Source organism: Battus philenor, unplaced genomic scaffold, assembly GCF_028537555.1.
Source record: "Battus philenor isolate CCGP_79_NKW_IND1 unplaced genomic scaffold, ilBatPhil1.0.hap1 SCAF_2, whole genome shotgun sequence".
NCBI classification, from domain to species: Eukaryota; Metazoa; Arthropoda; class Insecta; order Lepidoptera; family Papilionidae; genus Battus; species Battus philenor.
The window spans coordinates 16,790,115-16,857,497 of NW_027181682.1; the positions used below are offsets into that span (position 1 = coordinate 16,790,115).

Consider the following 67,383-nt stretch of genomic DNA (forward strand, 5'->3'; position numbering starts at 1 on the left):
AACAGGGGTACGAGAGGCTCCCAATAGCGGGGGCCATAAAAAAAAATCCTCCATCAAACCAACCCAATCCATGTAACTTTAGTGTTTATATCATGTAACCCATGGATGCACAGACCGCGGCCCGCCGATCGAATACTGGTGGCCCGCCGCCAACAAAAATAATACTCTCGTACATTCATTACACATTAGAAAAATATTGAATTATATTCCAGAATAAAACCAAAAAAATTTAATTACCTATACTTTTGGCGGCCGGCCCGCCATCGGTTCATGAATTGCCCGAGTGGCCCTAGTCTTAATAAGTCTGTGCAACCATGATATAACCTCTCTAGAATTAAAACCTGGATATAATTATTCCTTTATTTCTATATATATCTGTGTCGTGTGTCCTATCCAGAGGTGGCTTAACCTATAGTGCAGGGTGTGCAATGCACACAAGTGCTGCCGTCTCAAGGGGCGCCGCGGCGTTCCCTAAGAACATCGTCTTGGACCATCATGCTTGCTTACTTTCGCAACAGAGATGTGCTACAGGCATAAAAACAATGAGTGTTATTCTGCCGTCATAAGAAAGGCCGTAACTAATGCCATACTGTGAGCTATACCTACTTATAAAATAGCTTGTTGGAATATGAAAAAACTTTTGTGTTACAACGGTAAATTTAATAGTTATTATAGCCGGGGGGGGGGTCAGGCCTAGGGGGCGTCAGGGTTTCATTGCACGCGGGCGCTACACGAGCTAGAGCCGCCCCTGGTTGAACGACAACCTATTATTAATTTTGTGTAGAAGAAGCAAGAAGAAACTCCACAACAACACATATTTTTAGTTTAACAATACAGATTTATACATATACAATATCAAAATAATCAAGCGACATCACTACTAAAGATTCTTGTCATATGACTTTCGATTTTACTGGTTTTATTTCTGTTTTTCACGATTACCTTCACCTTTTCTGAGATGTTATACAGGGATAAATGAAAAAACTGCATCCACGGGAAAGAGCAGAAATAACAGTGGGAGGAATTTAAATTCTAGCTAGCTGATTTCCATTCCTAGCACTGTGATTGACGAAGATATTGGCCCACAAGGCTAAAAATGCCGATATCTAACAGAAGCAAAAGAGAGGTATGAAAAGCTCTCTTGACTCACAAAGGATTAGCATAGAAGCATTGTATTATAGTCTATGTCATTGTGTTTACATTTTCATGTCATGACATTGCATTTGTACAACGCGACGTAACAAAACAATGCTCAATCCATCAATTGACCTTGGCGCGACCGCTGTCCTGAGGAGCGTTCAGTTGTTAAATCTATTCCATTATTCGCTTAAAAATTCGTTGTTTAGCGACTGCGACTAATTGCGGTATTATGGGAAAATAGACAAACGCGCTATTTGTATTGTTCTGATACTTTTGTTTGTCGGGGGTGTGATATATTATGTATAGATATAGATAAAGACAAGATATATATATATATATATATATATATATATATATCTAATATATAAAAGTCTCGTGTCACGGTGTTCGAACTTGAACTCCTCTGAAACGGCTTGACCGACTTTTACCAAATTTTATATGCGTATTCAGTAGATCTGAGAATCGGCTACTATCTATTTTTCATACCCCTAAGTGATAAGGGTGGTCCACCCCTAAATTATTTATTTTATTTTTTAGACAACTTTTTTGGTTTTTATTTTTTTATGATACATCATACAAAAATACATACAACCTTAAATTTTCACCCCTCTACGATCAACCCTTATTTTTTATTTGTTAATTAAAACCCTATTTTTTTGCAAAACAACGTTTGCGGGAACAGCTAGTATATATATATATACATATATACATATATACATATATTTGTCCATGTATATGAATGTTTCTACATCTATACCTACTGTAGTAATAGATAAAAAAGATATTGTTGTAGATATGATAGGACCAGGGGCAGCTCTAGCTCGTGTAGCGCCCGTGTGCAATGAAATCCTGGCGCCCCCTAGGCCTGACTCCCCCTCCCGCGGCTATATCTATTAACTTTGCCGTCGTAACAAGAAAGTTTTTTCATCTTCCAACAAGCCATTTTATAAGTAGATATAGCTTACAGTATGGTATTAGTTACGGCCTTTCTCCTTATGACAGCAGAATAACACTCATTGTTTTTGTCTGTAGCACATCTCTGTTGCGAAACTAAGCGGCGAACCGGGATAGTTCATATTTCGTCTTGCGTTTAAATACGTGAAATAAACCTTATTTGACTCTGTGTTTGGCACTAATCGGTGTAACATAACTCCTGAAGATGCCCCGTGGAGGGGTGAAACACGTGTTGAGTAATTTGGTGGTGGCGGTTGTGTAATTCGCATTGTTTGCCGCATACGCATTTATCAGCGGGCTGGCGGGCGGTGCATTTCATTGCACGACTACCACTGCATGTGCGGAAGTGGCTAAATATTGGTCCTTTTCTTACTTAAAATGTTAGAAATAGAAGTCGCCCATAGCGCTCGCGTTTGATAACTGCCGCCATCGCACTGGTTGGCCGCTTCTGTCACATCCTTGTTGTACTATGATTATCCAAGGCGATGCTCTTAGCTGTCTCAGGGGAAGCCGCGGTATTGCACACCCTGCACCATAGGTTAAGCCGACCCTGCGTTCAATAAGAGCTTTGTTAAAAGTTCCAATATGACATCGCTTAGGCATGTATGATTATCCAATACCTTTTATACCTTCCTTGTTAGAATACTTGTTTCCCAACAGTGGACAAATAATAATTCCAATTAAAATTATTATAAATATTATAATAATTAACTAGTTTTCTCTTTATAATGAACAGATAATTAATTCATCTTTACGTAAATCATTAGCAATTTTATCTTCGGAGTCATCCGGTATTTTGCCATGACATTATCGCTTCCTTGCGACGCAACTCGGCAAAGTGTTAAGAAACCTGAACGGACGTCTAATTGATAAAATACAGCCTGTAGGTGGTAATACAGCCTCCGGAATGCGGACCGTTATCCTGATGCGATAAAAATGTTTTCACATTAACAAATATGCAAAATTATTTGTAAACACTTGTTTTGAAATTCGAACTTTATATTTTGTGAATGGATACGTTATTTTAATTTAATATTATTTATTGTAGTGTGTTGCATGTAAAGAAAAAGTACAAGGGACATTCTTATCACACGAGGCAATTTGTTCCAGACCATCATAGCATGGATACAGAAGAAGTATAAATAACGGATGGTCAACGTGTACATATAGACAAAACATATATATTAGGGGGACCGTTAAGTAATGTCGCTTTCTTAAGTTAAATTCACACGACCACATTTAACAAGATTTTATTTCTAATCAACAACATCTTTACCTCCGTTATCGGCAACATTTTGCCGTCTAGTGTACAATTTTTCTCAATCCCAGAACGTTAAAATCAATCGGGTTTTTCTATAAAATATGTCGCCAGAAACGAAGTTACTTTCTGGCCCCCTAATATATATATATTTATAAATATACAAACATACATACATTAATATTTAACGGTAGCAGTTGTGTGATTCGCATTGTTTGCCGCATACGCATTTATCAGCGGGCTGGCGGGCGGTGCACTTTGTTGCACGACTACCACCGCATGTGCGGAAGTGGTTAAATATTGGTCCTTTTCTTACTTATACATACATTAACTTATACATAGATCAATTCACGTATAAAGAAACAATATTTCTTTATTGTGGTTTTTGGACAGAGCTGTCATATGTCATGGTATTGATTTATCATAAAATTTTCCTCTTGGAGTATTATAAATAATAAAATAATAAAAAGAGACTGCAATAAACTTTAAATGTCGTTTCGATGTTTTCAGGTGAGACAATTTGTATAATTTTGTTTGAATAAAATGTAAAATATGCCAATGTAATCTAAGTACTTACTAAAATGAAAATCTTTGTTTTCAACAGCAAGGCTTTATTGTCAGGTCAGAAAAGGTTCATATACGCGTGTAATCATAAATAGAACTTAAGAGTAACTAAATGTACCATTTGTTATGTTTTGAACAAAAAAGCAAGTACCAGAACATAAACTTAAAAAAACTTTCCCAAAGATATACCTAATAGTTTACGGAATTATCACAGCGATAAGATGTATGTTTTTTTTAATCTGTCGAGTACAAACAGATACACATTCATTATTATACATATAGTATAATTGCACTGGCTGAGGAATATTAATAAAAAAAATAAAATTATTACAGATTTATCACTTTGTTTATTATTTAAATACGTAATAAATAGATGATTGAACGCCTTTATGAGCAAAACCTTGTATGAAGGTCCAAAGATATTTATGGGGGGATATACCTTGAACCCATACTTGATAGGTTGATTGGAGATCGCAGAGTGGTATTATGGTACACAGAGGACACTCCTGCTCTTTGGAAACTTCTTTGTGTGCAGTGACAATCTTATATGATTAATGCACTGAATGTGTGAATTATAGAAGTTTGTATCCAAGAGGTCAAACCTGCGACTTATGGTCATAACTCCCAGTCCTAACCGCTGGTTTATCACTGCTTAATATTTACTTTCTTTTTGCAACATTTACTTCTTCATAACTATCCGTGTCTATTTATATATCTATTTTAAAAATTATTTTTTTTGGTTATAACAGGAATCTGTACAACTTTTTTTAATCTGTTGATTTTAATTTCCAATTTCAATTCGTGTATTTATCTGTGCTGTACTTATTGATTGAATTTCGCCTGTACGTGCATTTTTTTTTGTAACTGAAATAAATTGTGTTTTATTTTATAAAACCTTATACAATATATATTTTATTATTACTTTCTTGCACAGTTATAAAATTAATACAGACGAAAAACAGTTATAAAATTATCATAAAAAAATTTATCATAAGAGACATATGTCTACACGAATGTTTTCGCACCCTTTTCTATGGCAGTATGTGTGTATCACGAATGAAGAGACAAGGCGATAGCTATAGGCCCCGAGAGGCTTTTATAGCTTCATGGAAACAATGTACACAAAACTAAAAGGTTTCGTGAACTATTCTAAATTTAAAATAGGTCAGCGTATTTTATTTTGCATAATGTCGAACGAAGGTAGTTTTAATTGAGTTTATATATAGTGTAATGCATGTGTGTACGGCTTGGGAAAGCAGTGAGGACCACTCGGCAATTTATAAAAAATAATTGGGTGAATATACTAATGACTACCTATTTTCAAGAAAAAGGTTAAGAACCATTTACTAGACCTATAATTATCTATTTCTTAGTTCATTTCTTTTTCTTCTATTTCTTTCTGAGGCAAGTGCGATCGAACCAATACTAATCGAAGTCAGTTAGATGTTTTTATTTATAATATGTATTAAACCTTTTTTATTATAAGTATATATGTTATATACGTATGTATGTATGTCTATGTATGTTTATGTATATTTGTGTTCATTTGTTTGTGAATATGTATTTTTTTTGTACACGTGAACTACCCTTTATAAGTACTTTTATCTTTTCCTTGCCATGGTTGTCTGTAAGAGATTGCCTTGTGTGATAAGACCGCTCATTGTACTTTTCTGTATATTATTGTAAAACTTATTAAATGCATCTTATCGTGTACAATAAAGAATATTAAATAAATATAATAAATAAATGACATCTACCTTGAATATTTCTATCTTAAAACTTAAACAGTAAATACCACAACGTCAATAGATTACTATTTTAAATCGAAACAGTATAGACATTGAATCGTAAATGGAAAATGAATATAAAAAACCACCGTTAAGCGCTGGGAATGTAAAGGTATGACGACTATGGAGCGAATCGACTTGACTGCGACGGAAGCGCGGCCTTGCGAGGTCGATACCGGCCGCAATCACACCGAAATCACACAGCGAGTAAGCGTTCGCGAACATTTACACCTCAAGTGAACCTAAACCGAGGTCCTCTCGTGGGCAACCCTCAACCTAGGTACTCCATGGAGCATCAGCCGTAGAGATATAAGCTCGAGATAAATAGTAGCATGTAGTGGTTCAAGCCGTGACTCCTCTGGAAGCCTTCGCTGCCTCAAAAGAAACCTTAGGCAACCTTTTTACTGCCTCGAACCCGGAACTCTGCATATTTCATTTAGGGAGCAGTGAAAGTTCAGTCCAAAAAAAATTAGGACAGGTTGATTTTACCCAGGTAGACATATCGTGAAAAGATACCTGATGCAAACCGCTTTCAACCGGTTTTATTGGAAATATATGGGGGAAATCTATATCCAGTAGAAACGATGATAATTATAATTGAACGGATTTTTGTACTAGCTCCATTAAGTACTTTCTTCATATTATTTTCTCTATCATTTCATATCGTGAAAGAAGGATATGTACAACAAGAGAAGAATATCAGAATATCCTGAAAGAAATTAGAATCAATTTGTACCCACTAACTTAAAACTGTCGTACAAACCATCACAAACAATCGTGGTATCATTAATTTTAGCAAAAAATACTAATTTTGTTCATAAAAAAAACGCAATAAAAATATTTTTTCTGTAAGTTGACAATTCTATTTGATTACGGTGTGAATGGCGGTCGCAACGAACAGGTTTTTATTTCGCATACTATAGTCCAATATTCTCGACTCGCCGACCACTAATCCTCCTTACACAACGTCACAGCACGGACGCGGTCAATTTCCTATCTATTGCAAACAAATTTAACCAACCAAACCGCATAACTGGTTTACGAAGTTAACTGTTTCTGTCCAACGTATCTCTTATCTGACTCACGTTTTATTTACTAGTATGACTTTACTTATTACTCAATAATTCACATATGTAATTTTTTTACAATCAATGGTGCTAGTTGGCTTTATTTTTGATCAGAACACAACAGAAGAAAGCAACTTTATTTACAATAATGGATTCAGGCGTTACCTCGCGGAAGTCCATCCTAACTAAGAAAGGAACTAATACATAGCTACTTCCGCTATGCAGCAGTAGTCGTGCAATAAAGTGCACCGCCCGCCAGGCCGCTGATAAATGCGCGTGCGGCAAACAATGCGAAACACAACTACCACCGTTAATCTACTCTTCACGTGTACAAGCCTCATTCATAAAGATCCACTGATATCCATGGCGGGATATACCCAGTGGCGTAGCTATGGTATTTGGGGCCTGGGGCAGATTGGGGCTTGGTGCCCCCCCCCCCCCAAAGAGTCTAAATAATTTTAAAATTCAGAACAAAATGTAGTTAATATATATTTTTTTTGGTTCAAAATAATAATAAAAATATATAAAATAACATTAGATCTTAATAAAATTTATTGGGAAAATTTAAAAACGAACATTTCTCGCTTTTTGGCCTGCAAAGTCATTAATCACATTTTCAAAATCAATAGTGTCGACTAGTTCATGTTCTATTGACATTATTGCAAGATTATTTAATCTATTTATCATTAAATAATCTTACAATAATGTAATAATTTATTATTTTGTCATTTAGGGCCCTTTTAAAAAACACTATGTGTTTTGTGAATGAAAAGGCTTAAACACTGTGTATATTATAATTTGTAACCGTTTATTTTTTTTTAATGTTCATATTATTTAATAACTTTTTATGTTATTTACTTTAATTTATGGTTTTCATTTTTCTTTTAACATTTCATTATTCACCATTCGAAAAAAAATTCAAAAAAATTATTTTCAAGTTTGGTGCCCCCCCTACTTGTGGTGCCTGGTGCGGCCGCCCCGCTTGCCACCCCCTAGCTACGCCACTGGATATACCATCACCGCCACGCTTAGGACATGGATTGGTGATCACAGTGTTGTATTATTGTACGCAAAGGGCGCTGTTACTCCTCCTCTGGAAACTTATTTATAAGCTGCGTCAATCTCATATGTTCACAAAGTTTAAATTGAATATTAGACTGTATAGCAAGAATCGAACCCGTGATATGATCCCAAGTTTCAGTCCTCTACCGCTGGACTACCGCTAAATAATAGATGTAGAAACTTTAAAGGCATAAATGTATAGCTCCTTTGTCAGTAAAAAGCTACAAAACTTTTAGGCCTATTTCCAATCAACCTATACATAGTGATGGCTTTAAAAATATGTTACATATTTTATTAAAATTCGATAGGATAATAACTTCTGGAAGTACAAAGCCTGCAGGGACATATAGTAAACAATGATAATTTTAATTTATAGTTATTCGTAATTTTGGAAATGATTTTTCTAACACAGGGTGCATCATAAATGACAGCAAATGAGCTAAACATTCTACCCTTCACAGCTTCCAAACTTATACCTAATCATCCTGTATATTTTAAATACACATATACAATAATTACTCCATACACACAATCCATTTACGGATCAACTCAACCGTCACTAATTCGTCTCATACAAAACCAGCAATTATACTGGTCAGTTGAAATACACTGCCTTACCACTGTAACGAAACCAAATTAAGCCATCTACGACTGACCCGTAACGTCCGCTCCACTTATAGATACATTACCAATAAATCATCGTTAATCAAATTACCGGGCACCGTAATCAACACGCAATGGATACAAAACCGGCTATATTTACGTAACAAGTGACAGTCAATCAACACGGGCTTATATATAACAACGTAATCTGAATATGACATAAGATTTAATAAAAATAATAAGTACCCGGCATTTGATTTGGCACATCGTAAACTCAGATGTGCCAAATCAAATGATCCGCAGAAGAACTAGAATCAACGACGTTACTCTAAGAATTTCTAGGTGGACAAATATAGTTAAGATCACGGGAAGTCGCTGGATACGGGTAGCAAAGGTCCGGTCATAGTGACAACTTCTAGATGAGACCTATGCCTTGCAGTGAACGTCCATCGAAAGGAAGAATAAGAAGAAACGAGAATGAAGACGAAAGTCTACGAACAATTTGTTTTACAAATCATTTATGGCATTAAAACGTGGTATCTCACTCTGAGCCTCGATGGTGCTCATAGTCGGTCAACAAGCCATAAAAAGCTCGGGAGTCATGTAGAATTCTGAATAGAAGATCACGAACCCACAAATGCAGCGAAGGATATCCGCCAACAAGTTGAACAGACGGCCTTGGTCACCAGAATACGCTATAAGCAGGCCTTTTTTTGGATTCGGTGGGGGAAATCTTCCGGTGTTCAAGATGCCCCGCCTCTGGGGGGAGGACGGCGGTATGTGGGATTCCTACCCACTAAAACCCCCACGGTGTTCGCCCTCTGCGTTATACGGGGGACCGCGGTATCTTCCGGTCAGGGATCGCCACGCGGTGTTCCCTTGCGCCGTGTTATTTTTTCGATAGCCTGTCCCGGGGTATGCATCTATACGCTACCCCTGAAACCCTCGTGGTGCTATCACGATGGTTCGAGATCACGTCGAACCATCATCCGCCTCAGAGTATAAGCAGGCTTCTTTCAACCTGTCTTATAAATCTGTCCGACAAGTATATGCTTATCATTGCGAGTGTCACAAATTTGTGAAAAAATTTTACATGCCATCATACATACCATAGATTATATTTTCTTGCTAAAACAACCTAACCATCAGTTCTTTTACCATCACAGCTGAAGTTTCTCAGTCATGAAGTTCATTTTGTAATTTGTTTTCTGCTTTCTTGGATTTTATATTGAGTTATTAACTGCTAAATATAGTAATTTTCGTTTTTCATTCATACATATGATCATTTTCAGTGAACCAATTGCATACGTCATGAAGAAAATGCCGGAAAAACCGGAATTGATAGAAACTTGAATCAGATTGTGTTACTCTGTAAAGGCATATTTCATATATTCCGTTTCATTTCATACATTCCCCTATCTTTGGCACGCAGAGATAATTTTTCAAATAAATTTATTCACGTTCTAATTTTATTTCCTTGATCTTCTTTCGTCCTTCTGAATTTCTTTCACCCTTTCCCCCTTTTTTTACGTGTGTTACCCTGTAAAGGCAAATTACAACGTAAATCTACGAGGATTTCCAACTCATGCTGGTCTAAGTAAAAAGCCTACATGAGACTTTTATATTTTGCTTGTTTCTCTTCAGCCTATAGACGCCCATTACAAGATATATGCCTCCCACAAAAATCGCCACGATGTTCGATTTCGCTCTGCCTCCATCCAGGGACTTGCCGCGACCTATGTCGTTGTTCCACCTGGTGGAGAAGAATTCGTTTATTTACCCATTACATAATTAGAATTGACATCTGAGAATGAAGGTTGCCATGACAGTCAAGCCACATTTAATTTTTTTAATAATTATATTGACTTGGCTACAATATTGTTCTTGGATACTCAATCCGTCTACGATACCGTACCTATTAATTTGCACATCACAATTCAAAGGAAAATCTAATGAATATTCTAGAAATTAAACGTAACACTAGACGAAACTGTAAATTTGCATTGTAATCATATCTTTTTACGTGACCCGTGAAGGCAATAGTTTTCCCACAAGACAATAAACACCGTAACGATTGCTTGTAACCCGGCCGGGAATCGAACTCGACACCGCTCCCACAGTCGCTCTTCCAGAAACGAAATCTGAAACCCAACCGCTACACTAACTGCCTCGGTTCTCGGAGACACATCTTTATACTCTGTCTTAATTGTCAAAATTATTGCCAAACGTTATCTGTGACCTAGAATTATTCGCGCCAAAATTTGACATTTTATTTTGTCAACAAAGATGACATAAATTACATTTTCTATTTATGTATCACATATTTGTGTTTATGTGCAACGAAACAGAGTCAGGCGATATACAGGGTGTTTAAATATTTAATATGTAAATTTAAAAGAGATGATGTATTAGTCATTTACTGTCAATTAATATACACCCTATACTACACCAAAAAACCCTTAATTTTTTCCTTATCAAAACGCTTTTTCTTACTTTACTATCATAACGGTATTTATTTAGAAAGAAATAATTATTTTTGCATAGGATATACCGTACATTAAATGAAGACAATTGAATTCATTCATCGTTCGATAAATATAGGAATATCTATGGAGGGATACCGTAATCGCCAAGCTTGGCAGGGTGATTAGCGCAGTGTGGTATTATGGTACGCAAAGGACGCTGCTGCCAATCCTCTGGCAACTTGTTTGTGTGTGCAGTGGCAATCCTATACAATTATTCCACAAAGTTTGAATTATATACAAGACTATATCGAATTTGCAAAATACATTCTCAAGTCTTAATCCTTTACCGCGCGCTAAATTACATGGCAGGGATTTTTATTTAGTTTTTTAAACTCTACATTTTTGCACACTTATAATGATAAATATTGCAATACCTTAGGTAAATGTCAGTGTTTACCGCAACAAGTAATTGAATTTATCCGTCACAGTTGTTTTTTTTTTCAAACACCTTGAATTGAACTTGTAAAACGTCGCCGAGATTGTTTTTGTTTTTTTTTTTACAAGCGCAAAAAATAACGCTACTCGGAGTTTTCGGTTCGAATATTTTACAACTACATAATTGCACTCCGGTCCGAAATTTTCCGCGATTTATAGAAGCCGACAAAAACGGTTACAGATTATAAAAAGAAGATAACAAAATTATTGCTCAGTTCCACTGGCACAGTTTGAAGTGCTTTTGACATTTCGTTGAAAAAAAAAACACACAAATGACAATCAAACGTGCCACTTTTGCGCGGGAAAATGAGGCAATTTTTTTTTTGTTCGTCTATTCCCACGCAATGGGATTTTGGACAATGACGTTGACACCAGAGAACGGGAAGAAAATCAGTGCAATTCAAATCATATCTTAAATTTCCATATCAAGACGACAGAAATAAAATATTTACTATTAGAATGTTTTTGCCTAACACCTCTTCTTTTCAGCTGATAGATGCCTGCTGTAAAATATAGGCCTTCCACGAAAATCGAAATAATGACTGAACTGTCATCGATCCTGTTAGCGGAGGTTCAACCACCGCCTTGTCAAAATTTTATATTTTTCATCCTTCATACCACTTAAAAGGATGAATGTATAGTTTATTTGTTAGTAAAAAAAACTCGTATAATGTGATCACTCTGAAATATGTTACATTAAACATACATATTAAAATTAAATAAACAATAATAAATTTTAATGCGTATGTAATGTGAAATTTTAAAACTCATCTTACTAGAAATTAACTTATTACATACAAATTAAAAGTTTTTACGCCTTTTTCCAATCATTCTGTATGTTATTACATATAGCTGTGGATCTTCTACAGATAACTAAAGCTATATTAAATTTTTAATATAAGAGTAAGGAATTTAAGAAGAAATAAGTAATGGCATTTTGTTATTGTAAATCGAAAATACATTGTTCAAAATATAAACTAATATATATCAGGAAAATTTACTTTCCATAATAATTAATTTATTTTAATTATCTATAATTTTAAAACTTCTTAACTGTCATTGTCACTGTCAATGTGTCAATGACTTGTGTGAAACATATTTTGTATATTTTCCTAACTTTCAATATTTAATCACAGGAATTAATGTTAGTAATAATTAATAGAAGTTAAATGCTTTGAACGTTGTTTTATAATGCTTTATTTTATATATATAAATAAGTAATATAGTTTGTGAGATGAAATGTCAACACATGTACCCTAATACTGTGTGTTGCAATATAACGATTGATCGAATGCCGGCCGCCTTCGTGAATTAATACAACCTTTTACAACCCACTATGCGCCTTCACACTACCCCCGCATCTAAACACGACCTTTCGTTCCATACGTCGCCTAGTTCAATGACATCCAACTGAACAGTCAACTATCATCTATTTCATAAATAAGATGACACTATTCAAATTTTTTTCCGACAATCTTACCTAAGCACTATCTTATTCTTCTACATACTATATGGTTTTAGGTGTAAAATATTTAAAAGGAGATGGACATCTCATTTGTAAGCAAATACCTTTGGTTACACCTATTTTCAATCAACTCATATATGTGATCACTCTGAAATATATCATATTGAAATTTTTTACTATTTTTAATGCGACAGTAAAATAACTCCTGGCAGAAAAGTCTGCATTGACAGATGATATACACTAATACCTCACTTTGTGTCGTGGTTACGTTCCAAAAAAACGACGCAAATTGAAACGCCGCAAAGTGAATTAAGATTTTCTATAGCAAACCATGTAAAGATCGAAGATAGGTTCCAGGGTCACGAAAATACAGCTTTTTAAAAATAAAATTGTACAATGTAAACATGTAAAAAATAAAAATAATGTTACTCTGCCAATAAATAAATTGGAAAAATATATACCTATTTTGTAACTGTATATAAAAAATCATTGTAAAATAATGTTCCTAACCTAAAACATGATAAAAGAAATTAGAGGCTCTCAAAAACAAGGACCATTTAAAATAAAATAAAAAAGAATCCAGTGGCCATCTGTTCTGCGCGTTATGTGGTCACTGCCACTTCAACCGTGAATGTTGAATTTTGGTCATTTATAAATATTATCTTTATTATACATATCATATGACTTTGACAAGTGTATCGTTTAAAAAAAATCGAACATATTTAGCACAGATAAGCTAAACATTGCATTTTATTAAACTGGTTTGAAGACGCTGGATGCAGGCCGGTTCCAGCAGTGAACGTACTGTTACATGATGAAGATGAAGATATTTAATCACCATTGCTATGGCTAGAACGAAAGAACTAAACCAAGAAGAATATAAAAAAAATATTGGCTGTTTTTACGAATATGGGTCTCGATTTAAAAATATGTTTTATTGGTTACATTACGAAATGTTACATAGCAAGGTATGTATCGGTATTACAAGTTTAGGATTTATTTAATCACCGAATTAGTACAGATGGTGGGCGTCGCCCACGCTGCAGTCAGACGGCAACCCAGCTGTGGTTTACCATGGTTATGTAACACACATAAACAGCTACCTACATACAAATTTGCTTTTAACTTTGGCTATAAAATTATTAAGCGTTTTTTAATGTTACTTTATAGAAATAAACATGTATATAACCAAATTATATAGCATTTTTAAAGTAGACACTTTGAAATATGTTACATTAATATAGTTTTTATATTAGAATGCGATTGGCCAGTAACTTCTGTATGTATAGTCTGTGGAAACAGATGGTAAACAATATTTAATTTTAATATGTACTTTTAAATTTGGAATAAGGTGTACCGTACGTGCATTGATAGGAAATAAATAATAATCAATCATTTTGTTTACTTTGGCGATAAAAAAGTTTTATGAACTGGCCAGTCCAAAACTAATATTAAAAAAAAATATTTTTTTATACGTAATACATTGTGTCATTCGTTTTATGAATTGGCGCCAAATTAAAAGTTACGTTTTAGAATCGCTATCTATGGTTTTATTTAGTAAAATATAAATTAATTATTTTTAACGAATTTCTTTGCAACCAAATGCAAAGTAATTACAATGTAATTTAATTATGTCTCCTACGCGTAAAGGTCCAAGTGGGCGAGTTGTCAAGGGTCTATAACGGACTCTAGCTTGGAGGGCTTTACAACTTAGGGTCAAGCTTACAACAGCGCCGCCTACGGAACCGAGTTTGCAAGATTTTATGACCACAAACAAATATGAACATAATTGGAATATTAATAAACAAATGATTGTTATTTCGCCTCGTGTTTAGCTATCAAAACATAAGGCATTGATGATAGAAAGTTAAATAAATATAAGTATATATTTACACATTTAAATGACAAGAATCCTTGGCAGTGATGTCGCTTGATTTTTTTGATTTCATTTAGGCTATGTCTGATGAAGTGTATATGTATAAATCTGTATTAAGCTTTAGTAAAAGATGTATTGTTGTGGGGTTTCTTCCTGCTTCTTCTCCACAACTATAGCACCATGGAAATCCATATGGGAGGCAAATATAGAGTATCTCAATTTGACATATATCCCCTTGCGAAAACCTTGGTATACTTCAGTAAAAAATCTACGGCAGAATTTTTTGATGAGTTGGCCCGGTACATTGTCTTAAACCTCAAGGCATTAAGCGGTCTGTTGCGCTTGGGCAGCGACTTGAAATAAAATAATACACCAATTAATGTACAAATGAGTAAAAGATTTAAATTGTATTGTTTGTATGTACAAATTTTAGCTGTATTTACTTATAAGAAAAATTGTAAATAATAAAACGCTGTAGTGAAACGCTGGGAGAAGAAAGATCAGGATCAAATAACGGCAATTACTCTTCAGACTTTCTGCACAGTAAACAGGAAAAAAAAATATTGAACAAAAAACCGTAGCGATATAAAATTAAAAAAACTGGACATATTTTAAATTCTATATATATAATTATATCTCTTGGTAAAGGAGTTTAAATTAATGAAGCAATATCAATCAAATAATTTTATTTATTTATTGCTCCATAAAACAGAGGTTACATTAATTATTAAAATAAACGCCAAATATACAGAAGAAGATATTTAATAATTACACATTATTATGTTTTAAGAAACATGGAAGTATAAAAAAAAAGATTTAGAATTATATTAAAAGTTCTGTTGGCAACATTGATCATAACATAATAGCATTTGTACAATGATGGCGCTAAATTTAGGCGCGAACTTGACATTGGTGTTTATTCCCGGAGCGGAAACTGCGCGCCGGAAACAAAAGGGTGACATTTTTTCGAGGAAGTGCCTCGATGACAAAGGCAACAATTAATTCCGCCTGTACCACGTTTCACACAAACGTATATATATTATTTTATGTACATTTTAGTCAATGTAATTATTTTAATTATAAGTATTTTGATAATCATACGTGCCCTATGTATAGAAGTAAGAAAAGGACCAATATTTAGCGACTTCCGCACATGCAGTGGTAGTCGTGCAAACAGACTCTGTGTTTGGCACTAATCGGTGTAACATAACTCCTGAAGATGCCCCGTGGAGGGATGAAACACGTGTTGAGTAATTTGGCGGCGGCGGTTGTGTGATTCGCATTGTTTGCCGCATACGCATTTATCAGCGGGTTGGCGGGCGGTGCATTTCATTGCACGACTACCACTGCATGTGCGGAAGTGGCTAAATACTGGTCCTTTTCTTACTTAGGCAGGATTTCCGCGAGGTAACGCCTGATTCCATTAAATACTATGTATAGAAAAAATATTAAAAATCTATCTTTCAAATTTCAAAACTTAAAACATGAGTTTAAATGTTCAGTATAAACATTAAAGACATCTGATATTATTATTAGAAAAAAAATGTAAATATTTACGAATCTAAATCCATAGAGTAACATAGTTGGACAAATTTAAAATCGAGTCATTTCGAAAATAAAAAGAATATTTAAAAATATTTTAAAATTCGATTCGATTGTCATTTTACAAAATGGCGCCAAATTTAAATCGAATGCAATCGATTTAAAACCGACGGACGACATAGTTAAAGTCACGGGAAGTCACTTGATGAGGGCATTGCAAGATCGGTCATCGTCGCGATCTTTGAGAAAGGCCTATGCAGTGTTCGTCTATCGACTGACATTAATTATTGGTTGAATAAATATAAAAATAATTGCTACATTTTTTTCGTATAAAACTTTGCTTTATTGTGCATCGAAAATTTTATTTTTGACTAATTTTTTACTTAAAATCCTGAAACAACAATATGAACATTGTCACTAATAAAAACCCAGTGTTTTTTTTTCTTTACATTGTCTCCTTTTTATGGAGCCTCCTGTATCGTAATTCCACGTTCTTTTTTATTTGCTCACTCATCTTATATCCATCCACTTTGCCGTCCGCACGTTTTGTAAAATTTTTTATCGCTTGGCCCCGACAGCACTAAATCGGATTACTTGGCTTGTCGTAATCATCAATCATCGTAAAAAAAACGAAGCCGAAATTAACCGATTGACTCTTTCCAAATGACGATGCATACCTTTTACAAACATTACTATTTGCGGCTCGCGAAATATTTTAAATTACGAATAATGGCTCGTACTATCAAAGTGCTTGGCCACCCTAAAGCAAGACTCATATTTTAAAACACATAATTAAATCCTAAACCTGTCAATGATATAGGTACAAATTAACACATTTATTAAAATTAATTATTGTTTATTATCTGTGCCTGCAGATTCTGTACTGCCAGAAGTTACTGCCCTGTCGCATTACAATAGAAAAAAAAAATGTCATATACACGGTAATTGGAAACATTTTAAAATCTGATAAATGAGTGTGTGTGTGCTTTTATTTAATATGTATTAATTCGAAATTTAAAAACGTGTATTATATTATCATTACGTTTATTATTATTTATGAAACTAATATTTTTTGGACATATATACTACTTCGCCTTTAAAGATTTTAAACCTAAAACCATCAAATGCCTAAATTTGATTTGCATTTCATTTCGTTGTGATAAAACTATCTCGTTTATAAATGCGCACTGCTGGTATATTATTACCACATGCCGAAGATCCGGTACGCGAGACGCATCTGCCAGCTATTCCCACACCCTCGCATTTGCTTTGTTTTTTTTTTATATGTAACACATTATAATGGCAACACCATTCGGAAGTTGATTGTTTTTTGTCTATGGCTATTTTGTTTATTTAGTTTTTAATGTACAAAGTACGTAACCAACTTTAAATCTATAAATTACGACTTTTTATATACGTTGGTTTATGTAATCTAAAATTTCTAGATAAGTTTATTTATAATTATAATTGATCTTTGTGATTATATATTTGTAAGTAATTGGCACCTGACTAGGTACACCACCCATTCTTAAGTCCTCCTGCTCCCTAACTGCGAACAGCGTGGGCGAACCGAGGTTGGATCCGGATCCATTCTTAGCTCGCCTGTGGTCCACCCTGCCGTCCCAAGCCGTATACACAACAAAAACACTACACAGCTCTACTCTGGTAGAGCGTTTCCCTGCTGGCAAACGACATCGTACAACTGAAATGCGTTTGTCCAACTTCTGTATTATTTGTAAGTTCACAGACCCTTCCGCTCCGTGAACTTAGTTCCGATGAAGCTGTAGAAGCCCACGAGATAACAGCATCAACTTCAACCGAAACCAAGTATTATCTCACTAGGTGGAGCAACGAGACATTCGTGAGAAGTTTCAATATTGTATTGCTTTCTATAATTAATGCGTACATATGTATTAGCTCTAAATTTTCTATTATAAATAACATAAAAACAATAAGTTACTTTTTAATTATTACAAATAATAAACACGTTATTTTTTAAAAATTACTAATTTGATTAATTACTCTTCAAAACAAGGTGACATAAAACACAGAATTCGCACAGTAATCTGCACCCATACACCCTATGAGAAAGACAAAGGCATTATTAAGATAGAGTCTTTTAATTAAATAATTTCAAATAAACGTTCAAAGTTAAAATTAACTTTATCCCTTTAATATTAAAGATTAAAATACTAAAATTATATTCGCACATTAGAAAACGATACGCGCATAGCGTGTAGGATAGCGGTGCTCTATAACAGGTGGTAAATCTCTTTCCCACAGAGCACAATAGTTTTTTTTTAATCATTCACAAGTGGCAGCTAGAGCTCTTACAGACATTTAAAAAAAAATAATGAGGTTAATGACGATCCAAAGTTACACAGAATATAAATCATATCGGTATTTTTTTTAATTTCACTTAGCTTATATATAATATTTATAAAAATATTTCCTATACTTCACTAAATTTATTTTATATACTATGTGCAATGACGGAATGAATATTAAAAGTATTTACAATTTACAATTCAAAATCCCATGCAAAACATTCTGTGAGAAAGACATGCCAACAGACCTACTAACTAGTGTACTTCTAAAAATACTTTAATGAACCTAAAGTTTGAAATTTATAAAAAAAACTCTTTTGAAGTTTTATTTGAACAGATTTGTCGAGACTAATGACAGATGGCTGTTGAATTATACTAGTTCGCTTTGATGGTTTAACGCCCAACTGACGAATCGCAAACCTAACGCTTCCGCTATTTAAGTTTTTTCCGCTATTTACCAAATCCGGGAAGGAGAAGGAAGAAATGATACATTCTTCCTTCTTCCACTTCGTCTTCTTTTCTTCGCTTCGTCTTCACCACCGACTCAAGTCCTATGTCTAATTTATAAAAAGTCACACAGGTGCAGATTGACAATTATTCCTTTATTTAATTTCGTTTGTCATTTTTATATATATTCTGTAACTTGTTTTAATCTTCTATCCTATTTCAAACCTGTCATTCTGCCACGGAAATGAGTTTCTATAATTTAATTTTAAATTAAGAAAACTCTACTTTCGCTCCCGAATACCGATTTTTTTTTTCACTAACATACAAACCGTTTAGTTTACAGGCTCCACGAAATTTTATGTGGACGCCTTGCGAAATATTTAACGGTAGGGACATCCCGTGAAAATACCTTTGGAATAATAAAATAATGCAATCGTAAATGTGGTAAAAATCGATATCGACATGTATACGTGCTCCTCACTACTTACCATGCGCTTTCCGCGCTCTCATGCACTATGACAAGGAAGCGGCACTAGAGCGCCCTCATTTAGAACAAGATAGTTAGAAAAACAAATTGCAAAATGATGAGATATCTGCAATTTATTTAACGTCATATTAACAAAATGTTAAATTTAAATTGACATCAATACAATAGGATATTAAAAAAGGAAGATATAAAGGTATATTTATGTATATATAGGCATATATGTGTATATAAAGCCTGTAATGAGCCTTTCTTCAATCAATACAAAAATCTATTATATGAGAAAATTGAGAAATAGTATATTGCAGTACATAAAATTAAAGAAAAGAGATAATATTTTTAAAAGCCAATAAATAAAATGAAACTAAAAATATTGCTCTGTGAACAAAGAAATCGTATATATATATATATATATATATATATATATATATATATATATCTAATATATAAAATTCTCGTGTCACGGTGTTCGAACTTGAACTCCTCCGAAACGGCTTGACCGATTTTTACCAAATTTTACATTCATATTCAGTATGTCTGAGAATCGGCTACTATCTATTTTTCATACCCCTAAGTGATAAGGGTGATCCACCCCTAAATTTTATTTTTAATTTTTTAGACAATTTTTTTGGTTTTTATTTTATTATGATACAGCATACAAAAATACATACAAACCTAAATTTCACCCTTCTACGATCAACCCTTATCTTACATTTGTTAATTAAAAACTTTATTTTTTTTTTGCAAAACAACGTTTGCGGGATCAGCTAGTATATATTTTATATATATATATACATATATATATATTTAATCTCTGTTTATATTTTTAAAATTACTTGAGCTATTACGGAAAAAAAGATTTTACTGGAATTAAATTTGAACGTTTTTGAGATTAATGTACATTTCTTCCAAATCCTTCACCGCAGTAGTTTTAATAGTTTCAAGTCACATTGGGTTAGTTTGTGATTGATTGTTTCAAATAGATCATGGTAATAACACGTAAAATATTCATAAAAGTACAAAAGTAGCCATTATTACCCGTTACTGGATACTTATCGAACATTTTTCTACTATTATACTTACGAGAATTTAATTTCCTTCATTTTACATTAGAAAAATCCCAAAAAAAGAATCACAAGATGTAATACTACCTGTAGATGCCGAATTTGACAGAAGCAGAATAAGCTGGTAATAGCATATCACGGGCTTATTCTGTGAGGGCGACAAAGTTACATAAAGTTAACAAAGATGTTCGAAGGTACTTAACGGAAGTAACAAAGGATTGCGAGGTCGCACAAATCATCCTATTCCTCCCGTCATCAGGTAAGTACTTGCATGTCCTTATTCTTGAATCCAGGGTTGCGCATCACGCAAGATATTATTGAAATTTTCCACAAGTATGATAATAAAAATATTATCAACAACTAACTTTATTAGATTTTTTTTAAAATGGCTATTTACATGAGAACAGAGATTTATAATTCTTTATTAAAAAAAAATTCACATTTTTTTTTATTTTTACACTCTTCTTCCATACTTCATAGTATCTTTCTCTCCGTTCTTTCATTCTACAGTTCGATCTTTCTCTTCCATTTCGTTCCATTCATTCACCCTCAAACATCGCGGTTATGTCTATGACTATTTTGTTTTACTTTCATCTACAATTATGTATCACAATTTTATCACAGTTTAGTATTATTACTATTTTATTACTAAAGTATTTTTTTTTAATTACAATATTTTTATTGTCTATCTACATTTTATTCCGATTTATTGCATTTATTGCCACTGCCCTGCAGAATTTGAGGATGGACTCTCTGCGTTCCTTGTCCTTTTCCTTTGTTCTCGTTCCTTTTCTTTGTGTGTCTTCCTTGTTCTTTTTCTTTGTGGCCTCCTCGATCCTTACACCTAACCGGCACTCGGTCTCGGGCATTCTGCTACCAAGTGGATCACGGTCTGGTCCACGCCCGGTTCGCTGAAGCACGGGGGATCCTCCTTGAGCTTAAACCTATGGAGGTACTCAGAGAACCCCCCTGTGCCCCGTGAAGACCTGGACTAAGACCGTGTCAACCTTCATGCAGAGCGCCCGATAGACCGCGACAGCGTCCGGGAAGAACTTCCGCGTTGTCGATGCCGTCGTTCCTTCCATGTACCTCCTATTCCATTCGTCAAGAGTTCCCAACCTAGGATGTCGCTTGACGAATGAGATGGGGCATTCCTCGTAGTCCAGTATTCTTTTGCACTTCGGGGCCGCGTCCTTGACCAATTGATCCATCCCTTCATTCCCCTCCCCCCGCGTGCGCCACTTGATACTAAATTACATTAATTAAATAAGAATAACCAAAATCTCCGACATAACTCGAAGAATTGCTCGAATTGCACGTGTGTCCGAATGGTGATCGGTGGACACGGAGTGGGTAGGTAGACAGGATCCAGGCAGCATAGGACAGGTCATTGTCTACATCTGGGGGATGCCTGTACCTTGTAGGGAGCGACTATCGTCTGACATGAACAATGAAATTTCCACATCGCTTAATTATATGTTAATTGTGATATGTCTGTACAAGTTCCACCAAAATCCACCTTGTATGCATGATGCATTCCTCGTATTCCGGTCACTTGATTAGGTTATTCAAGGTAACTTGTGTAACGTATCATTGCAAACCTGTTAAAAATAATAATAAAAACTAATTAATATTGATGACATATAGCTCAGAAACATGATCTATCACTCCAAGCCTCATTTACAAGCGCATAGTCGCACAATGAGCCATGAATAAGGTTCAGGATATATATACAACATCGAATAAGAAATGACACGATCGCGACCTTCATTTCCTCAGATGACGCTGGATGCATGCCGCTCCCAGCCGATGTTATTATAAATCTATTGAGGAGGACTTCCTATGTTGTGATGATAACGATGAAGTCAACTGTTCACCTTTTTTTCCCCTCTTACCTTATGCCCCTTCTCTTTTGCTAATAAGCAGTAACAGACAAATATTACATTTAAATATATCCAGTATAAAAAAAACTTCTTTCAAACGAGATATGTTCAAATATAGAAATATTTGTTCATTAGCTAGTTAGTTCAAAAACGCAATGCAAACAAAATGTTACACATAATTTTGTTGTACTTTGACCGGACTGTCACTGCTGTCCAAATGGCATTTGCAGATTCACAGATTTGAAATGGCAGGGTGTAGATTGCGCCTAGTTTGAGTACTCTCTTAAAGTTTATCTTTTAATGATTCACTTTCTTTTCTTTTTTATTTCTACGCTCTTCTGTCATACTTCACATGATCTATCTTTCTTCTACTTACGTTCTACAATTTCTATCTTTCTTTTACTTACTACCGTTCATTCCTCACCTCACTTCCTTCGTCTCGTTCTTTACTGTCACAGCTTTTGGTTATCACATTATTCTTATTTTATGTTACCTTTTATTTTACATTTTATAATTTGGTTATTTTACATTTTATCACAGATTACATATTTTTTTGTTTTTAGTTTATTATTATTTCTTATTGTTTAAGCTACTACCTGTATTAGTTTTGTTTACATTTATTACATGTTTTGCTATTTTTTTTGCAATAAGCAAGGAACACTGGCCTGTCGGGTTTATCTTGTATTAATGAAGCGATGGTATCCTCACTTTTTTACTTAACCTGCTTTCGAAATTGTACCAAAGTCCTCCGAACGCGGAACAGTGGGCTACAAGGTGGACCACGGTCTGGTCCACGCATGATTCACAGAAGTACAAGGGGTCCTCCTTGAGCTTGAACTGGTGAAGGTACTCCCACTCCCCATATTACTATTTTACCGGATTGCGAGGCCGCCAAGCTCTTAGATCGCTTCGATGAACGCTCCACGCAGTAACTAATCTTAAGGACCCCCACGAGGGGACGATGGTTAACCGTCGTTATTATTCTATATCTTTATTTAATTCATGATCATGGTCCATTTTTATAATTGACAACTCTGTTCTAATGTCAATAAATTCATATTAGTTTTATGAACTTAACTATTACCTTATATCTTATTCGGACTATACTACTACGTACTATACTTATGCTATTGGATAGTCACTTAACTTATGCGATGTTTTAATTTAATTGACACAAAAAAATACTTAAAATTATGTTTTGATTTGTTACAAGATGGACGCGCTATATAATGCACACATATCCTGTTAGAAATAAATAGCAATAAAACACGACTACATCATATGTATATAATGTAATTTCAGGCGCTAAACTAAAATGAACAATGTGTCAGAGTTTGAGTAATTTAGTAATAAAAATAACTCTGCATATATAATGAGAGTAATAAAGGTTGTTGATTAAATATAAGTTTATTAAAAGAAACACCAGACGAGATGAAAACAGTCTCTCCACGTGATATATTTTCGTTTATATTCTAAATATATGTCAAAATATTTTACAATTATTTATTTTAGCTGTGATATATAAGATGTCAGTCGTGTGGACACAGGCCAGCCCTGCCGCAATGCTCAATTGGATAAGTCGGTGCGGTTTCCGGTCGCCATACTAACGCGCCGCCGCCGGAAGTAGCTTGGTCGCTTGCATAACAAAAATGTCAAATTGTGTCGGAATGCGCAATTTGTAGATTTTCCAACAACTTCGTGTTTATTTATCGAGTCCATTGTATAAATTAATGACTTAAAAATAGATATGAAGAGCTATATTATCGGAAAAATGCTTTTTGCACCTTCAATTAGTGGTTCAATTAAAAAAATTGATACGATATGTTGTTTTTATTAAAAAGCATATTATTTTAAAATATCTTAATATTCATATTTTAACTGGTCAAAAATTATTATAAGATTATTTATGATTATAAGACAATTTCTTTAGAATCGATTCAAAGTTCTCCATATTGGCTAAATTTTTATTAAAAGTGCTTTGTAAAATTGTTTGATTCTCGCGAACTTAATTACGTCGTCCCGCCACTCGAGAATCCTTCGACCCCAACGGCAATCGGTTGCACGAGCGATGAGCCCACCGACACTTCGCACCAGGGCGGCTTAACCTATTGTACAAAGTGTGCAATGCACACGGGCGCTGCCGTCTCAGAGGGCACTACGGCGCTCCCTGAGACAGCTAAAAGCATTATCTCAGACCATCAAGGTACAACAAGGATATGACAGAAGCGGCCAGCCGGCGTGGTGGCGGCAGTAGCATAAGAAGAAAGGCCGTAACTAATACCTTACTGTAAGCTATACCTACTTGTTGGAATATGAAAAAACTTTCTTGTTACGACGGCAAAGTTAATAGTTATAGCCGCGGGGGAGGGCTAGGGGGCGCCAGGGTTTCATTGTCACGGGCGCTACACGAGCTAGATCCAATCCTGCTTCGGACGAGCATTTCTTCAAGCTACGACTCTCTGGGTGACTTTGCCTTCTTATGAGGCCCATCGTACGTGACCACGCGTCAGATCCGTATGTCACTACCTGCAACACACATTGTTCAAATACCTTTGTCTTCAGACATTGTAGTGTTTTAAACGAGAAGTGTTTGAAGTGTGAATTTCGAAGCTTCCCGAACGCTGCTCATCAGTTGGATTCAGCAAATAATATCTTTCTCGAAGTTGAAATTAAAAAGCTGAAAGGCTTGTCCCAGGTATATAATCATCTATAACTTCAAGCGTCGCACCTCCGACAACTACTTGAGTAGTCACGTTTGGATGGTCATGATCTTAAAAAATCTACCTACTTATTAGCCCTTAGCCCCTTACCTTTGCCTACTATCTACCTGCACATATATTGCCGTAGGTAACGCCATTCACTTCTGGATAAAGACGCACCGAACCCGAATAGAATCAAAAATGTCTTCCAAGATTTGGAAAGCCACGAAAACCATGATGTAGAATAGAAGAAATTATGATGAATTAGATAAGAATTGCTAATAAAACAAATTATGAAAAAAGAATTTTGGAAGAAAATGTTTCTGTCACAGAATAAGATAGGTGGTAGAAGAATCCTCACAGATAGAGCCAAAAAAACAATCACCACAAAACTGACTCGACTCGCAAGCGGCCTAACCAAAAAAAGTTTCAAAACCAACGAAAAAGAACCCTTCAAGAAGAGATCCGCAAGAAAAGACGAGTAACGGCGACTCATCAAACCGATGCGACAGGAGTTGCAAATATTTAGTAGTATTTTTATTACTAAATAACTAATTCTCTAACACACTTCATTTTAGTTTAGCGCCTGAAATTACACTATGTATATTTTTTGTAGTCATATTTTATTGCTATTTATTTCTTACAGGATATGTGTGCATTATACAGAGCGGCCATTTTGCGACAAGTATTTAGTTTTAAATAGTAAGAAAAATCCCTGTAATCCATGAAGCTTTAACAGCCCTGCACAGCTGCCAGTACTAAGTTAATTTAGAATAAAAACCAAGATATACAAAAAATCTAGCATACAGCGACTTGCTTGCTGATTATTATTATTATATTACTATTTCTCCTACACACATAGTTATTTTTTATTGCAGGTATTTCATGGTGAAATAAATAAAAAACCACAATATAACAAATTATATTTATTTACAGAACACTAAGTTATACTATGTTAAAATATAAATGATTATATTTGTACCCAAACTTTGGAATATAATACAAGAAAATCAATAAAAAAAGAGGTAACACTTACATCTATGTATTTTTTAATAATGGTAAGTATGATGTTGTGTTTTACAATTGTATATTGTACTTATTTTAAGTTTATATTACTGATTTCAATTAAGACTTCAAAATAGATATTGCGCGATTCTAATATTAAAATATGCTATATTTTTTTTTATCTTCTATTGTTATTGTATTTGCATTGTCAATAAATTGAAATAACATCTTATTCTCTAGTTTACTAGAACTTTACATGTTCTGTGAGGTATAAATGGTTCAGCGGTAGGACCTTACAACTGTATTTAAAACTGTTTAAAATGCTTTATTTGATAATATCACCAGCTTTCTCCGCTTCAGGTTTAAACATTTTGTACAAAACTGAACACAGCCTGTACAATGGCAATCCCACAACCGTGAAGTAATCACCTTCTACTCTCTCCACAAAAGTTCCACCGACACCTTGGATCCCATAACCACCAGCTTTGTCCCTGAATGTTATATATTATTGCATTAGATTTTTATTATCTCTAACAGGTAAAGCGTTTGACCTCTGTCTCGCCTGATGTTAGACCATAACTGTTCAATCTTGTCTTAAACACTCCAAAGTTATTGTATAAAGATATGTAATATAAACATAATAATACTATAAAAATATATACAGCGTGATTGGTTATAGATGTAAAAACTTTAAAGGAATGAATACATAGGAAAAAATGTCATCAAAAATCTTTAAAATTTGTATACCTATTTCTGATCACTCTATATAAAGTGACCACACTGAAAGTTATGTTTTTTTTTTATTGAAATGCGCTAGACTAATTACTTCCAGCAGTACAATGTCTATAGGGACAGATAGAAAATAGTAATTAATCTAAATATGAATTTTAAAATCAATTTTTCTTAATATATTGTCATTAATTTATTATTTTTGAAACCATTGATTTTATGATAGGATATAGAACTGTGGTAGCCTAACGGATATGGTAGCCCAGTAGTTGAGGAGTGAGACTTTCAATTCTAGATTGCGGGTTCAATTTCTAAGATACAATCTCCTATAATTCACATTTTCTTTATTAATTATATTATTAACATATGATTACCACTGCCCTCAAACAAGTTTTCTGCTTACTATAATATAACACTGCATTCATCAACCCCCTACCAAGTATAGCGATATTGGTACGTCCCCCCATAGATATCTTTGGAGGTCAATGTCTTGCAGCAGGCGTATATTGGCTGAAACAATTCATTATATATTAATTGACACCAATTGAGTTATACATTCACACACAACTTTTACACCTATAACCAATCACCCTGTATATCCAATGAAGTGTTATGTCGCACCATACTCAGTTTCTAATACATTACATCTCAAGAATATATAGAGATGTAACTTCTCAGCATTCACAGTGTGAGCGCCTGGTTTATTGTGATGTAGGGAAAGGAGTCGGATACAATGTTATGTCTGCTGTGATTTTTGGGACACTTGATTGTGGAAACCAGCTCGTTGAGGAATATGAAACAATGCCCGTAATGACCCACATAGCAGTTTTAAGAAGGACACCTGCAATACATTCTATCATTTCCTTTCCTAGCAACCTCCCAACCTACCAACCTACCATCCTACCAACCTACATTCCTGCCAATGCCACTTTAGACATCTGTTCTAGAAAGTAATGTTTGATGTTTTCACGCCAATTGAAATTTGAGAAATGCATAAATGATAGAACTTACATGGGTTCTCCCGTGGAAATATAGCCCCGAATCTGATCCTCTTCCATTTTACCAAAAACAACATTGGTAGATTCTGTAAACTTTACTACATTTGTATATGACTTGACCACGACGCCTGTGTACACTGTATGTGATCTCCCAGATAGCCTGTAACATTGAATTATTTACATTATACACATATTATATATTACACCAACTGAAATAAATAATTTCACATTTATTCATTTACAAATTCAAAGAAAAACATTTGAAAATATATTCTTTTTCTAATTCTTTTAGCCGATGAATGCCTGCTGCAAGGCACAGGTGTCCCCCAAAGATATATACCATAGGGGTATATACCATAATTGTTTCACTTAGCGGAGAGATTGGCATTCAAAACATAGACCAATGGTAGCACAGAAGTAGAGTACTTAAACTTGAGTTTAGGTCACAGGTTCAATTCCCAGGACACAATCATATATAATTCACACTGTGCAATTATTACATAGGATTGCCACTGCTCACAAAAAAGTTACAGAGGATGGGCACCATCTTAGCAGCTAAGATGGTGCCCATCCCTGCCTACCATAATACCACACTGAGATCGCCAACCTGCCTGCCAAGCATGGTGATTATGGTGTATACCAACCATAGATATCAATGTAGAAGGTAAATTTTTACTTATATCTTACAATTTCTTTATTGTTGTTTGCATTTTACCTAGATTTTAGAGAAAAAAAAAAAGATAACTTGGCCTATCTCCACTATTTTTAGGCAGAAAACTATGGAAAAAATTAACCAGATGTATTGGAACTCATAGATTGCAAATATTAAAAAATGTGTTAAAAATTAAAAATTATAAGGAAGACTGTCATTTTATTCTGAGGGGGCTGCATAATGAAAATCATGTATGTGATTGAAGTATGACTAAATTCTCAGAACAACTTTAATATAATAAATTACCATTTAAAATGTTACCCAGTTTTTTATGAACGAAAATTTCGAAAATTATCAGTGTTAAATTACTGCGATAATGTGATTATATGGTTGGAAAGGCTACAAGAATACATGTTGTGCAGTTGAAGACTATATCTCAATAACTTGGTTTACATTCATTTCCAATCACCTGTATAAAGTGATTACTCTGAAATGAGGTGATGTGATTTATTTAGTATTTCCATTGGAATGCAACAGACCAATAACTTCTAGCAGTACAAAATCTATAGCAGTGATTCCCAAAGTGGTCTATATCGACCCCTAGGGGTCTATGACAACCTGCAAGGGGTCTATGTGAGTGAAAAAAAATTTGGGGGTCCATGAAATGAAAATGGGGGTCCACGATGGTGGATCTCAACACAAACATTGATAGTACTTTTATTTATATCACACTTTTTTTATAATATCAAAACATTTACATTATTTATAAAGGTACCAATGAAGTTTAAAATTTGTTTATTTAATGTTACGTATATTTTACATAACGGATACAAAATTTTATTTTGAGTAGTTTTAATTTAAATTCAATTAATAAATGTATAAATTAATATGTGTTTTTACTATAAATTTCTAACACTAAACTTCACTACAGTTAGAAATTTACAGGAAATCAATATCAGGTATGTAGGGGTCTAACCAACACAGAAAAAGATGGCAAGGGGTCTACGACGCAAAAAAGTTTGGGGAACTCTGGTCTGTAGGATACATAGTAAACAATAATTAATTTTAATATATAGCAATTCAAATTTTTAAAATTCTTTTTAAACATTATGTTATTTATTATTTAACACATTCCATGCCATGTGGGGAGTATACAACCCCTCCTGCACTTTCCGTTCAGCATTTGCAGATCTCACTGAAAAACTAGGGATTCTTAAAAAAATTAATTGTAGGGTCAAATATAGATAACTTCACATCACATATGTGCATACATAATGTATACTAAAATGTGTAACTTTCTCCCGCTAATTATAGCTTTTCAGTATTGTAAAAGTGCAAAGAATATGTATTAAATGACTTTCTTTAATTTTTAAAGTGTGGATCTCATACACTCCACGCTGCCTTAATTGAAAATCCTCAAAAATAGCTGTGGGATGGAACATATTAATAACCATTGGTTTTTGGATAAACTACAATACATTAATCAATGACAACTGTGCTATACATTCAACCCTTTAAATCATTTTATGCCTATAACAAAAATTACAATGTTGATAGTAACGGAGTAATATTTCTTTTTTAAATTACAATTATTGTACGAATTCATAATAGATATCAGATGAACAAAACAAAACGAATTAGAATCTGATTTACCTTGATAGCATTTCAAAAGCCTCCTGTTCTGATGTCGGTTTGCCGAACAATTCTCCGTCCAAAGTCACCATCGTGTCGGCACCAATAACTACATCTACATTTTCACCCGCATCTCGTAACCTATTATCAACTTCGAGCACCTTTTGCAATGCCGTCTCTTCAACAAACTCTGAAAATGTATTGTAACTTTTGGGATCCAAGTTCTCCTCAAAAAGTGATGGGCACAACTTAACTTTAAGTCCCTAAAAATATTTACAAATTTAAAAACCTTATCGTCTAATTTATAATATTATTCATAAGTTATAATTATAAAAATCTTAGAGGAAACGAATCGAAAAGGTTATAATGTGCTTACTATATTTTCGATAAGTTCTTTACGCCTTGGTGAACCACTGGCTAAAACAATATTTTTTTGTTTGAGAATGTGCATCACCGACTGCAACATCTTGTATAAAATTTGATTAAAAAATTAATTCTGAAATATCAACAAGAGTTTAAAAAAACGTCAATACAGAAACTTCAAATACTGACATCAAACAGTGCTCATCTACAAGATTGGTATAGATTATTCCTAAAACTATATGTGAAGGGAAAAGAAATTCTCGCTATTTGGATAATAAGAAATTGTAATCCTTGTTAATTATGTTTGTATAATTATATTTTATTTAAAAAAACTTAGTGGTACATATATAAAAATGTAACATTATTCATATTTATATTTATATTTTTATTAATCTTGATGAATTATCTGAGTGCATTAACCAAGTTAAAAATTCTAAAGAATTAATAAAATACAAAACAAGGGTTAAGACATCGTCCGTACCAATATATTTAAACTAATTCTCAAGCCAAGCATGAAAATATTTTTTGTTTTTGCAATCACGTAATTTCTAGTTCGATGTAAATTTACTTTTTAATTCGTTGAAACTTTATCTTCCCAAAAATATGAAAAGTCCGAAATTAATTTTTATCAACGTTTACTTATACTTACCTCTGTATTTCGCTTATTTTATTGTCGAATGCTTGGAAAATATATATATAACAAAAACTTGATTAATAACATGAATTACTTATTATTCAAATAAACTTCTATAATACCATAGTACTTATTTAATCTGTTTGAAAATCATAGAAATGAATGTGGCTGTTATCTGTGTCATGTCTATGATTTCGCCGTCTGTGTTGCGATTCAACCGCTGCTGTCGACCTCGAATCGGCTAGAGTTCAGTTTTAAGTTAAGCTAACGATAAAACCTAACGTTTAAGATTAATGGTAATGGGAGAATAAGAAGTGTAAAATGAAGTCCATTGTGGCTTACGTGCGTAGTCTGCTCGGCTTGTGCGACGAACCGACCACACGAACAAACCTAAAGCGAGACAGGTACGACTGACATTTGTTGTTTACAACATTACAGTATCGTTATGGCGGTAAAGCTTTTGCTTTTCAGATGAACCTCGATTAGAAAGTTTCACAAGATGTACAAAATACCGTTACGTCAAGCCGCAAGATACTTTAAGTCGGTATATTTCTATGCGTTACTAAAATTTTAACACGATTCGGAGGTTTAGTTTGTTTTGTTGCAGGACCGATGACGAAGTATCATCCGACGAAGATGTGCCTGCGCTGAAAAGGCAGAGGCAACTGAGAAAAACCAATTACCCCAATATAATGGCGACGAAGGGTAATATTCTAACGTTAAATTATTACTATAAATTTAAATAACCTACAAATTCGTAAATGTATTTCAGATGTCTTAGAAAAGGATAATAAGGAAGCCAAGAATGTTCGGTATATTCCTATACACGTAGAGCCTGATTATCCCAGCACTTCTACTCCTAATGTAGCGTCTTCAAGAAAAGCTAATAGGCATAGTATGCCAATTAAACTTATTGGTGTAAGTGAAAATGGTTCACCAGGATCTAGATACTCTAAAACCGAAGTAACGAGACCAGTGATACATGCAGTATTAGACAACGATGATGAACAGGTATATTTAAAATAATTACCATTATTTTTAATGGATATGACTGTAATAGTGCTCAAGGAAATATGTATTTCAATAACAAATAGTTATTTATGTTCTTGCCAACAAGAACTCATTGTACGTAATATTAAATTACAGACATTTCACTCTAATTAATCTCTATCTTCTTCTTTGTGACATCCTTATAGCTTAGAGCTGTGGTCAAGCATATCAGTATCTGCAACCATTTTTTTTGCAATTGCTCTATTGTGATAATTTTAAGAAATGCATGGTAGTGTTGCACAATTTGAAATTGCATCAGTCTAGTTAATAAGTGGCCTAAGTTTCTTCAGATTACCCAAGATCTCTGTAATGAGGTTCAAGTAAAAGAGTATTCTAAGCAATCAGGTTGTGGAGGGTTTAGGAATCAAACTCAGCTTAAACACTTTTTGAAGTGTTAACAATTTTAAGTCTGGAAATCATTGTTAATCAGATGATAGCAAATGATTTAGCTGAGATTAGTGCCTTTGCAGCCTATTTGCTCCATTTCTTCTTCTTCTTTTTAGCTGATGGATGACCACTGCAAGGTATAGGCCACCTCCAAAAAATGCCAGCGGTTTCCTGTGACTTTAAGTATATCACCGGTCAACCTGGCGGCTGGCTTGCCCATGCCGAGTCTACCAGTTTTTGGTCCCCACTTGAGAACTTTTTGGTCCCTATGGCTATTGGTGGCATAAGCGATGGAGCAAATGTCAAGTTCTGTTTAGGCGATTTTGACCTAAGTAAAAAAAAGTCAACCAGTATGCCAAGTGTGGCGATTATAGTATATTCCCCTATAAATAACTAGGGGAGACCTATGCCTCACAGTGGTTGTCTATGGGCTGAAACGGAAGCAGAAATGAAATTATATTATTAGAACAATTTTACTTAAATATTATATAAATAAACAATTCAACTAAACAAAACAAACTCTTGGCTATAAAAATCTAAGGGAAGAAGGAATTGTTTGTGACATGTATTTCAATATTTATGTTTTTTTTAAAAACAAGTATTTTAGTATTTATGTTTAATGATAATTATTTGTTTCTAGGTATCTTGGATTGAAAGTAAACCAAGAGAAAGTGCTAAAAAGGTGTACATTAATTTAGATGAAGAGGATGATGAAAATGATGAAGAAATAGATAATGATGATGTTATCTATGTTAAAAAAGTCACTGCACCTTCACCGTGTAAACCTTATAAGTATTTATTTACCAAAAATATTGAAACCGAATCCAGAGATGAAGTGGATGGCGTAGAATATTATAGGCTTAAAAAAATCAAAGATTTGAGCAACATTTCGCCTAGGAATATTAGCAAGTTCAAAATGTCAGGTGGAATAACTAAATCTTACAAGAAGGTCCCCACCTCCTTGCCAAGGTGGATGCAGTCGCAGAGTTCACCAGTGAGAAGTAGACTTGTAAACACTAATGGAAATGCACGGAGTACCCTCTCTAAAGTATTTAATTTAGATGAAAAACGAAATTATCAAGATTTAATCAGGAGAGTTGCTAATAGTTCTAGACCTATAAATTTTGGTATGCCTAGAGAAAAAATCAACTTAGTTGATGATGCCGCTTCATTTAGATTAACACAGCGCAGTCAGAAGAAAGCATTAAATGAAATAAATTTAGTCACAAGGGATCTCATTCTTGATAAGGAGAACGAAATAAATAAAGAATATGACCCTATCACAATAGCATCAATCAATTCTTCAGATTCCGAGGTTGAAATTGTTCCATCAGACAGTTCAACAACGTCTTCCTTTAAAATAGATCCAGTTAATAGTTTAAGAGATTCATTCAGGGATAAAGACATTCTAGGAGCTGATTGGTTAGCGAGATTAAATACTAAATATAAGAAGAAAAAACAGGATACACATTTAAAGTTGGAGGATGCACGAAGAGAGTCTGATATTATATCAAAACTAAATTATGAACAGAAATTAGCACATCTAGAGCATAAACTTAAGCATGAACTAAGTATACCAGAGAGTCTTATTGAAGAAGTCCCGTCTGTTGTGGAACTACCCAAGTTAACTTTGGAACAGGAGAAGCTAATAAATAGGGCTCTAGGGTCCGGCCCACCTGGACAGTTGATGGTGGAGAAGTTCAATTTGAGGATACATAGGTCAGTTCCAACACACACTATTTATTTACAGATATACATTATTAAGATCCACAGATGAACTAAGGTTACCAATATAAATCGAAAAATTATCTTAAGTAGGCAGTCGGTTGCGCCGAAAGGTTATCAAGAGGCAACCTCAAGGCTCTAACTAGATGGACTGATGACTTACTCAAGGTTTCAGGAAGTTGTTAGATTTGAGCAGCATAAGACTGGTGATCATATCAATCTTTGGGGGTAGCCTATGCCTTGCAGTAGTCTATCAGCTGACAATGATGATAATGATGAAATATAATCACATATATAAATAGTACTTAAGTATTTCAGGCTCAAGTGGTTTTGTTTATATATACTTGCTGCAATTATTCCCTATACTATAAAATTTCAATCTTTCTCCCTTTACCTTTTTATCTTAAAAAATGTTTCCACTCCTAGAGTATTTCATGGTTGGCTTTTATGATCTTCAAATGATCAGAAATTAGAAATTTCCAAGCATGCAATTATTTTCCTTGAAGGCTGTAGGCTACTGACATATACAACTTCTCCCATAAGGAGTTGTATGTGTTAGTAAGAAAGGCTAAATCTCTAGTTCTCAAAAGGCAAGTTAAACTTCTCTTGTTATAATTGTAGTGTTTTGTGTACTAGGACAGAAAGAGATGTATACCGTTGTTTATCATCAGATATATTGTGTACTGGTGATTGGTTATTGGTGTATTAGTTGTGGATATACAGCTCAATTGCTGTCAATTAATGTATGCTATCTACATTTCCAAAAGTCAATTGATAATATAATGAGGAAAAGGATTTTCAAAATTACAATTACTACACATTACAATTAATTATTGTTTATTATCTCTCTGTGCAGACTTCACTGCCAGAAACACTCTCCAAAAAAAAAATTACATATTTCAGAGTGATAAAGAGGGTGATGAAAGATAGGTGTATTGTATAAATATGTATGAATAAAAATTAATATCTAGAGTCTATCTAGTTCATCATCAGTTGATACCTTAGTTCATTTGGGTGAGTTTTTAGATTTTCCTAGTACTTCTTTACAGTTATCCATATCTCTTTTCTGATGTAAAATACAGAAGACAGAAAGAAGAGTTGATTTTAAAAGTTTTCTGAACCGATTTTCAAATTTAACAATTTGTCTTCAGGAGGGATCTTCAAACCTTGGCCGGTTTAAACTGGTTGAATGATGAAGTTATCAATTTCTACATGAATTTGCTGATGCAGCGTTGCGAGGAGCGGACAGACCTGCCGAAGGTGTACGCGACCAATACCTTCTTTTACCCAAAATTGATGCAAAGCGGACAGGCTGGCCTGCGTCGGTGGACTAGAAAGGTATGTTTCATAATCTTCTTTCTCAAACCAATGTCTCATAGATTTTAACACCTAAATTCTTAGGCTGTAGTCATTTTACAATGAACTGAGACCTTTTGGATTTGGAGAAAGATTCAGTAGATTGTTACAATATGTCAAAGCACCCTAGGAAGTCAAGCCATAAGGTGGACAGGGGGCATTGAAAGACACTACACAGTCCTATTGGAAATCTTTGACAAAAACAAAAGAAAATAACTATTATTCGGTTAAACATAGTCTTAAATTTCTGCAATGATTTTTATTAGTAGAAATAATAGGTAAATAATTTTTAATTGATTTACTTATTATTATGTATATTTTTTATTTCTGTTGTGTTGACAAGGAATTTAAACTTGATTTTTTTATAATCAGATTTAAATTGCAATTTTTTAGCAGCAGCTGGTTTAATTTCAATCAATAAAGATAACAATATATATTCAGTGATTTGATTTTATAAGTCGAATCAGAAATAAGGGAATCCACAAAAGAACCAAGATCACAGAAGCTAGAGGATTTTTTTTTATGGCCTCCGCTATTAGGAGCTTCTCATACCCCTACTTTTTAGCTAAAAGCTAGAGGAATTGCTCATCTGAAGTGGCATAAGGTGGGGCCATTGCACTTCGAACTGTTGCCCATTGGGACCTATAGGTTCTCGAGTGGCAGTTACGACCGGTAGATATGATGTGGATAAAGACCCCCCAACAGGACAACATATTTAAGGTGGCTGGATGCTGGCAGCACAGGACCAGTGATTGTGGCTATATTGGCGAGAGCCCTAAGCCTTCCAGTAAGCGTCTAACGGCTGATAGAAGAAGTCTCTGTGATTCCTGAAACTTATAATCTAATTCCAGGTGGATATCTTCTCGCACGATCTCATGGTGGTCCCTGTCCACCTGGGGGTGCACTGGTGCGTGAGCCTGGTTGACTTCAGGACGCGACGCATTATGTACTTGGATAGTATGGGCTCCCGCAATCAGCCCTGCCTCAACGCCCTGCTCCAGTACCTGCGCGACGAGCACCAAGACAAGAAGGGTCAGCCCTTTGAAGACAAGGGTTGGACTACGGAGAACTTGAAGGTAGAAGTGACTTATCTTTATACAGTATAAGTAATCTATTGACAAATGAGAGGATCGAAGAATTGCTCATTTAAAAGTGACGGAGCCGAAAGGTTCTCGAGTGGCGAACAAGGCGGTGTGTTTATGCCGACCACGGGTAGACCGACGATATTTATAAGGTCTAAGACCTATGCCTTGCAGCGGTAGTCTATAGGATGTGATGGTGATGGATCTTTTTAGGGTATATCATCTATAAGTAGTAGACTTATTATAATTTTATACTGACCTTCCAAATAAAATGGTGTCTTACACTGCCTTAGTGAAATCACTTCAAAATTCCTATCTCTATTTTTTTCCTTTTAAAGAACTTGAGATAACTTTCTCATCAAAGTTTTATATTACATTGTTCGTTATTCATTTAACTTTATAAACATTACTACAACTCATATACATACATTATTAAAGAAGTAATAAAAAGGAATGATAATTTATATAGTTATTTTTAGCCCTTATTTCTCTCCCTGAAAACAGATTGCAATACTAAAGGTTAAATAGGTTTAGGGAGGCCTCCTTGGAAGACATTAGCAAGTAACTTCACTAATCAGAAGCATTTATCATTGATCTTCATGCAGTTTTGTGTGAGAAAGGTTTTGGAGTGGTGATCAAGAGACGGTAGACGTGGTGTGTGGGCTAGGTGAACCAACGACATTGTTTAGGCGGGAAATCGATGGGTGTGGGTAGCGCAGAACCATTTCGAGGGAGGCCTATGCAGTGGGCATCGAACAGCTGAAAAGAAGCCTGTCATGATGCAAATAATTTTGATTGTTATAAATGTATCCTTACATAAGCTCAAAGGCCCATATTAAAAATTTAGGAGGTTTTGTGGTGGAGTTTAACAAGTGAGGTAGGCAATGGTAAACGAGCTGGAGCACAAAAATTAAAACACTTGGATGAAAGATAGACACAGTTTATTTTAAAAGTCATCCGCCTACAACTTACACACCAACCAAATAAATTATTTGTTATGCGAATGAAATAATTTTTACATAAATCTTTCACCGCTCATTTGTACATATTAAACTTTGATTCAAAATTAATATAAGATAGTCTTTAATTCAATATTCCATCAAGCACTAAAGATTTAATACAAATTCGCAAACAACAACACATATGTCACTTGACGGCGTTCGCCATTATTTTATTTTATAATATTTTTCGACGCGAGACGCGGTTTTGACAACCGCCTACAAATCATACGCCGCGCGTCCTTATATTTTGCGCATGCGTAGACCGATGGATTGACAGATAAGCGAAAGCATTTTGATAACTGTGATTATTTCGCTACAGTTTAATCCATATTATATATTACATGAGTCTAACAATTTCATATTTTACTTCTTGCAAATGTTCTCATATCAATGCAGTGTTATTTGAATTTTAATTAAAAAAAATCTGTTTTAGGACATACCGCAGCAGATGAATGGCAGCGACTGTGGAATGTTTGCCTGCACGTTTGCAGAGTTCTCATGCAGGAACGCCCCATACTCATTCTCCCAGAGCCACATGCCCTACTTTCGCAGGAAGGCTGTCCTGGAGATTTTGCAGGGCAAACTACTGCTGTAGGATCCAGAGCAACTGCATCTGTGAGTGTGAATAATTTAGAATATATTGTACCTAGATCATACTGCTATGCAAGGAAAAGTGAAGGAATAGATTTCTTTAATTAGTTTATTTTTGTTCAAATCATTGCATAAGCTGCATAAAACGTTGAAAGACTAATTTGATTTTAATTGTTTATACTAACATATCATGGAAACATAGAAGCTAGAAGAATAAAATCCATATTTATTTCAAATTTCATCTGATTGTTAAGTCATCAGAATTTCCTGAGATATATTTCACGTAACCAATTTTTATTTACAAGCAAAATACATAGATTCTCAACCTTTTATTTACTAACACTTACGATAAAAAACTTATATGACTCATTTATTTTACACTCGATTCTTATTCAAATATTTTAATGTTTATTTTTGATGTAATAAAATAATATTTTAAAATGATAGACATAATAAAACACAAACATAGGAGTCTATATTGCGGTTTAATGGGTGATTTTGCCTGGAATATTTGAAATATTATTATTTTAATAATATAACCTTGATAATAAAATTCCTATGCATGTAATGTTTTTAAAAGCAAAGATTGTCGTTTTATTTTCCATCTGACTGTCTAAAATTACAATATATAGGTACCTTGGAATATATTTCAGGAATAAACAGTTTAAATCTACATGAAATCAGTGTATTTGGTATTTGTTATTTTTTTTGCAAAACTATGCAGTCATATAGACCTCGGTCTATGATAGATATGAGGGCAGAATTAAGTTTCAATATTTATTTGTGAATCAACGTTTAGTTTCTAAATATATTAACAAAATTCATGATTTTAGTTTCATTCATTGTCATTTATAAGCTGATGATAATCAAATTTATAGGTTATGTTTGAAAATTGTGAGAAGGTACGCTTAGAAAATACCACATAACAATTGTTAATGAAATTGTGGATCCAGCAAGTCAATCATACAATGCAGGGATTCCTTAACTATTTATTCTATTTAACTGTTTTCAAAAGAGGAGAGGTAATACAGTACCTCTGAGTGTCCATGGCCAAATTAATTTAAAAATCTCTACCTTTTTTTTTCTATTCGCACAAAACATTTACCAATTTAATAATACTTAGCATTTGGATGATATATAGATATATTCTACTAACATATTGATCAAGTAGTTTGTAAATGTAATACAAGGTACAGGAGTGGAAGCCAAGACCTGGCAAGAACTGGCAACCATCTTAGCCTTTTTAAAATTTTAATGTCTCTCTTTGTAACATATATAATTAAAGCGAAAGGGTTACACTCGTGTCGAGTTCACTTTCGAAATGCCCCCCTTTAAATTGCCCACCCGTGGGGAGGTTGGGAAACACTGGTGTTGCATGTCCACCAAAAAGGTTGTACGACCATGTTAATGTCTGAACACCCTAGATGTAAGAAGCTTCTAACTGGTATGCAAATTTGTGGGTGAGGTCTATGTCCAGCTATGGACAATCTGTTCATCGGTTTTACTTTATTGACTGCTTTGGGAATCCCTGCATTAAATGTTTCCTCTATATAATCTTTATTAAAGTACATTGGGTTAAAATAACTTAAGTTGTCTGTTACATTAGTTTCTATGTGTATATTGACATCTCGTTCACACATTAAGTATTTATTTTCTCTTGCATTGTGGCGAAGTAAAAAAGATATGCATTTAAATAACCTTAAGTGAAACCCAATGTGAATGTTTTTCTATGGGCTAGAAATTAAATGTAAGTTGATTTATAGATATAAGATCATTGATTTGTAAATATTCGTAAAAACATTTTTTTCTTTAGGTAGCAAAACGCTCCGCTAAATGAGTTTATATTTAGGTTATTTTTTTCATTGTAATTCCATTATTTATAACTTTGATTTAATGTAAACAATTTTTCAACTACCCTCATTGACTGCACAGTGGGTAGTTATAAATTATTAATGACATTTCTGTACTTTGAGTAATTAAGTAGCTTTATTATTTGTAATTGGAATAAAAGAACCTGTTTTTGGTATTAACAACCCAAAATTATAACATAGATATCCCTACACGTGTCTTTTGGAATGTAAAATTTCAAAAATAAGTTTAGCACTTTATTTTTGTAATTATTATATTGTAAACATTTACAATCTATTTATATTGGCTCTTTTCAATAGGCTTTTCTAACTGATTTCTTCAAATTAATCGACACATATATTACAGGCATATCTATATACATATATGTTTGACTTTATGACTGCATTATCCAATGTATATATTGGTAATTTTTGAATAATGATTAAAAAATGTTGCTCCTCAAAATTTTAAACAAATGTTGCCCTATAAGTTCAATGTCACATTTGTTTTTAAGAAAATTATAACCTAAATTTAACTGTAACAGTATATAGTCTGTATATTATTGAAGGTTGGCAACACCGTCAATTTTCAAAATGCGCTTGTTGAAGTCAACGTGACTTTGGCAGATAAATGGCCGTATAAAATGTGCAGAAATGTCATAATTTAAAAAAAAGATAACTAATTTCATTTCAACTTAAAACTACCTACAGATAAGGCGAAAAATTGTTTCACATTAATCCACTGATTAAGTTGTAATTATACATTTAGTTGTAAGTCGTGTAAATAACTTAAGCGTAAAGTAACATAAGGCATTTGTTTCATTTTCACCAGCAAATGTTTTTTTTATCGATGAAGAAAATAAAGGAGTATCAAATCCATGTGTATTTATTTAAAAAAAGAATTTTAACATTGAGATCCAAAATATGTTATCTGTGGAAATTGCTACAGCGTGCGTCCGCCATTTTGATGACGACAAATGTCATGACCTGGTACAGTCATAGAGAAAATATAAAATTTTATTATTTTAATTAGTTTTACAATAACAATTGAAATTAGTTTTTGATTTTTGATGACGTCACTTAAATATTAAATCTACATGCTTACAGTACAGAAACAAGTTGCGAGGTTAATATAAACAATTTTTATAGAACCATGCAAGATATAATAATGTATAATTTTATATTTTGCCTACTTACCATAATAGATGGTTTAAACGAAATCGTCAATGGCCTGTATTGAAAATTTTTATGGCGTCACCGTCAGATTGGGTTCCTCTGGATTTTTTTTCTATATACACATGTGACCAAAAAAACTAATAAATTCATATAAATAGTTCGAAAAGTTTTATCACCGGAATTGATTTTTAAATGTAACTTTTCTCCATGAATTTCCATCCAGTGAAGTCTGGATGTAAAGTGGGTTTGTTTAGTGATGTTCACCAGTTCGCTGTCATTGGACAGTGGATGGGTGGGCGCTAGTCAACCACTCTGATGAGTCTTAGCTTCCCATCTTCCAGGAGCACCACGCCGGAGTCGTTGTTACCGCCGCAATAATGAGACGACGAGAAAACTGATATCAGTTTGCCGCCCAAGTGACACTGTACACATAGAAAGTAATTAAAATATCGGTGGATTTGGTGAGGTGAGATGGAAAGTCTTCAGTATATAAGATGCCCTGATCTCAAGTAGACCAAGACATCAGAGCGTACAGACAAGGTTTACGGGGTGTGTATTTATAAAAGGATACGTCAGTTGACGTCAAAAGGCAAAAACTTACTCGTTCTGGTGAGGAGTAACTGCGTGGAATTGTTCTTCAATTTTTTTCCAAAACAACAGGCCAATAGATACTAGTGTACCTCTCTACTGTTACTGTTTTTCGGACTATTTGAAAAATTCCTAACATCTGTGTCACCAACTCATGGTGAAGGGTTTCCTTGGTTTTGCCATATATGATGGTCTTAGTTTGCAAATGCAAAGTAATGCGTTATTGACACAACCATAAGGATCGGCTCATCATCATCATCTTGATAGTGATCAGAAATGACGACCTCTCGTAAAACATGAAAAGACGGTATTTATTCTGGACAGGCGAGGGTCAATAGTTACCATGAAGCCGTTCTGATGCAGTTCATGCGCCCGCACGACGTGCGTAAGCCCGTTGGCCAGCAGGAACCGGTCAAGCGCTCGCTGGTCGAACACGTGGCCGGTGCCTCGACGAGTGTTTACAGCGAAGCCCTCGTTTGCTGACAGCTCCATCGCCAATGAAGCTGTTATCTTGTTTGGCCTGGCGAAACATCATATTACAGATGTCCACTGCAAGGCATAGGTTCCCATATTGGGGAGCCTACACACGCCGCGTTCATCAGCTCGTAGTCACCATTCGTGAACCTTTTGGCCCCAACGCCTGTTGGTTTAACGACCGATATGCCCCCCCCCCCCCGTCCCCAATACCACTTCAAACAAGTACGTCGGTGAACTTAGCTTTTCTGCGAATCCCCCCAAATCTGACCCTCTAGATGACCTGGCGTAGAGATGCTTAAGTCATCATCGGCAGTCAAAATTCTTCTGGTATATTAATTGAAAGCTTCAAGAGTCGACGAAGTGGGAAGACAACAAGACGAAGAGGTAGAGAGGTGTTTGATGATCATTCATGAGAAGTAGAGACTGTGCTTCAGATGTATGAGAGAAAGATAAATTTGCTAAACCCTTTTTCTAGATGTTTTAGAATTAGTTGTGGGCTATTCTCAAACCTGGACTGACAGAGAGGTTTTAAACCCTCATAGCATCATCAATGAAGCCACAGGATGACAACTGTTACACATAGGCCTACTTCATAGATTTCCAACAAAACCGGCTGGAAGCGTCCTGCATACAACATTATGGTCACGTCAATTTGATTCTAGTTTCAAGTTCGGCTTTTTTATTTATCTTTTCAAGCCGTACACATGACTATAAATAATCCAAAATGTATATTAATTAAAGGAAATAAACTGGTGAGATGTTTTAAAAAGAAATAAATTATTAAAGTTAGCCAACACAGCGCCATCTATCGGCACGTCCGAAATTGCAACGATTCGAGCGCCATCTTGTATCAAATATTTGAAACGCTATAGATATATATATATTTGCACATATTAACTCTTATGTTCTGTTTTAAATTTAACGTAATGGGAAAAGTCTAAAGCAAAAGTCCGAGAGGTTGTAGTCTATCAATTGGTCGGACCAAATCCGTTTAATACCAAACTTCATACTGCGGTTTATGACGCCAAAGATAGGAACTACAGAATATTGATGACGAGGGTATCTTATGTCTGTTGTTCTAAGGATAGCGTTTCTAACTTAATTTTAAATATATAACTCACTTGACGGGATCGTTCCAGAGGAGCTCCCATGCCATGTGGCTCTGCGTGGCGGGACGTGGCAGAGGTACGGGCACGCGAGCTATGCCGGACACGCGCGGGCAAACCCACGGCGGGGGGATGCCCCCGTGGCAACAGAACACCTGCACACAAATGACATTACGTTTCATCATATCAACCATAGAATGTTCAATGCCTGGACACAGACCTCTTCCATAGATTTCACAACTTTCATCATTAATGTTCTGTTACTCCGCAAAAACATTCAGATTTATTTTAAAAAATGGCCATAAACACGGTGTTAATATAAGGAATAAAAAAAGATGTAAACTCCTGCTTTTGTTTCGAAAATTAAATAAGTAAATTATGGCACAAGGTATATGTATGTACAATAAAATTTCAGAATCGATTTCAGATCTGTCACTGGAGTGATATAAAATCGATATTAAAAACACATTGAAAAAAATATATTATTCTTTCCAAGAATACCATACTTATGTTATTACCTGCAATTAAATGTTGTCAATGCTAATAGGAAGCTAATTATTGTCGCGCACTCTTTTTAAAACTACATTTGTAAAGAGCAACTGTTGAGTTTCTCGCTGGCTCTTAGCAGAACTGCCTTTCGAGCTGGTAGTAGCTTCCTTTAGGTCTAATAATACCGACATGTTATGTTGATTGACGATTCGAAAGAGCTCGTGAATTTTTTGTTTTTATTTTTCGAACTGTCATAAATTACTGGCCAGTCGCAGTTGAATAAATAAATAAAGCATATTTCTGAACGATTACATTATTTGTTATTTTTATTTCTTATCATCATCATTATTTCGGCTGTAAGACGAATACAGCAGGTATTATGTATCTCTCATACAAAATAATCATCTTGACAGACAACTGACTCCGAACAACTACTGCTGTGCATCAGAACGGTAACTTATTTAGTCATGTAACTATTACAAATACAATTATTCCGTCTGGAACAGTCATGTTCTACTTCCATCAATAGTGTTTTATTCAAATCAGGATGTAGATCTATCCTTACACCTAAGGCTCTACTTCTAAACATCTCTATGCATCCTTAAATTTCTCTAGGTTCAAAAATAATGAGGAATATATGTGTGTGTACACGTGGGATCCTGTAAACACGTATGTATAAGTGTTTGAATGAGTATGTGTGTGCAAAAACCTTGTCATCGACGACGGCGGCCAGTGGTAGCACGTCGAACACGTTGTTTATGGTGTTCCATATCTTGATGCCGTCAGCTTCGCCAAATTTTGTTGTGCACTCGCTGTGAAATTTAGTTCAAAATTTAAGATAATAATTATAATAAGTGCCTTGCGAGTGCCTTATGTACCTTACGAGAGTCTTGTGTACCTTATAAGAGCCTTGTGTACCTCACATGCACAAAGTGTGAATTATGTAAAGGGCCATTTAAAAAAATACTTGATTCATCACCATCACTTCTATCCCTAAGACGTCTATTGTTGGATATACGCCTCGCCAAGACATTTTCTTGGACCAGTTGCAAGCGCCATCTAGCGTCTTCCGATGACTTGCTAACGCAATGGTATTGTGGTACGCAGAGAACACCGCTGCAAATCTGCTAGAAACTTATTTATTAGCTGTCTACATAATTAATGCATAAAGTGTGAATTATAGTCCAAGAACTCGCGACGCCCAGACCTTCATTATAATATATAAGCTGAAAATTCTTCTATATATGTCCCCTATACAGCTATAAGCAAACCCAGCCTATACAACCTGGGTCACGGTGGCTTTGGCAGGTAACAGGTAGTGAAGGTAAGTAAAATTGTGTTTCAAATTTGTGATAGTATAAAACTTAGTTTTCATATATTTTAACTTACAATTATATAAGAAACCGCCTCGTCTATTGGCGGACACTTAGGACGGTAACAACCCCTTTCCAGACACCCTCACAGTCTAGTTATTTATAAATCTACTTTCGTCATAGTATAAAATCTGACTATTATATATGTTATTCAGAATACTATACGAATAATGTTTCCACAATCCCCAGTCACTTTCGATGGTTCCCCTATCTTCCCAGACACATTTAAATCTACTCCAGGCGTGCGCGCAATGAATATGTATGTACGTTGGTGCGAGTGGAATAGCATGATCGGTCATCATCGACTGCCGTTTTTTTTATTTATCCAGTATAAATCAATACGTAAAGTAGTTTCTGGAAATTGGTTCTAGAATAATCTCTTTATTATATACAGTAAGATTTAGCTATGAGCGACATCTATAACAAACTTTGAGATGCGACGGTATTCTTTCAATTTATTGTAAGTAATTGAGGAACTCTCGCCCCAGCGGACGTCAAGATTTTTGATAAGTCCGCGACTCGGAACACTGTTATTTTATTCCGGCGGATGTATAGTAACATAATAGGCTCTAGTTCTACTTCACACAGGCTGTATTTATAAAAGGTGATCTCCTTCTAATTCCTTAATGAAGGTTATTAACAACTATCGTATTGGTATAAGTGTATTATGATCATACGTGTAGAAAGTGAACATGGTCTGAATATCCCTGGTCTCGTGGTTGCCGCGCACGAGGTGCAGCGCACGTGGTCGCTGCAGCTTAGCAGCCAGTAGATAAGCAAGGAGTTCCACGCCCCACGCGCCGCGATCCACGAAGTCCCCCAGGAACAGCAGTCCAGCCGGCAGAAGTGCAGCTCCTGATGGCCACAGGCATGCCTCCATCGCTAGTAACGCCCCCAAGTTACCATGCAAGTCGCCTGTTTAAAAGATCCTTCTTTTAAAATAAAATTAATGATGTATTTCTAATCAATTTATTATTCTATTTAAATGCGACTGCCAAGCTATATGGTGATCTGAATTTTTAAAACGCTTTTTTTACTCAATACGTTATTTATTATTTCTGAAACCTTTGATTGTTAGAAAAGAATGTACTATAAATTAATTTGCAGCAAATGAGTTATATATTCATCCATTTAAACCTACACTTATAAATAATCATCCTGTATATTCCCGTAAATCTGAGAATTCATATCCAAGAGCTCGTTATAAATAAATCTATGATACCTTGTACTATATCGGCTTATTAAATGTCGATATATTTCTTCATTTTCACGTCCAACTAACTATCTTCAGTTCTCTTACCTCTATAGTAAGAGACATAGCTCTGTAGTAGAGACGAGATTCTGTGTTTGGCACCAATCGGTGTAATATGGCTCCTGAAGATGGCCCGTGGAGGGTTGAAACACGTGTTGAGTGGTTTGGCAGTGGCGGTTGTGTGATTCGCATTATTTGCCGCATACGCATATATCAGCGGGCTGGCGGGCGGTGCATTTTATTGCACGACTACCACTGCATGTGCGGAAGTGGCTAAATATTGGTCCTTTTCTTACTTAGGATGGACTTCCGCGAGGTAACAAGATTCCATTAAATACTTAGCTCTATAGATAAAAATGAAAAATAACCAGAGCCTTATATGAGCTTCTAGAAGTTTTATGGAAGATGTTTTTATCTTCTATCCGTCTCTAGTCCATGGTTGTCTTGGCAATTTACAATAGTAACAAGGGGGTACTCTGTGAATGAGCCTTACCGATAGCATAGACCGGTGAATTAAGACGGAGAAGTCGTGGCTCGGCAGCGCAGATCGGTCTCACGGCCTCCGACAGTTTCACCACCGCGGCGCCCAAGGCGTGGAGCTCCGACGGCTGAGCCCAAGTATACGCGGGCTTCACCTGAAACCAGTGCATCCATGGCCAGAATTGAGGTGAACATTTAACAGGAGTAAACCGATATCGCCACGAAGGGACAAATTATCAGTCACAGAATATAGTGAACTATTATATGTTATAACAGAAGAAATAAATTTGGAAGTAACTTGGTTCAAATTAAATTAGTCCAGAATGACATTTTTCGATTTAATATCAAGCTATGAGCTTATTCCACGCAATTCACACATAATATATACTCCTTGGTGTTGACTCAGGAAGGATTTCAAAATTTCTAATGATGTTTTGTTTCTGTTGAAGTTACTGCTATTAGCCCGAAGGCTTTTACAGTTTCGTCCGAACTGAATTCACGGAACGGAAAGGAACCTCCGTAAAGTTTTCAAAAATAAATTTTACTAGACACTCGCATTTTGTTAGCACAATGTCGTTCGCACGTAGTATTTCCTACTTCCTACTCTACCCGTGTAAGGGTGTGAAATGTGATTGTTGTGTATACGGCTTGGAACGCTAGCATGGTCCACTTGGCAATCCAAGAAGGATCTGAATCCTTCCCCGGATCGCCCTCGCTGTTCCAGGTTAGGAGACGGGAGGATCCCGTAACCGGATCGTGTGCTGTGTAATGTTTGGTTCTGTTTTGATTATTTCACGGAAAGTCTGTTCCGTGGACTCTGTTCTGATGAAGCTGTTAAAGTCTCCAGAACTAACAAAAAAACTTCACTGAGACAATAGTAACCTTCAGCTCAGCTACACGAAGACACGGTACGGAATTTCCCCTCATTTTTTATTTTCCAAATATTAATATGCTGGTAAAAGTTCTAACCTCATTCCATTATCCTTCTCCTGTTATTCTTCTTCTCTCTTATAAAGCGTATTGGTTACGTACTAATGTCGGCGTGTCAATCGCCGAGGCGAAGTAATGCACAGCCGCGAGCGTCTCCATGGGGCTGGTGCCGGCCCCCAGCACCTCGAACGAAGTCCTGGACATCGACAGCATCTTTATTGTAGACAGACTCACCGCATCCTCTGCAACGATATACGCATAACCGACATCTGGTCTCCCATTCCTGATAAACTTTCATTTCATCGAAGTCCCAGAGAAGTAAGAAACGTTTGCGTAAAACAGCGTGGACCAACGTCACGTTTAAATACAAGATACGTTCATTTCTATACTTCCCCTATTTCTTTTCCAATCTCTTTCCGAAGTGATAGTAGTGTTATTTGCTAGACAGTAGCAACCGACCATGTCGAGGTTCGACCTCCTCAGGGGTCCTTCGATCGGAGTTCTAACTGACAATCCAAGCCGCGGTCCCCTCGTCGGTGGTCCTTGAGAATAGTCACTCTATGTTGCATCAAAGCATGCGAACTAAGAGCTCAACAGCCTCCCAATACTGTAAATTAGTTGTATGTAGTGGTCTGAGCCGAGGATCCTCTTTAGGTAGTTAAAAAAAATATATCCAATATATCAATTGTCATCATTTCAACCGTGAGGAAACACTCACTGGACATAAGCATGATTTCCAGTAAGACCCTATATATATCACCTTATAATCCTATGACGCCTATTGTTTCCTCTTCATCTGCGTCTTCTCCAGACCTTCTCTATCGAATTATCTCCAGCATCTCTCTCTACCTGACGCTTTCTCAGGATAGCAGTTCTGCTTTTGTACTATTTTCAACCTTATAGTTTGACCACTTTTACCTATTTTACGTTGGAGAATATCTTTGCAAACTCGCTCATTAGGGAGCAAAGATGGGTTATTGAATTGCACCGACTAAAGTCCTAACGTTTTTCTTTATCCTGGCTATGGAAATGGTTTCAGACCACAAAGTAGAAGTTAAATGACCCCTAAGTAAGAAAAGGACCAATATTTAAATGCAAACACAGAGCTCTGTGTTTGGCACTAATCGGTGTAACATTGCTCCTGAAGATGCCCCGTGGAGGGGTGAAACACGTGTTTAGTGATTTAGCAGTGGCAGTTGTGTGATTCGAATTGTCCGCATACCCATTTATCAGCAGGCTGGCGGGCGGTGCACTTTGTTGCACGACTTCTACTGCATGTGCAGAAGTGGCTAAATATTGGTCCTTTTCTTACTTAGGATGAAATTCTGCAAGGTAATGCCTGATTCCATTAAATATTTAAATGACCCCATTCTACGAAGGGAAGGGCACCAGAACTTTACACTTACAGCAACTTTACTTCGCTGTCTAATACAATTGTTACGGATTTTATATTGGGTTAAATAGTTATACCATTACCTCTTCTTTGATCCACCTCATTGCGACCTAACATTTCAGCACGGAATCAGGAAAATGTATCAAAACAGTTCCATACCCTCGTAGCAATCAAGGCGAAGGATGTCAGGGGCTGCGCCACGCTGAAGGCGAATCACACACGCGGCTAGGGCGTAATCTCCGCGCTCACGAACGGAGTACCGACCCTCCGCGGACTGCGGCTTCGCCCTTGACACTCGCTTTGACACTCCTGCTGCTTCACTAACCTCTAGTTTAAAAATGTAAACATGATGATTACCATTATGATTTCAGTTTAGAATGTTCACTATTGGGCATAGATCTCCTACACAGATTTCCAACAAGGTTGGCAGCGGCATTTTTTTTGTATTCTTATATAGGCAAAACGTTTGACCTCTGTTTGGCCTAATCTTAAGCAATGACCAGATCTACGATAGTACATGCTTGCGTAGAAACCTATTCACTTTTGTCTTGAAGAGTCCTAAGTTATAATTGTCTGGAAATAATGACGCCAGAAGGTTGTTCCATTCCTCACCTTTTCGCAGTATAAAAGTATTAGCAAAACGCTCAGTTCTGGTAAAAGGAATTTTGAGCGTGTACCGATGTCGTAAATCAGGCCTTTGTGGAAGAAAGGAGATAGAGGAATTATTTTGTGTAATTCCGTTGCACAATCTCCAAAATGCCACCCGTAGAATACCTGAAAACTGGCAACTTTTCCCCGATACTCCAAACCCTCAAGTTTGAACTTTGACTCTGCGTTTGGCACTAATCGGTGTAACATAACCCCTGAAGATGCCCGGTGGAGGGGTGAAACACGTGTTGAGTGATTTAACGGTGGCAGTTGTTAATTTGCATTGTTTGTCGCATGCGAATTTATCAGCGGTCTGGCGGGCGGTGCACTTTGTTGCACGACTATCACTGCATGTGCAGAAGTGGCTAAATATTGGTCCTTTTCTTACTTAGGATGGACTTCCGCAAAATAACGCCTGAATCCATTAAATATCTGAAGTCTCCCCTCAGCTTTTTAGGACCTCATCTATAAGGTTGTTTCCATCTTTAGGGTGGACATTCTAATTTGAACTTGTCGGAACATTGTCTCCACTACAGAATCTTAATAGCCCAGAGCTATGTTAACCGCTTCCACTTCTACTTGCTGGACTATGTGATTCGAGGTCTCCTCTATGACTCTCCCTCCTCGTCACATTTCCATTAGGACCTGTTAAAAGCAGGCTACAACCAACGTCTTTATACGACCTCGACAAAATCATCTTTAGCTGGACATATTTACAATTATTTATTATTCATACAACTAAACAATGATTTGTAAACCGTTAAAATCGTTACAAATTGACAATTAAAATTTATTAGGTAATAAATTAACATTGCCTTGTATTGTAATTAGATAATTAAACATACTAATGTTGGTTTATAGTTAATTATGCAGTTAAAACGGAACTGTGATTAAATTTAATGTAGCGTTCACGTTTTACTTTGCAGTCATTTTGCTGGTTTAGACTTTTTGAAGCTTTTTCGATATTAAACGCACTTCCTGTTTCCGTGTGCTGAAATTTATACGCTTACAGATCGTATTATTACAAAGCAAGAGTTACAGAACCCTCTAAACAATAAACACGGGACCCTAGGATCAAGAAGTGCCGTACTCACGCGTGATCTTAAAGTTATTTATAGATTTTTCTGTACGGTTCTCGTAAATTCTAACCGAGTACTATCTCGAACTTACTAGAATCTTCTCCGTAGTATAAATAAGTGCACTCTCCATGTAGACAGTTCAGTGTTGTTTTTGAGTTATAAGATTAAGATCTACGATCATTGATACAAAGTGACTATTTGGTAAGTTACTTGGACAATGATTTCTTTAGCGATTTGGATGATAAGTTTGGACTAATCGAAAGTAACTTTGTGTTAAAGTAGGGTGACCATCTGATTTGTGCATAAAGGACCTCCAGAGTACGTAACAGTATTCTAGCCACAAAGAAGACGCTTACACAAAGAGGAACTATACCTGTGTAGGTGTACAGTGTTGTGACTGTAGCGGTTAGGAGCGAAGCCAGCCAAGCCTGACCGCCCTTGCTTCAACGTGGGTTATTTTTTTATGGCCCCCGCTATTAAAGACCTCATGTACCCCTAATTAGTTGGAATCGGGGTCTTAGTTTACAAATAAGTTTTCCAGATTTTTCATCTTTATTTTTCACTCACTGTCATACTTCTCAATTTCTTTTATTCTTGCCTTATTTCCATCACATTATTTTTCATTTTGTTCTTTCATTCCTTCTTGCTTTCATCGCCTTCCTTCCATCATCTTATTATTCTTAGGTAGCTAGGTAACTTCAACGTGGGTTTGGCGGTCGCAGCCACCAGCGTCGAGGACATTTGTTTGCTGCGTGTTCGGTGCATCGTGCCATCGTGAAATATTATGGTGTATGTATACTATTTACTCTTTCTCTTTCTCTCTCTTTGACGCGCGGGTCGTTGAGAAACTTTTAATATGTATTAACGTAAATCACTTTTTCCTATTCTCACGCCATAATTTATGAACGACTATCGATTTAATTCTATCTCTACATCCTTTCTTAAGTTTCCCTAATATCTCATAGAAATTTCATAAGAAAATAAATTGTAAATTACGGAGAACCTAACGCCTTGAAACAATGAGTTTGACGGTTTGATCGTTTAACAGTTGGATGGCTCAGTAATTTCTATATTTTATATTAAAGTCATATATTTAAGTTATTTTTTTTTCTTGTAATGATACAGGCTAATAACTTCTGGTCGTACAAACTCTGCTTGAACGTCCTTTTTTTCAGTTAGACTCCAACTGTAAGGTATAGGCTACTTATAAAGTTCGCCACGGTGACAGGCCATGCGCTGTTCGCAACCTTAACTATTGATGGTTAATATTAACTTTTTATAAAAACAGATGTTGTATATCCGAACTGAAATAAAATTCTTTTGTTTTAAGTGGGCCGAAGGGTGATGGAAGGGTCACCCACGTCAAGTCTACCGTCTCGTGGTCCGTTGAGAACCTTTCAAACCCAACGACCATGGAACATCTAATTATTAACAAAGATAAAAAATTACTTGGTTGGCATTGTGCAACTTACCAGAGTATGCAACAGGTTTTCCTGTCGGTGTCATGTCCACGGATTCACGATCCCTGAACAGGTTTTTACTTTTTAATATTTGTACATGTGACAAATTGTATTAGCTTCAAAGACAAACTTCATATACGAAAGGCAAAACAGAATTTAAAATCGATGGAAATTACTGTGATATATAAATGAGACGTTATTAAAAATTAGAATTGTAAATAAATGCTTTTACTGAAATATCAAATAGGGGTTGTATAAGATAATATAAGATAATTAAAAAAAAATTGGCGAAGGATGGCGATGAAAAGAAGGTATATATAGGGCTCTCCCATATGCTTCCAATAAATTTGATTAGAAGCTACCTGAGTTTTCAACATCATCTAACGACCCTAACAAAGTAGTCTTGTTTCTTGAGACCGAAGCGGTCATCTGTTTTTCAGGCTATGTAGCTTTCCTACTGTCACTTCAATTTGCCCATTCTCTGGGATGTACCCGTTACTTTCGTTCCTCACCGAATCTCCTTATGCAAGCTAATAGAAAAATTCCGAACATGACCCTATCCATCTCCTCAAATGCTCCTTGATCGACTTGATCTCGTCAATGAGGACCTAAGCCTATGTTTTTAATATATGAATTTATGATTATCTCTCACTGCAGGTCTATGATGTAGCCAAGAATACTCCTCGGTGCTCGCAGCAATGAACTGGTTCCGCGTATTCTCAACTCCCGTACAGAGCGCAGGAAATCCGACTGCGACAGCTGTGCATTCGGCTGCAAGCCCAATTGCCTGCGATCAATGAAGACGATGATAAAATTATTATATTCAACATTATTAATCTATTTTATTTTTGTCACCCACTCTGCTTCGCAAGGTGTTATAATTGCGGAGAAGAAACAGGAGGAAACTCCACAATAACACAGTTTAAAATGGATTTATACGTATACACTTTATCAGGTATAGACTAAATGAAATCAAAATAATCAAGGATTCTTGTCATTTGAATATTCGTTTATTGAATAAAATGTTTTTTCTGTCAATTTAGTTTCAATATGCGCTTAAATTTTGTAAATGGTAATACAATAATATTTTGCGGAATTTCCTAAAAAATCTGATTACATTTATTACAAATGAATTAGAAACTTTTTGCTGTCGATACTTTGGTACAGCCAGTTTTTCACGGTGCCTTGCAATTGTATTACATTACTGTAATGCCTAGAAAACACCTGAATGTATCCTTGCGAAGTGGAGAGAACTTTTAGTAGGGCAGCCGTGATAATGTCGTGGTAGTCATGACGATAATGGTGTCTACACGGTTTTTATAACGAATAGGGTAAGATTGGGAGGAAATTGTAATCTCCTAGTGTTGACTAGCATGATCCCAGGAATAATAAGAGGAAAGGAGACGTTGGAGAGTGTGGTTTGAATTAAAAGTCTGTACTTGTAACAGAGGTCCACATCTCGCAGCACGCTTAGCGCATCCACCGCCAACTGCCTCGAGGATCTCGCCGCCGCCACCAGGTCCTTGAACTCCAGGTACTGGAGCTTCTGGTCGCGGTCGCAGTCATAGTACCTGACGGTCATGGGGTACACAATAATATTTTATGTATAGAGAACATTAGGTGTAGAGAGAATTTTTTAAATATAATGTCATGTTTCTTGCAGCCACACGGTAAGTAGCTTCGTTGTTGTTGTTGTCCTTGCTATCGTCGTCGTCGTCAATGTCGATGTGGTCGTCATCGCCGTCGTCGTAGTCTTCATCGCTATCGTCCTTGGCGTCGTCGTCGTTGTCGTTTTCGTCTTTGTCGTCGTTGTCGTCCTTGTCGTTATCGTGGTCGTGGTCGTTATTAATGTTCCTTTATTCTATGTTTTCGTGCCACCGAGACTGGCATTCAACCCTTAACGCGACAAATACGGGACAGCAGGTGAGTAGGAACCCTACGGTCTGGTCCACATTAGGGTCACTAGGTGCACGAGGTAAACTCTGTCTTTTCCCAAAAAGTCATTACGTAAATTATATAAAAAAAACCTTTTTGTTAAAAAAAAAACAACTGTTAATACAAAGAACTCTTTACGGTTGCTTAGCATATACCTGAAGATATACCGACAGCGCATCTCTGCTGGCAATCCACTGTGCTGTGTGGCAGGCTCTGATGCTGCACACCACAGGAGCAACTCCAGGAACGACAGCCCGCCGCGGTTGTTAACATCTGCTGACCTGCGTTTGCCAAACTCTTCTATCAATATGTCATCATATCAGCCTACAGGCGCCGAATGCAAGGCATCGTCACGATCCAGCGACATCCTCATGGGATGTTTAACTATGTCATCGTTCCACACAGTAGGGTGTCTACCCGTCAATCGAGAACCTGTCGGTCTCGCCGGCTGTTGGTTCCACTAGCGAGGTCACGAAAACTAATCGAAGCCAATTTGTTCAAAATGCCACTCTTATGATGCAAAAATGGACACGGAATGTAGGTTATTTTATATTTCAGTATCCTAGATAGAATATTAATAATATCCTAGAGTGAATTAACGGTGGCAGTTGTGTAATTCGCATTGTTTGCCGCGTGCGCATTTATCAGCAGGCTGGCCGGCGGTACACTTTGTTGCACGACTATCACTTCATGTGCGGAAGTGGCTAAATATTGGTCCTTTTCTTACTTAGGATGGACTTCCACAAGGTAACGCCTGATTCCATTAAATATCCTAGATACGACGGACCTCATGAGAAGGCTCAAGGTCACCCAGAGAGCAACGTAGAATGCTTTAAGGGATTAGATCTACAGAAGAACCAATATCACAGATATAAGTCAAAGAATTGCTCGTCTGACGTCTGGTAGGCAGTGGTGGCAGCGGGCGGTGCACATCTCTCGTGCAACCGATGGCTGTTGGGGCCGAAAGGTGGTAACCGGTACGTTTTTAATAATTAATATAATGTAACATATTTTCGAATTAGAAATGAGGAGATTCGCATAAGAACTAAGATCACCGACGTAGCTGGTAGACTTGCACGTCTGAAATGGCAATAGGCGAGGTTCATCGCTCGTTCAACCGATTCTCAAGCGGCGACCACAAGACGGTAGACGCTACGTGGGTAGGTTCCCCAATAGTGGACCGACGACATAGTTAAGATCGTGGGAAGTCGCTGGATGCGTGTAGCGTAGTGTCATCGTGTTGATCTTTGAGAGAGACCTATGCCTGCAGTGGGCGTCCATCGGCTGAAAAGAAGAAGATATCAACTCTTTTATGAGAAGGGGGCATGGTTTGGGTTGTATTAATCTGATTAGAAACTTATTTATCCAGTAACTTAACAATAGAGCAGGAAGTCCAATACTACACAGAAGACATGTCATTTCGAAAGGCCTTTGTCGTCTGAATAAGAGTATGTCGCCTTCAAGCGATCATGTATGTCATATTGAAATGGAACTTAACAGATCAATAAACCTGAAGGTTACCTGAAGAGGCCAGGGCAGCAGGCGCGCTGCCAGCCAACGTCCAGCATGAGCTGAGTGAAGACATTCATGCTCATGTACAGGGCGGGGAAGTTAAGTGTCATAAATTCACGGAATAGTCGGACCTGTTCTGAAATATCGTATAAAATATGTGTATAACTAAGAATATATGTATATATAACATAAATGTGTATATAAAACTAATTTATCTTCAAAAAGCATTTAATATTTTAAGTAAGAAAAGGACCAATATTTAGCCACATCCGCGCATGCAGTCGTGCAACAAAGGGCACCGCCCGCTAGCCCGCTGACAAATGCGCATGCGGCAAACAATGCGAATCACACAACCGCAACCGCCTAATTACTCAACACGTGTTTCACCCCTCCGCGGGGCATCTTCAGGAGTTATGTTACTTGTTGATACGCATTTATCAGCGGTCTGGCGGGTGGTGCACTTTATTGCACGACTTTTACGATAAAATTTTAAAGATTCAATTGTGACAGTTAGAAAATCATAATCACTTTATCTATAGTGTGTGATATGATTCTTAAAAAATAATGTAAAAAGATGAATGTAAATTAACCATCTTTCGTGTAATTAGCGGCAGCTAGCAGCTGACATTGTGGCGATGTATTCGCTGCAGCGCCACCAGCGACCTCTGTGCTGATAATCACGCTCTCTTCTCCCACTTCTATCAGCTGCCCCTTCTCCATGTCCTGCGGCAGTTTGACATGAACACGTTGTTACCTTTAATTACGTTATTTTTCTAGCCGAATATCTATGGAGTTTCTTGTCAGGTTGTTTTCGACAGAATCAACATTCTGAATCTGGCAGTCTATGTATAAATTCATATTTACATACGTATTTAGCGAGGCTTATTCGAAAGTACGAAGAGATATATATATATAAATGGCATTTTTATTAAATTAACGTTGTCTGAATAATCCTTAACCTTAATTTTGATGAATTTAAATGATTGTTATTTTGTAATCTATGTAGTGTGTAGTGAATGACATGTTAATTTTAGGTATTTTTAATTTCCTCGGTTAATATTATACATACGTACATATTTTTTGGGTTAAAAATTAAGGTGACCTTTAGTGACTTCTGTAACAAAGATTTTGTAAGAAAAAAAAGTCGCATACACACACAAACATACACCCACACGTACACATATAAGGATACCATTATAATCCGTGTTTAGATGCTGTATTATAATTTGCATACCATTGTTACTTGCTTTTATTATAGCAAAAAACTTCTTATCTTATATATGTATATATTTAAAGACTGAACAAATATCTAATCTTACTCACCGCCACTTCACCATCCTTGATGGTATCACTTACGAGCATTTTAGCCAACACCATCAGCTCTGGGCTGCGAAGAACGCAATGCGCTTGCAGTCTCTCCAGCTCCGCTTCGGGAATCCATTGAATACGTAACCTTACGCTCTGCGGAACATGAAATACGTTTTTTTTTATACATAATAAGCTACAGCTCAGGATACAAGCTGGCGAATAACCTCAACCGGTGCTCTGCAACCGGTGTTCCGTGGCCCCCTGGTGTGCCGTGGCGCCCTGATGTGCCCTGGTGCCCTAGTGTGCCCTGGCGCCCTGGTGTGCCCTGGCGCCCTGGTGTGCTCTGACCCACTGGTGTACCCTGACGCACTGGTGTGCCGTGACATGTCACTTGACATGTTCACTCGTATCTCGAATTTAGCTTTCGGTGGGCCGCGAAATTCTAGCTAAGGTTTTAGTGTTTCGTAGATGAGAAAAGGTTGCGGAGCTCTGACCTAAACCACTTTTATCGATAGCCACGTTCGGGGGCTCTTTTTGAACAGACGCTCTTTTATGCCTAAATGCCATTTGAATATTCTACAGGTTTGAGGGGGCGCCACAGGGGGCGCGCCTACATTAAGATCTCTTTTAAGTTAGCCAAGCGCGAGGCCTCCCTTGGAAGCCTTGACTCGTACCACTGTGTACTACTATTTTATCGTAAAGGAAGGTCGATGGAGGTCCATGGAGTGACTACGATCAAACAATGTCCCCCGTCTACTGTTACTTCAGATGAGCAATCCTTCGAGCTACATCGGAGACCTTGGTTCTTCTGCAGATCCTCACATTCTTAATTCAAAATAAAATATAAAAGTCATTAAAAATATTTGAACTACGAACGGGTTTAATTTTCATTCGTTTCTTGGCGTCAGCTCTGATGGTGAACTTGAAGATGGCGTGGTAAACGCAGGGCGTGGAGTGGTCGGGCAACCAGACCTTGCACACGCGCAGCGGTGACCACTGCGAGCTGCTCTCCAGTCCGAACAGCTGGTAAACGAGAAACATCGCTCTAATGTATCTAATAGATTCAGGCGTTACTTTGCGGAAGTCCATCCTTAGTAAGAAAAGGACTAATATATATCTATTTCCGCTATGCAGCAGTAGTCGTACAATGAAGTTCACCGCATAGCACTAATCGGTGTAACATTACTCCTTAGGATGCCCCGTGGAGAGGTGAAACACGTATTGAGTGTATTAACGGTGGTAGTTGTGTAATTCGCATTGTTTGCCGCATGCGCATTTATCAGCGGGCTGTGCACTTCATTGCACGATTACTGCTACATAGCGGGAGTAGCTATATATTAGTCCTTTTCTTACATCGCTCTAATGGTTCAGCCAGTACCAACTTTATAATACACTAAATCTCTGATAGATTCCCACTGCAAGCCATAGGTCTCCCCCAAAGATCGCCATGATGACCGATCTTGCACTGCCCACATTCAACCACTTCCCTGAACCTGAGAAGGCGTGTTCTCTAACTGAAATAAAACCTTTTTGTGTGAAAAAGGCTAAAGGACTGTTCCATACAAAATCCCTGTATTTAAGCTACAAGACTAAAAAAAAAACGTTAAAAGAGGTTCTCTATCCTAAATTGTAAAAAAAAAAATGTCGAGTGAAGTCGTCCGTATGACTGTTCCTACGGAACGCCATTACGGATCCTTATATTTTTTTTAAAGGTTAAAGCTATTTACAGTCGCGTGGCGCTTATGTTGTAGTCCTGATACACTTAAGTCGTTTTTCAAAGTCCGTCGTCTATAAATAAAAGGATTATTTTCGCGTCGGCCGGGACTCATGGGTTAAACAGCTGATAAAATATGCAGGTTCAAGTGGCAGCTATGTTTACACCTTACCTAAACTTTGCTTATACGACTCAAGAGTAACAGAAGGAAACGACTAAAAAGCTTTTGAAGGGGCTGTAGACACGAAATTCGTTTTTACATTCAATTGTACAAGTTACAAGTTTTACTCCTTAATATTATAACTTTTATAACGAATATACCTCATAAAGCATGTTATGAGCGGACATTTTCCAAGAAATTTTCTCAGATTTGGTTGAAGGTATCCAGTATTCGCCGCTGGTCTCCTTCAGCAGCAGGAAAGATTTGTCTGATGTGCAGTAGATCATCAAAGAAACCACATCCTGAAGCTCACTGTATTGCTTAAACATGATCGCTAAAAATTTCACAATTTAAACCAAACGTCTAAAAACTAAAAACTTTAAGTATTGACACCTTTTAAAGACAATTAAAGACTTTTTGACATTTCTACAGATATATATCAAATTTTTACATCAAAAGCAATATTTTTTTTAAAAAAAGCAACAGTTAACAGTATTTTTAAAGATTTGCTAGTGTCCTTTTAACCATTCGGACATTATATTACAAGAAGTCATCTATTACTATCCTTGCATTCCATGTGTTTTTTGTTGACTAAAAATTGTATTAATTAATTTTTTACTTATTTTTTATTTATGAAAATACATGATTGTATAAAAAATTACTTGAAAAGATTTTTTACTCTGTGTTTGGTTAATTTATCGCTTAGCTTAGAAGCTTTGCGTTGGGCTTAAGATATAACAACAACAAAATATGTATGAAGGTACAAAATCAGTATAAATTTCGTCGGCTCAGTATTATGTCACTAATTTGGGTAAATTGCATCAAATTCCGAGCGTTTGTAAAGTATTGATCTAAACGTCCGCATGTATTTCGCTGCCTAGATATATGTAACAAGTGACGTAGAGATCACGCCACCTTTTCAGAGCACTTGCTCTTTCCTGATTGGTCGACTTCCCCACCCCTAAGCGAAAGTGGGAAACGTTCAACTCGTCTACGGTTGCTCTCAGGGAACCGTTTTAATATCGATATATAATCGAATGTAAAATATTAAAATATTTTAGAACATAATAAGGGCATTTTTTTAAACCAATAACTAATTACTTTAATGATATCTATTGTAAACTTTATATTAAAATATAAATCACTATTTAAATATGCGTGGAACCTAACTTGAGCTTAAAATCGATTAGTAGTAAATTTGACAGTGATGAGAAACCGGTGTCAACACTAGATACGCAGTTTGTTCGAATTTGCAGTTTGCAGACGTTTACTTACTGCCTGTGTTTACTTCCAATTTATTTCGAAAATCAGTGATAATTTATAAGTGTAATATATCTAATCAACACAGACAGCGAACGGGATAAAGGTACGTAAAGTCTATTTAAAATTCATGTGGGCTAGGCAGATCATATTTTTTTATGGATGCTTCTAACCTATTACGATTATTATTAGAGTTTAAACAAATGCTTATGTTTATAATATTTTATTTATCTCTGTTAAATTTTCTTAATAGTTATAGAAATATTTTAATTGAACTATGTGCGTAATAAATCTTATTACAAGTAAAAATTACCATTTACGAGAGCCGCATGTATTCTTTATGAACTAAACGTTATTTGATAACGTACCAATTATTTATAGCATTATTATTAGTTATTTTATTATCGTGTTAAGGTTCATTGTCTTTAAGTCAACGTAATAACGTTTTTGTTATCAATTTTAAATGTAATATAAATCATTGGTTTAATATATCGATACAAGTGTAAAAAAAATACTCATTACGATATTTACAATTGTTTTATAAACAGCTAAATAAACTTATGCTAGTTGACCTTTCTCTGATTTTTGCACGCACCTTTTTCTGTTTGTATTTATCACAACAATTGTTAATTGTATATAACACAGTTGGCAAGCAGAGTTTTTGGTGAAAAAATAAACCAAATATGTATATACTTTTTAGTTTTTTTTTTTTTATTAAAAATGAGTTACAGGCCAGTCATATACAGACTGTAATTAATATTTATGTATAAGTTAATGTAAATATTTATTTTGCAGTTATTATGACTTTACATGTAGGTATTTTTATGTCAATAAACACATGTGAATGAATTGTGTTATTGTGTTTTGTTGTGAAATTTCCATTTAAGGTCTAAGGTCAGGTATATGCAAATTGAATGTTTGCTTAAAGATGTTTGAGATGTATTTATCGGGTTACTTGTTGGGTTAATATATGTGTACCAAAATAAGACTAAATAATTATGGAGTCAGTTTAGATGACTTATCAATAAATAATTTACCAAATGTAACTAATTTTATATAATGTCAACCTGTACACAACCAAAGTTATTGGTTGTCTCACTCATACAAGCACATGTAATTACCGTCTCACTTGCACAATTTAAAATTTATTTTCAGTTTTAATGGAAGCTTTTAGTCATAGTATTAATTTTAACTAACGTTAACTGAAGGACACTTAATGAATATATTCTTATACACTAAATGAATATATATTTATTTTGAATCAACCTGTATAAAGTAATCGCTCTGAAATATGCTAAACTAATTTACTTTTTGCTATTTGAATAAAACAGGCCAATAGCTTCTGGCAGTAGAAAGTCTACAGTTTACAATCTAGTAAACAATTATTGATTTTAATACAGTATTCCAATTTATGAAAATGGAGCACCATACATTTTTTTACAGAAAATCAGCTATACATATGCCTTTTTAAATTTTTACACCTACCAAACACTTTGTACAGAAGCATTTTCCATAAAAGCCAACACTTATTTAGGTATATATGCACTAAACTAGATTTTGATTTTTGTGTGTGATGTGATAAACAAATACAAAAAAATTGTTTGATTATCACATCATTAGATCAGGGATTATAATTAGTATGTGTTTACATTGAGTAACACAAAATTTTTTTTAGTGGTGCAATTAATTTAATAATAAATTGTGAGATAATAAATATGTAGAAATATCCAACATACATAAAAGACACAATTCTCAAGTTATACATAGATATAATTATCTGTATAATATCTATGTACCCTTTTAGATTTGTTAAGTCAATAAATAATAGTTGACTTGGATATGAGAAATAAATTTAAAATCTTTTAAATATTTATAGTCATAAATGAAACATTATGGAGTCTGACCATTATACTAACTTACATATATGTATGTATTTGTGATAGGTATGGTAGGGTACTATAAATTTGATGCAAGGTATTACATAGTTCTAACCAAGTTACTATGTTCAAGGCAATAAATAATACATTGGTGTTGGCTTTGTTGATTCTGGTTGTTCTAAAAATAAAGTTGCAATTTGTGACTCTTTGAGCTGGTTTTTGCAACCAAGCGGCACTGATGTAGTAAGTGAGCAGCAGTCTCGTCATTTTTCCAAGAGCACCTTGCCATCTTCCAGGCACGTCCTGCACAGAGGACTTGTCCATAATACATAATGTAATCAGATGTTTGTTAAAAAGACCATAACCGATTAAGATCCTGCCATCTGGCGCAGTAAAGGCCGCGACAGCTGAAGCAGTGTGTTGAAAGATTACAAATAAAATATATTCTGTTAAAGTTTTGTTGATTTGCACTGAGATGGCTTTATTCACTCCAGTGATAAGAGCTGCAAATATAATTAATACAGTCGTCTAGAACATCATCACCATCATTCTTTTAACCATAGAAAGGCTAGGTTAAATACAGGCTTTCCAATAGTCTCATATGATCAGCTGGAGTAGGTATTCAGCATATTCCGAAGACCTTAAGGTTTTCTGTTCACCTTGCGGATAGAACATAGGCAATTGTTTGCTGATGTAGTCCACAAGGGAAATAAAGTTCTCTTTAGTAATAATTCTCTATTTTATTTTTCTCTCTCTTTCTGTCTACTCTAATTTGATTTCCTTGTGATCTGGAGATATACCTGTGTGGTTACATTAATTGATTACAATAAATAAAAATGTGTTGCCCTACAGTGTTTACTTTTGATATATATTTACATAATTATGTATTTATATACATTGAAAAGATTATTCATATTAATTTGTATATATCTATGAACATGAAATGTTTCTCCAATGTATTTCTTAACTTTAGACTTGACACCTTAAGTTAGAATTTTAATAACCTAATATTTAGAGAATGTTCATATGACGGTTCATCAACTTCAAAAATTTCACTTTTCTAAATCTCTAGTAACATCATGTTAAACATTTCTACGACCCCTGGAAATATCACGTCGCAAAAGCTCGACCACCCTTCTGAAAATAATTGATTTTTTTTTTTTATAATTATAACAGTATTTAAGGGAATTAGTATTTCTAACGGGCTCCATTTTAAGTGAACTTCCACCGCTTTCCAAATGCAGACTTCGTTCGTGGTGGCAGTTTGCAGAAGGCGCCTAGCCTAACATCTCTTTTAAGGTAGCGAAGCTCGAAGCCTCGGGCCGGATTAGGAGGCCGCCCAGATCTTAGGTCCACCATAGAGTAACTTGGCTCAAGGGGTCTCTCTAGGGGACCCCAGCTTGGACTGTCACTCGTCACGTACACCGACACGTAGACGACCGAAAGGGCTGAACCTAGACAAGGCTTTTTGCTATTGCCTGGCTAATATCACTACTATCATTTCGGAAAGCGTTAACAAAACTCCAGCAACGCTTCTATCTAGTATGATCGGAGATAGGATTACCTTTTGATATAGGTTCCGGCTTCGTTTCCAATAAGACCGATTGGTTATCGAATTGGGCCAATATTTTATATTTCCACTGCCACTTTAGACGACCAATTCTTCTATATACATCGGTAACCGTAGTTCTTCTACGTATCTTCTCATTTCTGTTTTGAAAAACCCCAGAATAGCCGTGTGTATTGCTCTCTGAATGACTTTGAGCAGCGACCACGTGTCGGATCCGTGCCGTATGCCATTAAACATTGCGGTATTTTGGACGAGATGTATGGAGCTTCCCGAACGCTGATTACGTGAAATACCTTAAAAGCTTTCTCATGTATTTCTGATCACTTTATATAATTTAAAGTTTAATAATGTGGGGAGTTTTAGTCAGTAAGAGTGTGACACTGCCTGGGCCCTCCATTCCCAGGCGTCCATTTGAAGACCCCCCCCCCCTCCCGTATAGATATTGTAATTTAGAAATATAGGCACTGACTATGTTAGAGAAAATTTGTAATATTAAATTAAAAAAAAAAGTTCAATAATCCCGCCACACTTTCTTGCGGGTTTCTTACAAGGTAATAAGTGAAGTAATTAGGCGTAGCGAAATCGTGTAATAAGACGGTCAGTTATTTATATTATTGTAAAGATATTCTTATATACAAAATAAAAAGTTGTATGTATTGTATCGAATAACACAAAATAGATATATCAAAGGAATTAAAATGAAAATAGTAAAGTGGAAATGTGAATAAATAAATTTAAAAAAAAGAGGGAAGGAATGGCAGGCGACGTGTGAATGTAATGCAAATGAACGCTGTGAGAATGATATAAAATATGCAGGATGATGGAGAGAAGAAAGAAAGAGATCGTGAAGGATGAGAGAAAGAGGATGATAATAGGAAGGTTTATATCCCCCCAAGAGGCCCTCAAGAGGGCCATAGTAAAAAAACAGTTGAATAATAAAATACAACTACATCTCGGATTAGACCTTTAACCTTATATATATTAAAATGTATGTATTATTATTATTAATTCATTTAATTACCTGTGTTTACAGTTATTATAATGTTAAGATAATAATTTGAAAATACACAATGGTTTTTGTATTATTTATATAACCAATTAGGAAGTACAGTACCCGGCGACAAATATTGCACATGGACCTTTGGAAAGAGACATTCGGCTAATTTCGGCTTTGTAGAGCGTTATCTCTGTCACACGAAATGCAGCGGCTGACAAAACGTCACATAGGTAGTGTGGCAACATTAAATGCATTATAGACGAATCGCGTGTCCAATTTGAGAAAATTGAAACATTGAAAATGCATGTCGTCGCTCGTTTAAAAAAAATAATACAGGCGTGTCTATCGCGTTGTAGGAGGGTGCTGACAACCCATGTAGTGGGTCAAGGGAGGTATTTTTGCAATATATATGCGTTCTCATAAACTAAATTTTATGTGACTCTCTTAATAAATATTTCGTTAGCTCCTACCTTCATCGCGTAAAAATTACATAAGAAAAGTCATTATTACGTTAAAAAAAAAAAACTAAAATTATTGCCATTGGCAAAGTAAATGTAATGAATATTTATTTAGGTTAGTCCGTAAGTTCGTGTTGAAATATCGATTTATTAAAAAAAAAGTGAGAGTATTCCATTTTCAAATAAAACACGAAATCAATCTAGAACTAGTTGTAATTGAATTTTCTTATCTCCGTAATTGATAATACATTATTTACATCGATGTGTCTCATTGCGTAAATACAAAATGTAGTTCGAGGTACAATTATTTAATGCCTAATACACGCTTCAGTCTCTTAACACATTAAGAACAGCAAAGAGATATATATATATATATATATATATATATATCTTCGAAGACGTCAAATAAAGGCCGCTACCAAACTGTCTTATTTGAAGTCTATGAAGATATTTGTATATATATATATATATATATATATATATATATATATATATATATATATGTATATATTTAATAATGTTATTAATGGATATATTGACAATTATGATTTACTAAAATATGGTAGTATATTTTTTTTCTAGACGAAACTTTTCTCTGAGACAGTCTTTGTTTCATATTTTAATGCACAGATAGATATATTACGTGATACAATAATTATAATATATAAGTAATTTGTATTTTTTTTCTCACAATTAACCCTGACAAGTAAAATGATTTTTTTCTCCATTCGCCTCGAACATACAGCTTTTATATGGCAGTAAAGGTAATCCGCTATCAGCTACTAAGTGCAATTATACAGGCTGTTTGGTTATAGGTGTAAAAGTTTTAAAGGGTTGAGTGTATAGTTCATTTGCTGTCAATTAATTTATGGTACATCCTGTATACAAATCGATAGTTTGAGAAATAATAATGTAATGATAATGTACAAGTTAAAATGAATCTAAATAGAAAGAAAATTATATATCAATGGATGTTTAGTTATTACAGAAGTAATTGATCCGTCGCATTACAATATATAATAATAATAAAGCTTTATTTTATTCCACACAAATGACTTTAATTTAGCAATTTTAAATAATAGTTTGATTATTTTGTTATTTTTGTATGGACCACCTCATAGTAAAAGCCTCCTCCAAAGCCTTCCATCTCTATCTATAGCAACTTGGAACCACCCGTGACCTGCTGCAGCCACGATCTCGTCTGCTCATCTGGCATAATATCTGCCTCTCGCTCTGGTACCTCGTGGTCGCGTCCATTTTAAAACCCTTTGTGTCCACCTGTTATCAGGGATCCTCACATCGCATTACCTTAGAAAAAATTCGCGATTCGAAAAGGATGCAAAAGTTTTTTTGGAGACGTATCAGCAATACTTTCATTTCTTTAAGACTTTTACATTTAATCATCCTGTATAAAATAGTATAGTCATACATGATCGTCGGGATTAGGGATGAAACAAAATTATTACATACAAGTATTTACACCATACTTTCTTATCGATTCAAGATATTTTTTTGTATCGATACTTTTGAACTAAGTATGGAATAGGTATCCATTAGAAGTACTCGTATTGTATACAGGTGTGCTTTTGATTTTGTCTAATTGAAAGTGACAACAAAAATATTAATAAATATATGAAAATGTTTGTTAAGGTTTTAATTTAATTTATTCTAAATTTAAATCTTATGAAAAACAATCGATACAATCGATTTTTTAAAATCAATATCGATATTGTATCGATAATTCAGTGGAATCGTTTCATCACTAATAGCGATTGCAAGGATCTGTTTAAAAAAATGATTTATATTTAACATAGTTATTGTCACGCGAAGTGATTCCGTGCGACAAGTCGCGCAAGGTCGGGGACTTTGCTCTTCCCGTCTCGCCCAATTACTCCTCGACCCCTCCG

The 67,383-nt window shown here is 35.5% G+C and overlaps 3 protein-coding genes across 6 annotated transcripts; 1 reads left to right on the top strand and 2 right to left on the bottom strand.

The window, feature by feature from the left end:
• Window positions 1-26,480: 26,480 nt before the first annotated feature.
• On the bottom strand, window positions 26,481-30,737 carry LOC137922393 (dTTP/UTP pyrophosphatase). The gene is made up of 4 exons (XM_068765376.1): window positions 30,575-30,737; window positions 30,220-30,461; window positions 27,928-28,074; window positions 26,481-26,678 (listed from the first exon to the last, which is right to left on the bottom strand). Exons 1-4 carry the CDS (start codon window positions 30,662-30,664, stop codon window positions 26,513-26,515), a joined length of 645 nt encoding a protein of 214 aa, XP_068621477.1. The 5' UTR covers window positions 30,665-30,737; the 3' UTR covers window positions 26,481-26,512.
• A 670-nt stretch (window positions 30,738-31,407) lies between these two features.
• On the top strand, window positions 31,408-38,738 carry LOC137922174 (uncharacterized). 4 transcript variants are annotated; one of them, XM_068765082.1, is made up of 8 exons: window positions 31,550-31,599; window positions 31,667-31,735; window positions 31,803-31,900; window positions 31,968-32,206; window positions 33,273-34,351; window positions 35,509-35,695; window positions 36,565-36,789; window positions 38,230-38,738. In XM_068765082.1, exons 2-8 carry the CDS (start codon window positions 31,695-31,697, stop codon window positions 38,389-38,391), a joined length of 2,031 nt encoding a protein of 676 aa, XP_068621183.1. In that variant the 5' UTR covers window positions 31,550-31,599; window positions 31,667-31,694; the 3' UTR covers window positions 38,392-38,738. The 4 variants fall into 4 exon arrangements, with proteins under 4 accessions (XP_068621180.1, XP_068621181.1, XP_068621182.1 ...); XM_068765079.1 differs by lacking the exon at window positions 31,667-31,735 and having other exon boundaries at window positions 31,408-31,599; window positions 31,788-31,900; XM_068765080.1 differs by lacking the exon at window positions 31,667-31,735 and having other exon boundaries at window positions 31,408-31,599; window positions 31,788-31,900; window positions 31,977-32,206.
• A 2,971-nt stretch (window positions 38,739-41,709) lies between these two features.
• On the bottom strand, window positions 41,710-59,643 carry LOC137921995 (uncharacterized). The gene is given in 17 exon segments (XM_068764806.1): window positions 41,710-41,832; window positions 42,341-42,518; window positions 43,597-43,736; window positions 44,780-44,882; window positions 46,121-46,358; window positions 47,189-47,330; window positions 48,145-48,347; window positions 49,658-49,825; window positions 52,698-52,750; window positions 53,338-53,472; window positions 54,125-54,256; window positions 54,776-54,901; window positions 56,142-56,268; window positions 56,723-56,855; window positions 57,462-57,593; window positions 58,317-58,485; window positions 59,468-59,643. Coding segments are annotated over 17 exon segments (2,478 nt in total).
• Between the last annotated feature and the right edge of the window lie 7,740 nt (window positions 59,644-67,383).

Bases quoted from the DNA above. Each gene is read 5' to 3' on its own strand.
- LOC137922393 (XM_068765376.1), bottom strand. From the start codon at position 30,664: ATGTTGCAGTCGGTGATGCACATTCTCAAACAAAAAAATATTGTTTTA. The intron at 28,075-30,219 runs GTAAATCAGATT...TCAATGTTACAG, and splicing joins GCTTTTGAAATGCTATCAAG to GCTATCTGGGAGATCACATA. The intron at 26,679-27,927 runs GTAAGTTCTATC...TATAACATTCAG, and splicing joins ATTTCCACGGGAGAACCCAT to GGACAAAGCTGGTGGTTATG.
- LOC137922174 (XM_068765079.1), top strand. From the start codon at position 31,517: ATGAAGTCCATTGTGGCTTACGTGCGTAGTCTGCTCGGCTTGTGCGAC. The intron at 31,600-31,787 runs GTACGACTGACA...TCGGAGGTTTAG, and splicing joins ACAAACCTAAAGCGAGACAG to TTTGTTTTGTTGCAGGACCG. The intron at 32,207-33,272 runs GTATATTTAAAA...ATTTGTTTCTAG, and splicing joins TAGACAACGATGATGAACAG to GTATCTTGGATTGAAAGTAA.